At 33.2% G+C, this 72089-nt stretch overlaps 1 protein-coding gene across 1 annotated transcript; it reads left to right on the top strand.

The window, feature by feature from the left end:
* Positions 1 to 53585: 53585 nt before the first annotated feature.
* LOC132252790 (uncharacterized) lies at positions 53586 to 54437 on the top strand. Its single transcript, XM_059733996.1, has one exon. It carries the CDS (start codon positions 53586 to 53588, stop codon positions 54435 to 54437), a length of 852 nt encoding a protein of 283 aa, XP_059589979.1.
* The last annotated feature ends 17652 nt before the right edge of the window (positions 54438 to 72089 follow it).

Raw genomic sequence — 72089 nt, forward strand, 5'->3', positions numbered from 1 at the left:
ACTATCACTTTACTTTTATGACTATTTGTATCATCTTTATTTTTATTTTATTCTTATCCATATGATAGACATGTCAAATAAATAAATCTTGGCCTTATTGGTGGGTCTAACCCAAGTTAATTTACTTAAAAATTGACATATAAAATATAGTAGTCTAAGCAAGCTATCCAAGCGATTCAGATTCATTGTGCATCATTTTGCTCATTATAGAAATCGCCAAAGGCAATCACTTATGTGATTGTCAACACACCTTTTCACCTATGGTACCTGTGGGGAGTTCCCCTCCACATGTCCCTTTTTCAGTTCGGATACCTCGACTACAACCCGTCCAGACCATTTCAGTTGGACCACGACCAGTTCCACCTAGCGCCGGGCATAGGGAGGCCCTTTACCCGTATAGGGCCAGATGACAAGGAGAGACCGAGCTTCCCAAGTGGACAGGACTGTCCAATCAAGCCTTCAAGACCCACTAGCATGCGTGATCATTCACGCCTGACATGTAAACAGCTGACGAGACCTCTTCTAGTTAGTTAAATGCTGCACATAACCCCAGACCGTCAAATAGGCTGAGGGGATAGGCGGCTGCATAGTTTGGAATCATGGCACATCAATTGATGGCACCTGCCAACCACCCAAAAGTATGATGATTACCCAATCGCCTGCAAAACAATCATCATTATAGAGAAAGTCAAAGGGCTTAGTCAGTACTACAGTGATACTCTCTTCAGCATTATAAAAACCCTCCAAAAAGTACAAATGAGGTACGTAAGCAGTTACATACTAACTTTCTCTCACTGAGCAGTTTGAGCTATCTTTGTTTGACTTAAACTTCGGAAGGGCGTACCCGGACCACCAGTCCGGACATCCTTCTATGCAGGAAAGGAGTTCACCCAAGCTAACTACTACCGGGCATATTCTCTAAGAAAGCACAAAGAAAAGAGAAAGGTTGGTTAGCTTCCATGAAGCTGAGCAAATCCGACTCTAGTTGGCTCAGGACTAATATTGACGTCGTTTGTGGGAACGACACTACAAGAAAAACTGGAAAATATGACGCTTTTTAAGCGTCAAGAAAGGCAAAAGATGACACTTTCTTAAAGCGTCATCTCCTAGCCTGTCATTATAGGTTTCAATCAATAATGACGCTTTTAAAAAGCGCCATCATTGATTTATGCCTTCAATGACGCTTAAAGAAGCGCCATCTTTGACTTACGTTAACAATGACATTTATGGAAATGTCATCTTTGAGCATTTTATATTGAAATAAGCTTTAGAAAATTGTCAACATTGACACTTATACAAGCGTCATCTTTGATAAATTTTATCAATGACAGTTTTAAAAGTGTCATCTTTGAATATTTTTTATTAAAAAAATATTTTGTTATTAAAATAATGGATATCCTATAATTAAATAATAAAAAATAATCATAAACCATAAAATTGAATCAAACTTTATTAATTAAATTTTGCAATAATAAATATACAACAACTTAGTCCTAATAATTAATGAAAGGGCTTATACATAACAATTTCATACAAAATTCATAATTATCTCAAAACAGAATTGACAATTCTTCAATATAAAAACAAACATTAGTGCAAAAATTGGTAAAATGAATATAATCTACAATAAACTTAGTTCAACTTTATAATGAATTTAGTCAAGAAATCATTAGCTCAACTGAACAATTTCTCTTCTTTTGGGAACTTGAAGAGCATTGATTTTTTTTTATTTGTAACCTGCAAACAGAGAGGAAACAAAAAACATTATTTCTAAAAAAACACAACCAAATAAAAATGAAATAATATTGTAGGAACTCATAATAGAGAAAGAAAATTCCTCACTAGCTAATTAAACTTACTAAATCAAAGGGCTTTCTATTAGCTAAATTATTGCCTTCTAGTTACCGGTCTACAACTAACATGTAAAAGAGCAATCTAATTCTTAAAAAATAGAATAATAGTTATAATAAAAAAAAATATAAAAGAAATCATTGTAATGTTCAAATAATATATTACATGCATTTTGTAAGGAAAAAAAAAGTCTAAGCTTGAATAAACTAAAACCTATGCGCATATACAAATCACATGCACCCTTTGAAGTTTAAGCAATATAAAAGACAAATATCATGATAAAAATATTTTAGAAATGATTCCCGTTAAATTAGCACACTATTAGCACTCATATATTTTTAATAATTATATGGTCCATATTATTATTAAATTGCAACAAAATGCAAGGGAACCATTAGAAATTTATTGTCAATAGTTAATCCCAAACCAAGTATTTGATCAAAAGCTTTTAAATAATAAGATCCAAAAAAAAAAAAGAATAAATTAAAATAAAAAGGAAAAAGAGAAAAAGAAACTATTTAATAATATAGAAATGGAGAGAGAGAAAGCCCATTCAAGAATATATTTCTATTTTTTAAAATCATGAAAGTACGTAGAATAATGGAAAAGACATAAAGAATTGATTCTTTAAACTCTTTTTCAATCAATATCCAAGCATCTTGTGGAGCATGACAACAAGAATCCTTATATTTATAGCAATCTATAATGAGCTTATTTTCCCAATATATCATATAAATTTTTAGAATTTTCCGTATTCAATTATCCAATTTATAATGAGATTATATATATATATATATATATATATATTGGGAGGACATGGTTTTCATTCCCTAAATAAATGCGTATGCATATATATCTTTTATTTTTTCCTATATTTGACAATCACAAAAAAAAAAAAAAAAAACAAAAAACAAAAAAGCAAACAGTAAAACAATAAATGGTTTAAGTTTATTACGACTATTTTTTAATCTTTTGCTCTACATTTTTGCTACACTTTTTGTTTTCTAATTTTAAAATAGAAAATAATAATATATTTTATATAAAAATAAAATAAAATTCCTAACAAATTACATTAAAAAAATAAAATGATTTTTAAAAATTATTTAAAATAGTATTAACATTATGTATAGTAAATTTATAAAATACTAATAGAGGAAGAAATTAAAAAGTGTTAATGTATATGATAAAACCCATGCATTCCTTCCAATATATTTTACTAAATTACAAATAAAAACTTGTAGAATATAATTTTTCTACATATGACATAATTCATGGTCTAGAGAGACTATTATTGTTGAACCTCCTAAAACCAATAAGAGAAAATGAGTTAGAACAAAATATCATGGTTATAAATAGTCAAGATTTCTCAAGTGTAACTATTGTGAAATTTTAAATAGAACTACTGTGAGTTTTAAAATTAGTTAATAATATTAATGGATCGCCTCAAATCCATCACTTCTATGTTATTTTTATAGTGAAGAAATTTATCCAATTCTCTAACCTAAATTATTAACAACCTTACCTAAAACATTACAAAGAGAGAATAGATTGAGATCTAAATGTGTTTCAAGGGAGGTAAAAGGTACATCAACATCCAGTTTTGCTAAAAGCTCCTTAAGGCTGACTATTGATAAAAATGTTAAGTACCAACATAAAAAATCTAATGTTGAAAAATACGTAGAGACATCACAATTGAATTACACAACCTGCAACATCAAAATTCTCCATACTCTTATAAATGAAATAAAAAGAGGAATAACAAGGCTACTAGTGTGCGAGAGATTCTGCACCATAACCCACATGTAAAAGAGAATAAAAAATTCATTTAATCCTCAACATCATATCACTCAACTAGAAGATAACACAATCCACTAATTTTCATATTGGCATACAATTTTTTTTAGGCACACAATTTTCAATAAATGAAAACTTATAAAAATAATAAATATATAAATTCAAGTAAAGGAATAGGATTGTACCTTTGCTAAGATGATGTCCAAAAGATCAAGTCTCATTTTGGGCCAAAACGCTCCATTTGATGCTTGTAAACCAACAAAAACCATTAAAAAATAAATCCTTCCCATTTAAATAAAACAAACAAGAAATAATAATAATAATAATAATAATAATAAATAAATAAATAAATAAATTAAGAGAGATGCATGCCATCCAAGTGGCTTGATGGGGACTTAGAAGTTAGGACAAAGCACTGAATCTCTCATCTCTAATGTAGGAATAGAGCACCTCATTTCTCCACTACCTGTCAATGCACATTGTTAGATCACTTTAAATATCTTCTCTTAATAATGCTATCTGTTCAAAAACATGTAATTTCTCATTTAACAGAATTTTTAATGTAATTAAAAATAAGATCAGTATGCAACAAAGATTCCAATCTCTAATGGTTTTGAACCATTCAAGTTCAAGATCAAGTCAAACCAAAAAAACTAATGATAATAATAAATAACTAAAAAATTAAAAATAAAGAAAAAGTTTCTATTTAGTTGAAAATTTCAAATTGACCAAACCTTCAGTATATTTATAAAAATTCAAAACCTTGTGAACAATGATTTCATGAACAAAATCAAATTTTGTTATCTTGAGATAAGGGATAGAGTACTCATAAATGTCTAAAATGAACAAATTGAAGAAAAATGTGAAAAAATGAGTTTTTTAGCTGGTAATAATTGTTTTAACTCGTTAATAAAAACGTGAAATTATTTTGTTTTCTCAAAATCAGAAAGAAAAAAAAAACTATTTCATTTTCTCCATATAAAAAACCTAAAAAAACAAAAACTATGCAAAAACTGTTTCATTTCCTCTAGATTAGGAAAACTAAAAACCTTATTTCATTTTTTTTTTCCGATCAGAAAAACTAAAAAGAAAAAAATAAATTTCATTTTCTCCAGATCAGAGAAATAATATATATATATCATTTTCTCCTGATAAAAAAACCAAACAAAACAAACAATTCCATTACATCCGTATCAGAAAAACTAAATAAAAACAAAAACTATTTCATTTTCTCTTGATTAAAAAAAAAAACTATTTTTTTTTCTCTAGATCTGAAAAACTAAAACAGAAAAACCTCAGAAAGTTGGAGGCCATTTTCGTTGTAGAGGCTCAAGATTTCTCATTGCAATTGCTCATTCATAGTGAGATTGAACTTGTCAAGATCAGAACCTGCCAGATCTCTTGATTTCATCTACAATCTATGGGTAGAAACCACAAACCTTTGACTAGAGGGAGGAGAGGACAACATGAAGGGTGGAGAGGAAGAAGACATCAAGAGTGGCGACACCTCAGGTGGCATTGACAGTTGCTGTGGTTTAGGGATGTGGGTATGGACTCCATGTCTTTGTGCTTGTCGAGGTGTGAGAATGTTTATCAGGGTTTGAGGATTTTATTTGTGAGAATAAAAAAGAGGTTTATATAGGTGGAGATAAAATGACCCTTCTTTAAAGCATCAAGGTATTTCAAAATAACAAAAACCCCTACAATGACACTCATAAAAAGCGCCAAGGAAAAGAAGCGTCATTGTAATATAAAAAAACGTCATCATTGATGTAGATCCCTAGAGCGCCAACATTAACCCATTTTTTTCTTAAATTTTGACACTTTTAAGAAGCGCCAAGGAATGAAGCGTCATTATATTAGTTTTTTGTAGTAGTGCGAGTAAGGATGTGAACACCCTCTAGAAGCTGATTTTCAGCTATGGGTTGCAAGGGCTACTTTGACTGGCGTGAAAGGATGGAAAGATGCTAGCGAGAGAGTGAGTGGTAGATGCAGTCTTTACTCTGCGGAACTAGGAGACTCAAAGAAGAGAATGATGAGTTGCGTGCCCAAATGTCGGTATCGGGCCTCTCTCACAATTGACAACCTAAAAGCCAGCGAACAACCTTGAGATGGAGTGACGAGGCACCTTTTCCCAGGAACGTAGAGTCCTTCTCTGGTAGTCATGAGATACAACCAAAGAAGAAGATTTCACCAACCCACCAGGTGCAGTTGGATGAAAGCTCCGACTTTACTCGGGTGTCAACAAAGGGGAGGCATGACCAGAGGTCACGTTTGTTTAATGCGATGCGAGCCCGGTTGGGACCTCAATCACCTAGCATAGGGGGAAAACCTTACGTAGCAGAAACTCTAGAGGCTCGTTTAGGTCCCTCAGCTGCAACAATCATATTAGAATTGCCCTATCATCCACTAACACAGTAGCATGCTGGAACCCCAATGGATTGGGCTCCACCCGATTTCGTAGTCGGCGATTTAATGACATGCTCTCCACACTATTTGGCCCACACATCATTAACTATGAGCCCTCAAGGGGGTTCATAGTACCAAAATTCACGACATACGATGGAACAAGCGATCCATTCGATCATATCATGCACTACAGGCAACTCATGACCCTAGACATAGGGAATAATGCACTGTATGCAAAGTCTTTCTAGTCAGCCTATATGGCCAGGCCCTCTCGTGGTTCCACCGCCTCTCGAACAACTCCATGAACAATTTTCGAGATCTATCGGAAGCTTTTGTGGGACACTACCTATGTTCATCTCACTACAAGTAGAACATAAGCATTCAAAACGAATCCTTGAGAGACTTCATGAAATGGTTTGGATAGGTCGTACTTTGAGTGGATTCCTGCAGCATGGACGCCATTTTGAAAATCTTCAAGAAAAACATCAGTCCGGGTACGCCGTTCTTTGAGTTCCTTGCAAAGAAGCTGCCAGTAACGATGGACGAGCTGTTCAGACGAGTAAACAAGTACTCTATGCTCGAAGACGACGTTTACACGACTACACAGCAGGTCCTAGTCACTAATCGATCAACCAGGAATGACCATGCAAGAAGCTCTAAGCCCTCAATCCAATTGAGGAAAACTAATAAGGGATGGGATGGCCAGTAGCAACCAAGTCAAGCTAGCTTGACCCTCTTCAATACCTCATATGAAAAACTCCTCTCGATGATCCGCGACCTATCTGATTTCAGGTGGCCAAAGCCGATCAAGACGAATCAGGTTAAACTGGACCGAAACAGAAAATGTGCCTATCACAAAGATCATGACTATACCATTGAACAGTGCAGAAGTCTCCGCTACTTAGTGGAAAGGCTAATCAGGGCAGGGCACCTGAAACAATACATCCACATAGTTGGTGGGTAGAAAGAAATGGCTTGAGATTTGGCCGTCCAAGCCCCCACAACTTCAACAGCTCCTAGAGTTGTTATCAACTATACTCACAGAGGTCTCACTAACGAAAAATACAACTCAAAACGAAAAAGGCAAAGGTTTTGTTCGGCACGGCCTCTGTAAGGGAATGGATCGACTCCATTCAACACAACTTGCCAGATGGAAGTATGCGCCCTGTTGACGGCACAGTTACTTGCCCTCCGATAAATGCTAACCGGGTATTGCGGCCACACGAAGACGCCCTGATCTCAACCTTGGGAATAAGTGGGTTCGATATGAAGAGAGTTTTAATTGATCTGGGTAGCTCAGCTGACCTCTTACAAATGTTAGCCTATAGGCAGATGGGCTTCCCATCATCTACCCTAGAAAACTCAAGGCAGATACTATATGGATTCAATGGAGCCACAACGACTTCTCTAGGAGATGTCGTATTACCCGTCCAAGTTGGCCCGGTCACCTCAAATATGCAATTCTTAGTGGTAAAGGATTTATCCTATTTCAACGCCATCATGGGATGTGTAGGGTTTCATAGCATAAATTCCATTCCCTCTACATATCATCAGATGGTGAGCTACCTCATTGAGGACAGACAAATCAACCTCCTTAGCAATCAATTGGCTACATGCCATTGCTATCAAGTGGTGCTTGAATCTGGACACCCAACCAACAACGAGCCATGCCCAAAACCATCAAATGTAGATGAGCAATAACGATTATTGAACTCGATGGAGAATGATCCACCTGCATTTGATCCACTCTAACCCCTACGTCTCTCATGCGGCACAAACCAAGTTACTTATGCTAGCTCCCTCTTTGTGTTGGATGAATTGGAACTACTTGAAAGCATGCTTCAACATAACAAAGACGTCTTCGCCTAGACTCATTTTGACATGCTAGGAATCCATCCATCTATAGCCTCACACCGACTCAACGTCATACTTTCCTCTCATCCCGTTCGCCAAAAGGTATGATGCTTCCATCTGGATAGGTAGAGAATCATCCAGGTTGAGGTTGACAAGTTGTTGGAATCTAGATTTATTAGGGAAGTCGAGTATCTAGATTGGTGAGCAAATGTGGTTGTCGTTCCAAAGAAGGGTGGGAAATTGCGAGTCTGTGTTGATTACACCAACCTGAACGATGCATGTCCAAATGACAATTTTCTTTTACCCCAAATAGATCAAATAGTTGATGCCACTGCTAGGCACAAGATGCTTTCTTTCATAGACGCTTTCTCTGGGTACCACTAGATCCCCATGTTCCAATTGGATGAAGAAAATGCAACTTTTGTAACACCACGTTGGTTGTATTGCTACAAAATTATACCGTTCGGACTCAAGAAATCTAGTGCTACTTATTAAAGATTAATGACAAAGATCTTCAAGGCCTTGATCGGTCGAATGGTGGAGGTTTACATTGACGACATTGTCGTAAAGAGCAGAACACGAGACGAACACGCCCAACACTTAGAAAAAACGTTCCGCTTGATGTGAAAGTATAACATGAAGCTTAATTCAGCTAAGTACAATTTCGATGTTAGTGTGGGAAAGTTTCTAGGATTCATGGTAACCTAAAGAGGAATTGAAGTTAAGCCAGATCAAATAAGAGTCGTCCTTGAAACACTTGCCCCAATAGCAAAAAGGAGTTGCAGTGCCTCATGGGTTGTCTAGCTGCATTGGGGCGTTTCATAGCCCGTGTCACAGACAAACTAAGGCCTTTCTTCCTCATGCTTAAGGGGGCAAGCATGACCTGCTGGATGGATGAATACGAGCAGACATTTGAGGAAGTCAAGTGTTACCTCACTAAGCCATCCATTCTTAGCAGCCCTCAGACTGGTGAACAATTCTACATGTATTTGGCCGTATTTGATTATGCGGTCAGTGTCGTTCTGTTTTGGCACATAGGAGACAAAGAGCAAAGGCCCATCTACTACGTAAGCAAAGTAATGGTGGATACGGAAACCCGATGCTCTAAAATGGAGTAGACAACCTTAGCCCTGAAAAGCACCACCCAAAAACTTCGCCTATATTTTCAAGCTCACCAAGTGACCGTACTCACAAATCAACCGCTCAGAAGCACTCGACATAAGTCGGATATGTCTGGGCGAATGTTGAAATGGACCATTGAGTTAAGTGAATATGGAATCAAATACCTTCTAAGGTTAACATCGAAGAGACAAGTTATGATCGACTTTATAGTTGAACTCCCCACAAAACCATCACACCTAGATGAGTTCCCCGGGGAGGGATGGTGGATACTTCATGTGGATGGAGCTTCCAGAGTTTTCAGCTCGGGAGTGGGCCTGATCCTACAGTCACCAATCGAAAAACTACTAGAGTAAACTATTCGACTTAGCTTTTTTACCTCCAACAATGAAGCAGAGTATGAGACTGTCTTGGTTGAGCTTAACCTTACCCTTACTTTGGTTGCAACCAAGTTGGAAATATGTAGCGGTTCCCAACTAATCGTCAAGAAGATTTAGAAAAAATATGAAGTGAAGAACGAACGCATGGTTCACTATCTCACCCTGACAGAAGACCGTTTGAAAAGGCTAAACGAATGGACTGTTAGGCATATACCCCAAATAGAGAATTTGAAAGTCGACACTCTGACCAGAATAACTGCTACTCTCTTTATAAGGGAGACAATAATGTTACCCATCTACTTCCAATCCACGCCCTCGATCATGCCCAAACCAGTGTGTAGTGCTACTGAGGTGGATCCTGGCTGGATGCACGACATTGTGAAGTACCTCCAGTTGGGGGAACTACTAGAGGACAAGAAACATGGCACAAAGTCCGCATACAAGCCACCTGTTTCACCTTAATCAATGACAACTTTTATAGGCGATCTTTTGGAGGATCGTACCTAAGATGCTTGAGTGATCCGAAAGCGCAGTATGTCCTAGTTAAACTCCACGAAGGGGTATGAGGCAATCATCCAGGCAGACGAACCTTGGCACATCGCGCTCACACGTAAGAGTACTATTGGCCCACATTGAAGCAAGATGTTGAAAATTATGTTAAGAGATGTGACCAGTGTTAGAGGTACACTCTTATCTCCTGTATGCCTTCTGAAGTTCTTAACCCAATCATAAGCCCTTTGCCGTTCGCACAATGGAGGATGGACATAGTCGGCCCCTTACTGGTGGCAACAACCCAAAAGAAGCTTCTACCCGTGGTAATTGATTATTTTAGAAAGTGGGCAGAGGCAGAAGCTTATGCTAGTATCAAAGACAAAGACGTCACCAAGTTCGTTTGGAAAAACATAGTATGTTGGTTAAGGGTCCCACGAGCAATTGTAGCGGATAATGGGCCATAGTTTGACAGTATCGCCTTTAGAACATTATGCTTGAAGTTAAAAATCAAGAAACCTATATTCCACGCCCCGTTATCCTTAGAGCAATGGGTAAGTAGAGGCAACAAACAAGACCCTATTGACTGCATTAAAGAAAATACTGGAAAGAGCCAAGGAAAAATGGGTAGACAAGGTGCTCGGAGGTTTGTGGGCATACCAGACAACATCATGACGACCAACAGAAGCCACCCCTTTTGCCCTTGCCTATGGAATGGAAGTTGTCATCCCAACTGGGATAGACATGCTGATTCGACTCATGGTAGCTTAGCTTTAAAGGCGTATCAACAAAATTTATACCTTAAATACTATTACTAAAGTAGCCAAGCTACTATAGCATAGTGGTTCTAGGATCGTTCACTGGGATGGGTTTTCACTTCACAAATGATATTCAAATTAGGAAAATAGGTGATTTTCTTATGGATGTTAGCTTTAAAAGAAAATGTAAATGTTTTAGAAAGATTTAAACTAATCTAAGCTAACATTAAAGACTAAAATGAAAGGGTGTAAAAACAAGTTTCTCAAAGATAGGATAGCTATGCTCTGGCTCTTATGCAAATTGTAAATCTCAGGATAGGCTCCTCGCGTTGGGGTTGCAACTATGGTGATGCTTGCTTCCCGAATCGGTATGGATTTAGCAAATCAAGTTTTAATCCTTTAAAATGGCAAAACAGATGGTAGTGAATTTCATCAATGGTTATTCACCATAGACTTCCTTTGAATGGCTCGTAAGAGATAACTAATGGTCTAAAGCCAAAAGCTTACCAAATATTGGCAACTCAAAGTCATTCCAGGTGATAAACTCACCTTTCAATGGCCATTGAAATTGGTTCTAACGAATTAATGCAAAACTTGGAATTAAAAACCTCACCTTCCAATAGCTCGTAGGAGATAACTAATGGATAGAAATCCAAAAGCTTATCAAGTATTGGCCGTTGGAAGTTGTCCAAAGGAAATAAAAACCAAACTTTGCATTAATGAACCATTAATGAAAAAACGACTACCTTACCTTCCAGGTGCGGGAAATTTCCATGGGATTGCATCCAAACCATCACATAACATCCATACTTTGAGAAACTAAAAGTTTTAGCCAATCATCCTCTGAGGAAAAGCCCTCAGAGGCTGTTTGGCTACTAAGAAAATAGAAATGGGGAAGAACAGGAGAAGAGAAAAACAGAGCAAGGCTCTGTATATTCTATATATTTATCTATCTATATATCCCGTCGGATTACATGATTACCTGATTACATAATTACCTCCTCTCGAGAACAAGCTCCCGAGAGCTATATATATAGAAAATTACAAAACAAAAATATCTGAGGTTATTCACCCCTTTTCCAAACTTAATAACTAAGGAATCTTATGGTTGGTGGATTACAAGGAGAAAATGGGGATTTAGACATCAAAAAATCTAAAGAAAAATATCTCACAATGTCGGTCGCAACTATGGGGGAAGCTTCAGGAGAATTTCGCAGGCGCACAAAATGGCTGCGAAATTTCGCAGCCCTGCGAAATTGGCCTTCAGCTTGGAGTGATCTACTTCCAATGGTTGTAACTTCTTCATTTCAACTCCGATTTGCAAACCGTTTGAAGCATTGGATTGCTGACTTCCTGATCTTCGAAACAACATATAGAATGTATAAATTGGACTCCAGGAAGTGCTCCAAAAGTGGCTAACATGACTGTCATCAAGAATGCTTCATGGCAGATATTCTCTTTACTTCCCCTCCTTGCATTCCGGATTTGCTTATGGCAAAGGACTTCAAAGCTTTGGTTCTTCATGTTTCTGAGCTTTCCATTGCTTTGCCATGGATTCCAAAGAACTCTCCTCAATCTCATTGTTTTGGTGATCAAAAAGCTATCAAAACACCAAAACTTAACACAATTTGATTAGAATTGATTGCAAGGGTCCTTAGCATGCCAATTGAGTTAAAAGGTAATAACTACTACTCAAAAGTGTTTTAAAAGAGTTAATTACAAGCTATAAAATAGCACTTTTTGAGTAGTAATCACATGGCCATTGCCAAAATGGCTATACAAAGTAAAAAAGATGACAACTAAGAGCTTGAAAGGCAGTTGAATTAGGTAGATGAGGTAAGAGGGGACGCGACCATCAGCATGGCCTCTTATTGCCAGAGAGCTATTGTGCATTACAACAAAAAGGCCCGACCACATATTTTCTGGATCGGAACCTTGGTCCTCAGAAGAGTCTTTGAGAACACGACTAAAGTGGGAGCCAAAAACTTTCAGGCTAATTGGGAAGGGCCTTATGTTGTGACTAAGGCTGGGGACTTAGGAGCGTACCATCTCCAAACATTGAACGATGTACCCCTGATTTTCCCATGGAATGTATCCAACTTGAAGCAGTACTATCAATAAAACTTACCCATGAAAGTAAAGTTTAAGACAAGTGAAAAGAAAAGACAAAGTTGTGTGTATATATACAAATAATTCATTGTCTTTACAGTTTTCGTTTAAGCCATCTCCAGCTAGAAGAAAGAAAAATACATTAAAAAAAAAAAAATCAGGGTCACGCCTGCCCACCAGAGGGGCCGACTTTGGCAGCTTCTCCATCTCCTTGGGTAGGACCGCCTACGACTTCATCTTCATCATCTGAAGGATAGTTGTGGATATCCTACATGATGCCATGTTTCTTCATGTAGCATCGGTAGCCGAAGAAGAACATGTCATCTACCTGCTTTTGGTACTCACCCTCCAACTCCTCTTTTTGAACGTTGAACCCTATCCAAAGCTCTTGCATCTCCTGTCTCAGCCGCTTGTTTTTCTTTTTGACTTTCGTGTGCTTGGCCTCCATTGCCTTTTTTCCTCCGCCAGTCGGCAGGCCTTAGCTTCGACCGTCTCTCTCCCATTTTTCGTATTCCTTAGCAACCTGGCTCTTTTATCGACAATTTTTCAAGCAGTAGCAAGCTCGCCTTCTACCGATTTCAGCTTGGCACGGAGCTCTTCACTACCGTCCATGTTGTGGGCGATATATGCTCTCATAGTTTTGACAGCCTCCAACCATTTGAAGAGCAGAGCCCGTTGCCACATCAGATTCCAGACGCCGACTACTACTTGAGAAGGCAATAGGAAAGTTGTTAAGGAGTCAAAAGACTGAGGCAGCATGAATGCAAGAGGAAAGAGGCTTACCACTTTCATTGTCTCGGTAGTCGTGTAATCCTGCATGGGCAGGATGCGGGAGATAATAGAGTCCGGAGTACATAATGGAAGTCGGGTCGTGAAGGAAATGTTGTGGTTGCTCTCTAAGTCCACCTAGACCCTCCCGGTAGCCAAAAAGAGTACACCCATATTGTGCACAGGAGTCTCCCTCTCTGTAAAATAGGGAATTTGCTTCATTAGTTCAACTATCTCCTCACGGCTGGGGGCGCGAGACGCCAGGGGATGAGAAGGAATGGAACCCATGAACTCAACGGAATCATCATTGAGGTGTGCCAAATAGAAAGAGGGCCTCTCTGGCGCTGGACGAGCAGCTTCCTCAACTGAGTGGTTGCTTCCTGTTGCTGCAGTTGAAGGCACTAGTGCCAGTGCAATGGCCAGTACAAGCTATGGGCAGAGAATCTCCGGGCAGGGTCTCTTAAAAGGAAAGAAGATGACCGTAATGGATTTGGATAGGCGCTTGTGCTACCTTTCCTTGAATTCGGCTCTCAGGTTCGCAACCATGTCCTCTTCTTCCTCTTTTTTGCAATTTATGGGGGGCACCACTGGTTCAACCTTTGCCTCCAGTTCGGTGCTGGTAGTTGACAGATCAACCTTTGTGTCTGGATCGGTTTGGCTGTAGAAGAGGATGAAGATGGGAAAGAAGCTGAAGTTAAAGTAGAAGGAGAGACGGTGGAGTCGACGTCTTTTAAATGGACTGAGCGACTGGTCCCTTCTTCTTAGATGAGGGATGAACGATAGAGTTAGAAGCCGGTCGAATTGTGGCTGGAGCTTTCCTTAGTGTCCCATCCTGACGCTTTTTCTCCTTCTGCTATAAACGGTCTTGGTAGGCTTTCGAGTTCACCGTTCGAGAGACCTCATAAAAAGGGAGGTCATTCAGCACGTGATGTTCACCGGGCACCAGGGATCGGGGAGCCAAATGGGAGAGTATAGGGAGGATGAATGACTTGGACTCCCTGACCACTACCTGCATGTTATTGTCTATCAAAAGAACCTGGTGGTTTTGCTCAGATGAAAATATCTCAAAGAGCTTGTTGAGATGATAAAAAAAGGCCTTCTCTACCCACTCCACAAGCTGACCCTTCCTATCCTTGCCTGCACCACGCAAACAAAAACATCAATAATAGGTTCACAACTAATAAATACAAAGAACGGATGAATAATGCAGGAACATATCTTACTTGGGATCTGCAACGAGCATCGTGGGTGAAATTATCTGTCCGACCCCTCATACAGACCACCCAAGGGCCAGAAATAAGGACGTGCCCCTTCGCTCCGCCCTTGTTTGAATTTGGAAGCTTGGTCACTAGCTAGGGGGAGGGAATATGAGCGGATAGACTGAAACTCTCTTTTCGGCTCATCTTGATCGTATAGACAAAAAAGACCTCTAACAAAGAGAGGTTTAGGTGGTAAAGCGTGTCTAGGACGCTGCACCCCATCAGCACTTGGACAACATTTGGGTGAAGAAAGGCCGGGGGATCTTGGTAAAATGGAAGAACTGTTTGAGAAGAGAAGGTAGGGGAAAGCGGAGTCTTGCATTGAACCGTTCCTTGCTAAAATAGGTAGCATTGTGAGACAATTTCTCAAAGGTCATAGACTTGCCATCTACCAGGAGGATGGATATCCCATTCGGGATATGAAAGTGATCTCAAAACTCCTATTCTGACAAAAGGTCGACTGAGCGTTCTGGCTTAGGCTATCCGACTCTTGTACCATTCCGACTACCTTTTTGGCCCCTATCGCCTATGTTGGTGGAAGAAATACCCCTCTCTAGTTGACATATTGAGGAGCTTTAGGCAACATGCTAACCTGTGCGACACAATGCAGATTGTTAAAAAACAGTCACCTGGCCCATCCACCGTTAGGCAGTGCCTCAACTGTACAACAAGGAACCTAAGCGGATCTAAAGCCCAAGCTTGAGCAGGCTGCCTAACCAAACTTGTAGAGCAAGCTCTAGCCCCAAGAAAGGTCCTTCCCATCATGCCATCACAACGACTACAGGCCAAAATGCTTGAATTGACCACTTAGGGTATCAATAGGAGAGAAATAGAAAGGGAAATATGAAAACGATAAGATGCTACCAATCATCTCCTTAAAAAAACAATCACCTTCTCCAACATACCAAAACCCTAGAGTATGGACTCTGTGGTGTCCATTTTGCACCCAAAACTCAACAAACTCCATTACAATCCTAAAAACAAACAACAAGCAGAAGATGAGAACGATGAAAGGAAGGAAACTTACCAAGGTCAAAGAAAAATGTCCAGTAGCAAAGAAGACTCCGCCCGAGGTAAGCCTGAGCACGGTAGAAAAAACAACGGAAGACGAGCAACGACTAAGGTTGCAATGGCAAGAATGCAGAAGACAGAAAAAAGGAAGTTCCAAAGCGAGAATACTCAAAAAGTAACCCAAGGGATATGAGGACCCCCTATTTATAGGGGACCAAAACCCTAGGGATCCCAAAAGACAGGCCGTCTGGAAATGCACCTCAAAGCGACATGCGCTTGACATGTGGCCTCGATAAATGTGACCCGTCTTTAAATCCCTAAGTGACACATGTCCTAAAAAGCGCCTGGGTGATTTGAAGAGACACACAACCTGTCCACCTTTGCCCAATCATAGGTAAACAGGTTAAGGAAGCATTGTGGGGGGCTCCCTTCCATGTGTCCCTTTTCCAATCTGGATCCAAACCATTTCAGTTGGACCACGACTAGTTCTACTTAACACTAGGCATAAAGAGGCCATTTTCCCATATAGGGTCAGACGACAAGGAAAGACTAAACTTCCCAAGCGGACAGGACTGTCCAGTCAAGCCTTCAAGACCTACTAGCATGCGTGATCATTCAGGCCTAACATGTAAATGACTGACGGGACCTTTTCTAGCCCTCAAGTCAAGTCAGTTAAATGTTACACATAACCCTTGATCGTTAAATAGGTTGAGAGGATAGGTGGCTGCATAGTCTGGAATCATGGCACATCAGCTGGTGGCACCTGGCAGCCACCCAAAACTATGATGATTACCTAGCCACCTGCAAACCAGTCATCATTATAGAGAAAGTCAAAGTGCTTAGTCAGCACTATAGTGACACTCTCTTCAGCACTATAAAAACCCTCCGAAAAGCATAACGAGGTACGCAAGCAGTTACATACTTACTTTCTCTCACTGAGCAATTTGAGTCATCTTTGTCTGACTTAAGTTTCGGAGGGGTGTGGCCCAACCACCCGTCCGGGCATCCTTATGCAGGAAAGGAATTCAACCCAAGCTAGCTACTGTCTAGTAGATTCTTTGAGAAAGCACAAAGAAAAGAGGAAGGTTGGTTAGCTTCCATAAAGCTGAGCAAATCTGACTCCAGTTGGCTCAGGACTAATAATACCAACCACGTGGTGAATACAAGATGAACTAGTATTTTAAAAATAAAAGGCCAAAAAAGAAATTTAAAGTACCGATCTTTAATATTTAATATTTAATGATCCAAATTCATGTACATATATATAATGTAACTTCATGAAGTGTAAATAAAATTAACAAAAAACTAAAATATTTTATAATGATATTTAATATTCATACTTGTCATTAATTTTTTTCTTCATTTTATCCTAATCTATTTTTTTTTGTTTTCTATAAAATTTTCTAATAAATTAAAAATTAAAATTTTTTTTACTTAATATTTTATTAAATAATTTTTTGATGGTGGGTTCGCATCAAAGTTGAGATATTTTAAATTTTCAATTTTGATATTTAATTAAATAATGATAAACTTACAATGATAATTAATTATTATATTATAGATAAGTTTTGAAGAGAAAATTTCATTGCAATCAACTAAATTATATTAGTCACTTGAAAAAAAAAATCCTAAAACTTATTACTAAAACTATTAAATTATTTAAAAGAATTCAATATCTTTTCTACAAAATTTTTAATATTATTGAAAATTTTCTAGTGTGATCTCTTACTGATTTCTTATTTATTTATTTATTTATTATTCTTTTCAAAAATAAATTTAAATATTTTATAAAATTGGAAACTTTTTTTTTTACTAATGTTTTTGTTATTTTAGTAGAAAATGTGGATATATTGTATATTTTTATTTCTAGCCTAAAATTATTACTTAATTTTTTGAATGAGGATACGATGAATTATTTTTGAAAACTTTACACTATTACCATACTTTTATATTTGCCCTCTACTCCGTTTCCTTCCTCCATACACCCCCATATGGAGTTTTGACTTCACCACTAGTAGTGAATAGTGTATGTGCCAATTGGAAAATAATATCATGTTGTAATTACATAAGATTAAACAATTAATAATAAACAAGATTGAACTATTGTAAATGCTTAATAAATATGGTGAGGTGAATGACCATCATGTGTATTATTAAAGGAATAAACACTATCATTTACTCATCTTAAAGATGAGTATTAAATGAAAGTATTTTGTAAGCCTATAAAAGGTCATTTGGAATGAAAAAGAAATCATCTTGAGCAAGAAAGAAATTCACTCATTCTCTCATTCTCTCTATCTTATTCTTTTTTTTTTCTCTCTCTTTCTCTCCCTGTCTTTCATTCTCTCAACTCTTTCAATTTTCTTCTCTGATTCCTTCTTCCTCATTATATAAGTAATATATATTTATCTCTACTTTTATTTGCGTTGCATTTATTTCTCATTTTACAACACATTATCAACACAAGTTGCTGTGAAGGTAATTCCTGTATGTTAAACTTGAAGTTTACTTGAAGTTGTTTGTATAGAATAAATTGTACATATCTAGATTACTATTGATTTTATTCATTTAAATTATGTTATATATTGTTAGAGGCTATAAGCAAATTATTTGGTTTTGATTATAATCAAAAGCTATACTATTATTACCAATTTATTGTAATTGATTCTAACAATATTATTTTGTCATATATCTAAAGTCTTCGATAAAACTCGAATTTTTGGTACTCGACATTTCAAGAAATAACTATCTATCTTGAATCCTTGATGTTGAAATACATCTTGGTGCAATGAATCTTGGAGTTATGATCAAAGAAAGAAATCGGGCATCCTTGTAGGATCATGCAACCTTCATCATCATCTCCATGAAGGTTTAAAAAATGAGTATCTTATGGTAAAGGATTCTTTTACTCTATGAAGTGATTTGGAGGAAGAATATGACCATAAAAAAACTATGATTATCCCAAAAGTTTGATATGAATGGATGCACTTGAGGTTGCGAGATTTTAAAATTGTTAGTGAATATAACTCCGCATTGTTCAAAATCAACTCTCAATTAAAGCTATGTGGAGAAAAAAATCACAAAAGAAGACATGTTAGAAAAAACTTTCACTACATTTCATGCTTTCTCATTGCTAAACAAAATAATGAGATTTTGATGAGAAATCACCAGTCTTGTCCAACTAGATCTGAACCGTTCCTTAAAGTGAATGCAATATTGTCCCAAACTCGTGGACATGGAAAATGATGAGGACATGGTCATGGTCGTGGAAGGAATCCTCGATACCATGGTTCTTATGGTAGTAATTCCTTAAATTCTTAGAAAATGAAAGTCTCATTGCACCACTAAATTGGAGTAATATTTAGGTAAAACAAGAAAATGGGAAGTGTATACAAAATGAACCTCCCAAGAACCATGAGAATAATTGTTATAAATGTGGTATAAAAGGGCATTGGACATGTACTTGTTGTATACCCAAACCTTTGGTTGACCTTTACCAAGCATCGATGAAAGCAAAAAGAAAAGAGATAGAAATGAACTTTATTGATGGTGATGGATTGGACCTAACCTACTATGACATTGATTTCTTTGGAGGTCCTAGTGAAAAAATTGACTATTTAATAAATGATGAGCATATTAACATTAATTGATATTACTTCATATATCAAATAATATATTATTATGTCTTATATTTATATTTCATTATTACATTTATTACATTGTCATTTAAATTATGTTTTTTTTTAATATTAGTTATATCTAAAATCCATCTATTATTTGGTCTCAAGATGAATGAGGATGATGTATGTCTCGTAGATTGTGCAACCACCACTACTATAAAAAGGACATATAATGACACTTTATTCCTTAACCCTGTTAAAAAATGTCAATAATTAGCATGACTGATAACATGTATTGGCACTTGCTAAATAAAAGGTTAGTAATGGCACTTTGTAGGGGAGAAATGACACTTCTACTCTATGGCGCTTGTTACAAGTGTCATTGCTTGATAAATTCTTAAAGACCGTGGCGCTTTATTTAAGTGTCATGAAATAAGACATTAAATAATTTCCTTGTCACTTTTTTAAAGCGCCATACTCTAAAATAATATATAAACCCATATTTATGCCAAATAGACGGTTCCCTCTAAAATTTCATTCTAATAACTGCCACACTACCCGAAAACTTGCAAACACTAAACACCACCCTAAGCATCTTCTTTGTTTATACTCTTCAGAAACATTTTCTAACCCTAAAATAGAGAAGTTGAAATCTACTACCAATCAATGTGTTAGTAATAGCATCAAACATTTTCTAAGCTTGAAATAACAAAGCCAAAGATAATTTTCTCCTTGGCTTGGTTTTAAAGGTTTATTTTAGGTTAGGGTTTATATCATGATTGCTTTGCATGTTTGTACTTTTTGTTTGTGTTTTACTCTTTTGATTTGTTGTTTATGAAATCAACCTCTTCTTTGTCTATACTCTTTAACAACATTTTCTAACCCTGAATAGAAGCTAAAATCCACTACTAGCCAGTGTGTTAGCAACAACATCAAACATTTTCTAAGCTCGAAATAGCAAAGCTACAGGTGACTCTCTCCTTAGCTTTGTTTTAAAGGTTCCTTTTAAGTTAGGGTATGTATCATGATTGCTTTTCATGTCTGTATTTTGTTTGGGTTTGATTTAGGTTAGGATTTGTATTTAGGTTTTTTTTTTTAGATCTTCAAAATTTATCTAATCTGTTTTAACTCACATATCTGTACAAGTATGGAGGTGTGTATTTGGACACCAAATTCATAGTACTTAACAACTTTTTGAGTTTGAGAAATACATTGGAGAACAGAGCATCTAGGAGTTGGGCAAGATTTAATGATAATGTAGTTTTAGGACTTATATAAAAATTCACATGAAAAAATGGAATAGCTTTCCCTGCATCGCATTTATCCTTTTTGCATATTCTTTTATTTTTCTTTTACATATCAATGAAAAATGCTCAGAATTTCTTTTGGAAAATTACCTAAAAAAAAGTGGCAGAATAATTGTGAGAATTGAAAACAACTATTGAGAAAGAAAAATACTATATGATATATGCATTTCATAGAGCAATCGTCAATACACTATACAATTTACAACAATTCCACCCTCATGTATATGTCTTCATACAAAAATTCCATGTAATGAATCTCCCCTCCACTGTCTTTATCACTAAGAGGATGATCAAAACTTCATATATATCTTCTTCCTTAGTTGGATCCCTAGTAGCTCAAGTACATGATAGTCCTCAGAGACTCCTCTAATTGCTTGGCCTTTTCCTCTCTTACTCTACTAGAAGCCATGGCGAAAGATGAAGAAGAGAGCTTCTTGGTTTGAGAAAAGGACCTGAGGTTGTTATTGGCATGTTGGTGAATAAACCTCATTGTGTAGTTCCATCTATTGAAGCCTTAGTCCTTGAGTGCCTCCACTACTCCCACACTTGTTATCACTATACAAGCTTTACCCATGTGACTCATCTTCTTAATTTTCTTTTTCCAAAACTCAAACAACAATCAATAATAAAAAGACTTGATTCTAAGTAGTGAATGAGATATTGAAGATCTCTTTATAAATCAAGTGTTTTGTGTTGTGATGAAGAAGATAAAGTGAAGGTGGGTTGGTTATATAGCAAGAGATGGATTTGGGTTTGGTGCCCAAAGTTTTGGGAAAACTAGAGATTGTGGCCAACAGTATTCATAACTTTGTTTGGTTTGAAATGGAATGACTACTTTGTATTTAGATTTGTAAGATTGACCGCTGATTCATGTGGGTATAATTAGGTATTCACCTACATAGTTGGTCATTTGTGTGAGTGTAACCCATTGTTTGGTTTGTGAATCCACTTAACGCCCAGAGTAAGGAGAATGAAATCGTTGTTTTTTTTTAATGGGGCAATGTGTAGGGCTGAATTTCAAGCACATGTCTATTTCTTTGTTTTGTCTAAACCCTGCCACACAATCTAGACGAACATATTTCATTGGGAATTTTCTTTTTCAAACAATAGAAATTAAAAAATAAAAATCATAAATTTAAAAAATTTTCTTTTATGATTATTTGTTCAATTAAATTAATTGAGAGTTATTTAGATACATAGTATTATTGAAAATATTTTGTATCATTATAGCATAAAATAATTTTCTAACTTTCTAAATTTAAAAACATGTTTAACAAAATTTTAAATAGATTTGAAATGTCTTTAAGTATTTTTATAAATTGTTTTAAAAAATAAAATCTATAAAAACTACCTAAAAATTATTATTATTATACTTTTGTTTTATGAAGGGGCGGGATAGGCTTTACCAAAATTTATTATAGTTAGTATGAACTTTTTTTTCAAGAAGATGTTGCTCTAAGTTGTGAAAAAGGTTCTTATGCCTTCATCTTTAATGTTAGATATTGCAAATAGACATGATAGAATGAGAGTTATGTTGTTAGATTGTAATAATTCAATAAGTAATTATGTTCTAATTTTAATCAAATATGCATGCATGAAACTTTAGACTTCCCGTTCAAGTATCATTGTAAAACAAAATTTTCTCTTATTACATAACAAAGACATTTAAGTTGTCAAAAGGTGAAAATAGTTTTATTTAGACCAGTTTCAAGTTGACAACTTTTAAATTGTCTAACATGGGATAAAGATATTTTCTTTGCAAATGATGCTTGAATTGTTCGATTGGATAGTGCAGGAAACCATAATATCTATGAAGTTAACTACTTGTTCTTAATTCAATTTTTAGAAATTTTGGTAGTCTTCCTTCTTGTTCTCTGGGTGCATATTTGGACATGTCACATATTATGCCTTGTCCATTTTAGTGTATAGAGAAGTTCTACTGAAATTTCTCTAAAATGGAATTAAGCACATTGGTAGTTGGCATAAAGGGATTATGTATTCCTATATGGGATAGGAACCACTACCTAATTTTAGATGTTAGACATGTTAGAATGCATAAAACATGCATACAAAGTCTCTATTTCATATTGTTCATCAAATTTTATTGAGGATGAGGTTAGAAATATTGCATTTGAATCTTAATTGTCTTTCAATAGGAAAATAAATAAATTTTTTGCATGTTAGAAATGCGAAGCTGAATGTTTGAATGCTTTGTAAAGGTATTGTTTCCAAGGCATACTTGTCCTTCGTTGCTTATGTTTGCTATATAGGAGTTAAGTTCACATATTGTACACAAAGGAATCATTCTTGGATGTCAAAAGATAGATGATCAAAGGATTATGAGGATGAGGTTGAAAATTTTATTGCATTTGCAATGCAAAATTCTGCAAATCAAAACTTCATCAAATGTCCATGTCTATAATGTGGAAATTTGATATTCAATACACCTCAAAAGATTAAAGAACATTTGTTCTTTTATGGAATTGATCAAATTTACCATACTTGGTATTGGCATGGGGAGTCAGCTCCTAGTTGTGAACCACTAACTATAAAGGCAACATGTTTTGATAGAATTGAGATTGATAATGTCAATTAGACAGTAGAAATGGTTGAAGCTGCATAAGATGATTGTAAGGCGAATCTAGAATTATTTGAAAGGTTGCTTGAAGATGCTAAAAAGCCTTTGTATCCTGGAAGCAAAAACTTCACAAAGTTATCTGGATTAGTGAAATTATACAATCTAAAAGCAAGATATGGGTGGTATAATAAAAACTTCTTTGAGCTATTAAGATTTCTTGGTGATATGTTACCTCTCAACAATGAGTTGCCATTGTCTATGTATGAAGCAAAAAAAAAAAAAAAAAACATTGAATGCATTGGGATTGGAATATGAAAAAAATACATGCATGTCCCAATGATTGCATACTTTATAGGAATGAGTTAAAATATGCATCTTCATGTCCTATATATGGAGCTTCAAGGTGGAAGGTGAATAAAAGAGAAACTAAGAAGAGTAAAGGAGTTCTTGCTAAAGCAATGTGGTATTTTCCACCAATCCCACGATTTAAAAGAATGTTTTAATCCTCAAAAATCGTAAAAAATCTCATATGGCATGCATAAGGTGAAGAATTTGATGGGAAAATGTGTCATTCATCAAACCCTCTCATGGAAGGTAATTAACCATAGCTGACTTGATTTTGCTACAGATTCTAGCAACCTTAGACTTTCCATTTCAACAAATGGTATAAATCCCCATAGTTCCTTGAGCAGCAGGCATAGTTATTGGGTAACTATCATGATCACTTATAACCTTCCATCGTTGTTATCCATGAAGAGGAAATTTATGGTGCTATATTTGTTAATATTGGGTCCATGACAAGCTGACAATGACATAGATATCTATTTAGCACCATTGATTGAAGACCTCAAAACTTTGTGGGAGGTAGGGGTGGAAGCTTATGATGCATATAAAAAAGAGGTCTTTACATGAAGGGTTGTTCTCTTATGGACAATCAATGATTTTCCTGCATATGGAAACTTGTTTGGTTGCACAATCAAGGGATATTTTTCTTGTCCAATTTGTGGGGAGGAGACTTATTCACATAGGTTGAAGCATGGGAGAAAGAACTCATTTATAGGCCACATACATTTTCTTCCATGCAATCATCCTTTTAGGAAACAAAAAAAGGCATTCAATGGTGAGAAGGAGTTTTGGTTGCCTCCATAACCATTGAGTGGAGAGCAAATACTACTGAAAATGAATGATATTTGTAATTCATGGGGGGAAAAAGGTTCGACATAACAAATCCAATGTGACTTCTACTAATTGTTGGAAGAAAAAATCCATATTCTTTGAACTTGAGTATTGGAGATATCTGCTTGTTCGTCATAATTTGGATGTAATGCACATTGAGAAAAATGTTTGTGAAAGCATCATTGGTACATTACTCAACATCCCAAGGAAAACTAAAAATGGACTTAATTCTTGTCTATACCATATGGACATGGGCTTAAGGTATGAATTGGTACTAAGGTTTGAATTGAATCAAACTTACCTCCTGCCTGCATGTTATACATTATCTAGAATGGAGAAGAAGGTATTTTGCCAAAGTTTAGCTGACTTAAAGGTTCCTAAAAGGTATTACGTAAAATTTAGAAATCTTTTGTCAATGGAAGAGTTGAAGCTCTATGGCTTGAAATCCCATGATTATCATACATTAACGCAACAATTGCTACCAGTGTCATTACGATCACATTTTCCAAAGCATGTACGACATGCCATTGTTAGATTGAGTTCTTTTTTCAATTCTTTATGTTAGAAGGTGGTTGATGTGTCTACATTGGATAAGTTACAAAGTGAACTAGTTGTGACATTATGCTTGCTTGAAAAGTACTTTCCACTTTTTTTTCTTTGACATCATGCTTCATTTGATGGTCCATCTTGTTAGAGAGGTGAGACTTTGTGGACTAGTTTATTTTAGATGGATGCACCCATTTGAAAGGTTCATGAAAGTATTAAAGGGGTATGTACGAAACCGTAACCACCTTGAAGGTTGCATTGTTAAATGCTATATTGCATAGGAAGCTATTAAATTTTGTACAGAGTACTTATCAAATGTAGATGCAATTGGGATTCCTGGTGCTTTGAATATTGACCATAAAGTTGGGACGTCTTTACCTTGAGGTCATATCGCCAAAGTTGATTCTAATTTGTTGATGCAAGTGCATCACTATGTCTTAGAAAATACTACTATCTTCCAACCTTATATCGAGTAAGAATAAACTATTTTGATTTTGTGTATAGTTTACTTAAACTAAATTTGGATACTTATTGTTACTTTCTTATACATATCTTAATAGAGAGCATATGAAATGGTTGCAATTGAAGAATCTTCATCACTCTAAGAATCAAAAGTGGCTACAAGAAAAGCACATGTGAACTTTCACTCATTGGTTGCAAAAAAATGTATTGGATTGATTGTAAACATTGTACCATTCTTAGCACTAGTCATAAAAAATTGTAATAACCATGACTTGTTTAAATAGGTAGAGTTTGCCATTGATGACAAAGAATCTATATCTGAAACCTTGAGGTGGATAGCACATGGTCCTACCCATTATGTGTCTAAGTATCATGGCTATGTTATTAATGGGTGTCACTATAATATGAAAGATTGTGATGAATTACGAGTTACTCCTAATAGTGGAGTTAGCATTGTAGCAACAACAATGCAAATTGCAAGTTCTAAGGATAAGAATCCTATGTTTGGTGAGCTATGTTTCTATGGGATTCTTATTGAGATTTAAGAGCTTGATTATATCATGTTTAGGATTCTAGTTTTCAAGTGCAATTGGGTTGACAATAAGAGTGGCATTAAAGTAGATGAGTTTGGGTTTACATTAGTTGACTCCACTAAGATGGCTCATAAATCAGATCCTTTTATTTTAGCATCCTAAGCCAAACAAGTTTTCTATCTACAAGACCAACTTGATCCAAGATGGACAATTTTTTTGTCAACTCCTAAAAAAGACTTGTTTAATAAAGAGGATCCCGATGGCTTCATGGATAATTCTATTGAACACCATCCTCTCATTACTATTTTTCCACAAGTTGAATCATTTGATGTAATGGATGACTCTAATATCATATGCATTCAAGGAGACTGTGAGGGATTTTGGATTGATAACAAATCTTCAATGTAACTACAAATAGTTGTTTACCTTTTAATATTGAAATTCTGAATTTTACTAATTAGTTGTTTACTTCTTTTCTAAGGTTGTTAAATTCATAATTTCTATTAATTTATTGATGCCCTTTTTTCATGATTATTATTCAAATATTTTTTAGGAAATAAGACTTTGAAAATATCTTCCTGCCAAACCATGAGTGGCATTAAAAAGAAAAAAAGAATTATCAATAGAATAAGTATCATTCCATTTTTTTTTTGTTGTTTTGAGGTTGGTTTTGATATTGTCATAAGAATTATTAGGTCATGCGGTTAAAATTTAGGGCTATATAAACTTGTGAATGAGTGGGTTTTGTGTTTAATTTTTAAAAGTAATTGTTCTAATTAAATCATTGAGTTTGTCTCTTTATATTGAATATCATGATTTTTTTTATACCAATTTATCTCACTATATTGCAAAGGATAAGACAAGTATATCAATTTGTCACAACTCCAAGGTTGTGATTTCTAGTTCTAAAAGAAAAAAGGGTTAGTGAGGATATTTTGGTAAGTTCTTTATTTTTATTTTAAAAAAATTTCTAATGACAATATGTTAATGTTGTTATCTTGCATGTTAATTATTTCTAGTATGCTCATTTTGCTAAGATGTGTATATGGTATTAAATTTTCAATATTGCATTATGCAATTAATGGGTTTACTTACCTTTTTTCATTAATGTATTATAGGCATGGACCCAAAGGAAGAGAAAGCCATGGATTCAAAGGAAGAACAACCTCCCCACCCAAAAAAAGAAAGAAAGAAAAAAAAAACAGAGGAAAAACAATGAAATATACGATTATAAGGAATTGGAGTAGAGGGATAAAATTGCTCATAGACTACAATGCTGATGGTATCTATGTAGGAGAATCTTATGTTCACATAACAAGTTACCTAGGTGTATTGGCTCGTACTCAGGTGCCAATTAGATATAACACATGGCGAGACGTCCCTGTACAATTAAAGGATAAGTTGTGAGACTCTATTGAGGTAGTTGAATTTCTTTTATATATGCATGAATTTTCTACAATTCTTATTTTTTTTTAAAAAAAAATTAGAATGTACTAATAACTTTGTTTGTAATTTGTAGATTGCTTTCACATTAGACAAGAAAAGCAGAAGGAATTGTATGCTTACATTGGGGAAATGTTTTCGATCTTTCAAAAATCTGTTGACTATGAAATATATTATTCCTTTTAAATATGAGCCAGAGCTTCTTAAGAAACCACAAGTTGAATGCAATTTCATTGATGATGAAGATTGGAATACTTTTGTGAAAAATCGATTGTCTGAAAAATTTCAAGTGCATATATAATTGACATCAAACATACTATACCTATTTAGATATACTAATCATCTATTTTAATTGGTAGGAATATAGGGAAATACAAAAACAAAAAGGAAGAAGCATATATATAATCATCATTTAAGCAGAAAAGAATATGTTGGACTTCAAGAGAAATGGTCATTTTTTATGGGTTCTTATTATAGTTTAATTTTATATATTTGAATAGGTGATGAACAAATAGTTTATGGGGATTGCTTAACTGTATATTTTTTTTTAACAAAAATAAATAAATAAAAATGTTGCTACATGTGTCATCTAGTAACTGTCTTAAATTTTCCATTTCTATTAGATGACTGAAACTACTTCCACAAAAAGCATTGATAGGAGTTTACTTTGGAAGAGAGCAATGCAAAGAAAATATGGCAACTATGATGATGTAGTCATACCAATAGTGGAAAAGATAGTAAGTAGTCATTTTATACCCAAAAATTGTATATTTAAACACTTTTTTATTTGACCTATTTAAAAGATAACTTCATAACTTCATTTGGTTTAGGATGAGTTGATGAAAGAGTCTTAGGAGAGTGGCATAAGCTATAGTGGAAACAATGACATACTTGCTCAAGCACTTGGTACTCCAGAGTACATCGTGTTCGGGCTAAAGGGAAGCATTATACACCTTGAGAATATTTGAATAGTGTGTTAGATCATGTTGTAAGGGATATTATAAAAGCCACTTAAGAACAACAAGTTAAGTTTGAGGTTGATGTGTTAGTGAAACTATCTCAAATAAGAGTTGCTACATAATAATCTAATGCGAGTAGTTCCAACATGAAATAAAAAATGTTGCTTTTTCCAGAAGTAGTGGACAAACCAATTCATAAAGTTGATGAGAACTTACTAGTGAAAATAGAACCACATATGAAGGTATGTTATTTTCATTTTCCATTTGCTAGTTTTATGACATAATTTCTACACATGCCTAAAAATTTTTCATAAATAATTTCTTACGAATACTTTTATTTTAGCTAAATGGATACTTACATTTTAGTTAGATTCCATTAGAATACAACTAATACTTTTTATAATATTCTATTTCACTAGAATTGGTACATGTAAAAGATGTAATTTGTTTCTTAAATATAACCCTAACTAGGTAATATATATATCATCTCAAATAACATTGAGTGTAGTACTATTTAAGGAGTACATAGTCTTATGCACCTTGAACTTCAATTATAACTTTTGTTTTTATTGAAATTACTAATTTAAATTAATTTTGAAGGGAACAAAAATGTGAGTTGGTAGTGGAGACCAAGGAAAATGTAGTGGGTGGTAGAACAATTATAATGGATTGTGGTCTCAACTACCTTGTTGTCGTGGATGCTCCCTATGAGTCAAATGCACCGCTTCCTATTCCCATTTTTTATCAGGCTACAATAGTTGGAGCTGTAGTGGGCTACCAAGTTTTAGGGTTGACCCGTTTGGTCATTTTGAGTACTAAATTGATTTAGATGTGTAATTTTCATGTGTCATTTCTCATAAGAGATATATATAATTTGATAACATGGTACTTTCTATTACGGGGATCTTAGAAAGGATAGAGACAAAAAAACAAAAGAAAATGAACTGAAATTCAAGGGTGAAAACCCTCAAGATATCAAGAATTTTAATGCATTAATAGGTCTCATGCTAAAAGAGGGGAAAATACAAGTTGTGGAGATTCTAAATGATGTATTTGAGAAGACATGAATATGATAATTTCATTGAAGGAAGTGTCAGCTAACTGTATCATATATTTTATATGGTAAATAATTTTCTAACTTAGTAATGTGTCCACTTTTTTTTTTTTTTTTTTTGAAGTTAAAAAAAAAAATTTGTTTCTTGTCAAGGTATGTGAAATTTAAATAGTCATCTCCAGAAAAAGCTAAGTGATGCCAGGCTCACCAAATGATTTGTTTTTGTCAATCCAACTTTGTTCTCTAAAGTTGGAATGGGTGAGACAACAAAAGAAAATAGGTCAAGGTTCATTGCAAATAGTTTAATGCATGCAAAATGTGCTAACTACATTTTTATTTTATATAAACCTGAGTAAGTTATGGAAAATATGAAGTTTATTTTGTTTGTTAAATAATTGAATCTGTGCTCATTAGTAAATAATATCTAATGTACTATTATAGTTTCCATTGGGTCTTGGTGGCACTAGATACGAGGACACTGATTGCACACTACCTTGATCCAATGCAAAATCAACCATGTGATGATTTTAATGAAATTGTTAACATGTAAGTGTCTTCATTTCCATACTTGAATGTAGTGCATAGTGTCTAATGTTAAATTTTTTTTTTCATGTAGGGCATTACATATTCACCCACTGGATAAACAAAAATCATCAAAGAGGGAGATGACATGGGTAAAAGAAGTGGTAAGTTACTTATTTAGAGTAAGTTATATCCTTTAACCACTTGGATCAATCCATAAATTTTAATATGGTTTTTTTTATTACTTAGATAATAATGACATGAAACATCATAATATTAATGTGTTTATGGTACCATAATTCATATTTATGTCTATAGTGCCCAAGACAACTAGGTAGTGTGGAGTGCAACTATCATGTGATAAGATACATGAAAGATATCATTGTTGATCCAAGCCTCCTATCCACAAAAGTATGCACCCATTAATAAATTTTATTAGTTTCCATACTTTAGTATTTCTTTAAAATTAACTAATCATCATGTATTTATAATTAATTATTAGTTTAAAGAGAAAAAAATCATATAATGAAGTTGAGCTTAATGAAATGTGATATGAGTGGGTTATGTTGGCAACCCAATTAATTCTTACCCATGCTTGAAGGTATAAATTAACATCTTCAATACTTGATTTAATGTTAATTATTAATGAAGTCTTGAATGGACTAATTTTTAGGATTTACCATATTATGTATGCACATGCCCTCATTTCAATTCGTCAAGGAGTTGTAGACCACATTTTCATGATTCACATGTTTTCCTCTCATGGTAAGTAATTTTTTACTCCATAGTAATAGAAGATAATACTTTAACACACAAACTATTTGAATACAACAAATCAAATTGTTACATCATAATTAATGTTATTCTTGTTCTTGTTACATGAAGAAGTTATTGTTACATGGAGAAGAAGCACATAATATTTGGACACAACAAATCAAATTATTATTGATAACAATCAATATTTTTGTTGTTTCTTGGAGAAGCTATTATTGTTATATGACGAAGTTGTTGTTATTGTATGGAGAAGTTGTTATTGTTGCATGGAAAAAAAAACACATAATGTTTGGACTAAACAAATCAAATTATTATTGATATAATTATCACCACATCAATGTTGTTGTTATTGTTGCATGGAGAAATTGTTATTGCTATATGGAGTTGTTATTGTTGCTAGGGAGGTTGTTGTTGTATAAAAAGGTTGATGTTGTTTGATGGAGAGATGGTAAAGAGCTTCTTTTGTCTAGGGTCAATTATTATATTTTGGTTACAATTTGGAATCGAAAATAATGACAACTTTTAGAATGGTTGTTATTATGATGACATTTAGCCAATGATTATTTCCTTAGTTATGTTCTATTTTTATTTTCATATATTTTTTTTCTTAAGGAATGTTAGTAGTCAACCAACCTTGGTAACAAAGAAAAGTTAGAAGAAATTTAGGCATCTGCAAATGATTAATATTAAATGTCTTATATGATTTTATATGATTATTTATGATTGAAACTAATTATGAATAATATCTATTGGTATATATCTTCATACATTTATTTATAAGAAAATTAGTGTCATATGTTAGACATATGTAAGAAAATATTATACTACATCCCATATTGTAGAATTTATATAATTGAAAGTCTTATTTCCTTTAATTTATTAATGAACAAAAATGCCCATTAGCATTTTCAAAACTTGTTATCAAATTAAACAATTTTTCATTTTCATTGAAACATAGGATCTCAATAAACACCAAATTATTCTCACTTGCACTTCTTTCATGGACTGTTTATAGATTTAAATTTAACTTTCATTGCATGTGAATTAACTAAACATAATTTTTTCTCTTCTATCATTTTTTTTAATGTATACATGTACAAGATTTCAAGTTCATGAGTGGATATGAAATCACCAAGAATACTTTTGGCTTGTTCTTCTTCTTACTTGTAATATTACTTTTGATAAGGAATTTAGATACTTTGATTTTTGTTATATATGTACTTCTTTTTATGTTGAATTTGAAAAATATGTTTGTTGTAAATATTTTAATACATTAACAAATCTATCATGGTATTATTAGGAAGTTTATTCAATTTCTTTTGGAAGATATAGTTATTAATATTGAATTAAATTTTAAATATGTGAGTAACTATTTTGTATTTTATAAAAAAAAACACTTGAAAAGTTATATATAATAGGACATATCATTTCAACAAGGAGGGGAATTTCAATATTATTAACACAAGATGACACTGCAAAAAAGTGTCAAAATAAATAGATGATATTTTGGGCATTCCTTGGCACTTGTGTAAGTGCCAATATAGATAGATTAACAATGGTGCTTTTTAAAGTGTCAACATAATGACACTTTCCAAAGCGTCATTAATAATGAATATTAATGAGGATGCTTTAATAGATGACGCTTTCTAAAAGTGCGATGGTTGCCCTTACCCATTTCTTGACAAGGAAGAACATGGCACTTTCAGGAAACGTCATCTTATACATTTCTTGATGCCTAGATAACGTCATTATTGCCCTTTTTTCTTATAGTGCATGCACACAATTCTTTGAAATAAAAAATACTTCCTTGAATTGACATTAATAAAAAATAATGTAAGTACCATATATGGTATTACAAACTTAGTTGAAGGCTCCAAAAGAGAAAACATAATATACCAAATGGAACTAGATTTCATAAAAATGATGCTTTATATCTTAGCAAATCTAGAAGAAATTTGCTCAGTTTTAAAGATATTCGTAGAAATGAATATCATATTGAAACTATGAATGAAGGTAATGTAGAATATCTTTACATTAGTTATTTATATCTAGCTAAAAGCTTATATTGGAAAAACTCTCGACTTTCTCCTCTAGGTTATATCATATAACAATAAAGCCTATTGAATCATATATTGTCGTGAACCAAAAGTTCAATGACCCAAAAGTTTTTATCCTTTACCATGATAGACTATGTTATCCAGGGTCTTCAATGATGTGTCGAATAATAGAACACTCACATGGGCATCCACTAAAGAACCAAAAGATTCTTTTACCCAATGCATACTCATGTGATGCTTGGTCACAATGTAAATTGATAGTCATACCATCTTTTACTAAAGTCATATTCGAGTTACTAGTCTCTTTAGAAAGAATACATGGGGGCATATGTGGGCTTATCCATCCACCATGTGAACCATTTTGTTATTTTATGATCTTAATAGATGCCTCTACTAGGTGGTCACATGTTTTTCTCCTTTTTACATGTAATGTTGCCTTTGCTAGGCTTCTTGTATAAATGATTAGGTTACGAGCACAATTTCTAGATTATCTAATCAAGACAACACGTCTTGATAATGCTAATGAATTTACTTGTCAAACTTTCACAGACTATTACTAATGTAGGGATAAATATCAAGCATCCTATTGCCCATACTTATACTTAAAATGGTTTAGCAAAATCCTTCATCAAACGTCTCTAATTATAGCTTGACCATTACTAATGAAAACCAAATTACCTACTTATCCTTGGGGACATGCTATTATGCATTCTCCAATTTTAGTCTATATTCGACCTACAAATTACCATGAATACTCCCCTTCATAGCTTGTGCTTGGAAAATAACCAAATATCTCTCACTTTCAAATATTTGGTTATGCAGTATATGTACCAATTGCACCTACACAATTCACTAAAATGAGTCCCCAATGACAACTTGGGATTTATGAAAGTTTTGGTTCTCCATCCATCATAAGATATCTTGAACTTTTGATAGGCGATGTTTTTAAAACCCACTTTGTGGATTTTCATTTTAATGAGAGTGTTTTCCAGCCATTAGGGGAAGAAAAGTCGATTCCTGAAAAACATCGAGAAATTACTTATAACACATCTACTATGTCCCATTTTGATTCTTGTATAAATCAATGCAAACTAGAAGTTCAAAGGATCATTCATTTGGAAAATCTTGTAAACTAATTACTAGATACATTCATTGATACAAACAAAAATATAACAAAGTCACATATCCCAACTGCAAATACTCCAACACGAATTGATGTCCTTGTAGAATATTTAACAAATGAATCTAAGATACGCCTGAAGCGTGGTAAACCTATTGGCTCACATGATGTAACTCCCTTAAAGAGGAGAACACAATGAAAACTTGGCACTCTAGAAGAAGCCATCAAAATGGATTGATCAGTTTAAAATTGATAAATCTATAACCCTAAAAAAGGCATAAATAATGCAAAAAGCCCCTAAAGAGGTACATATTGAACAAGTAAAGAGGCACATATTGAACAAGTAGCAACTAAAGAGGCATAGATACCTAAAATTGTGAGATCTTAGTAAGTTATGTATACACAGTAGAAAAATGGGATCAAAATAATATTGCTATTAACAATATTTTCGCTTTTCCAAGTGGCCTTTGATATCATAAGAAATAATGAAGATTTCAAACCATGAAATATTAAAAAATATCGACATGGAAATGATTGGCCAAAATGGAAAGAAGTTATGTAGGTAGAGTTAAACTCATCAACAAAACAAGAAGTTTTTGGACCTATAGTCCAAAATCCTGGAGATGTAAAGCTTGTTAGGTACAAATGGGTATTTGTACGAAAGCGTAATGAGAATAATGAGATCATAAGATATAAAGCATGATTAGTAGCACAAGGTTTCTTGTAGAGAACTAACATTGGCTATGAGGAAAGATACTCTCCCGTCATGGATGCAATAATATTTCATTTCTTAATTAGTTTGATAGTCTCAGAAAGACCGAATATGCGTCTCATGGATGTTAGTACAACATATTTATATGGATTCTTGGATAATGGTATATACATGAAAGTCCCTAAAGGATTTAAATTGCTTGAAGCAAATACTACAAAGCCTTACAGTATGTACTCAATCAAGTTACAATGATCATTGTATGGATTAAAACAATCTGGACACATGTGGTACAATCACCTAAGTGAATACTTGTTAAAAGAAAGGTATGTGAATAACCCTATATGTGCATGCATTTTTATTAAGAAATCATAAATCAAATTTGCAATTATTGTAGTGCATGTTGATGACTTAAATCTTGTTAGGACTCCTAAAGAGCTCACAAGAAAGAAAAATGACATAAAAAAGGAATTTGAGATGAAAGATCTTGGAAAAATAAAATTTTATCTCGGCCTACAGATCGAACATTTTCCAAATAGAGTTTAAGTACATCAATCAATATACATTAAGAAAATTTTGAAGTGTTTTTATATGGATAAAACACATCCTTTAAGTTCTCTAATAGTTGTCTAATCACTTGACATGAAAAATGACCCATTTTGTCCTTGTGAAAAAGATGAAGAATTATTTGGTCTTGAAGTACCATATCTTATTGCTATTAGTGCACTTATGTATCTTTCCAATTGTACATGTCCAAACATTACCTTTTTTGTCTATTTATTGGCAAGATACAATTTTACTCCAACTTGAAGACATTGAAATGGTATCAAACGTATATTATGCTATCTCTGCAAAACTATTGATATAGGTTTATTCTACTTAAGGGAATCAACACTACAATAACTTAGATATGCAGATGCAGGATTGTAGACATACAAATTTTAGTGGATTAAATTACCACTAATTTGGTCTTCAAAATAAATAAATATCCTTTTATGGATAAGGTTCCTAAGAAAAAGGAAACTAATCTCCAACTATAATAATAATAATAATAATAAGAAAAATATTATAATTATTATTATTATCTTGTTAATAAAACCTCTAGGAGAAGAAAAGTTGCTAAAATCAAGGAACTAAATCCCTTGAATTAAGCAACTAAAATCAGGGAATTTGAAATTCAAATTCCTTGCCTTCACCTATAAATAGAGGTGACCTCTTTTAAGAGATGGGATAAAAAATTGAGAGATAGAAAAAACCCAAAGAGGAGAAATTCAAAAATAAAAAATAAAAAAAAAATCCAAAAAGGAAAATCCAAAAGAGAAATTCTGGAGACAACTTTGTATGGGAAAAGATGCTTTACAACAAAAAAATAATCTTCACCAAATATTCCTATAAGTTTGGTAAACGGAAAAAGGTTCAACAAGTTTATTCAGGGAAAATCCATTTAGGCTCTTGATTGATCTTCAAGTCTAAGGAAACAAGTTTGTCATCGTTCTTCAAGTTGTAGTCAAAACAAAGGAATCAGAGGGAAAATATTCTTTTGTAAAGAATATTATATTTAAGATTGTATTCCCCACAATATTTTTAATTTTAATAAATATTTTGTTCTCATTATTTTTTTGCTTACATTATAGGACTTTTACGAAATTTATGCTTACAACGATATCTTTCAGATCCACATAAAGTTAGTCACAAATAGAGTATGTGTTTAATAACAATGGTTTTTTTATTTCATGAATATCTATTAAAAAAAATGGTGGCCACATCATCAAATCATTCAAAAATACTTGCAATTCATGAAGCAAGTTGTGAATGTATATGGTTAAGATCTATGATCCAACATATTCGGGAATCATGTGGACTCTCTTGTATCAAAGGTGACTTGACAATATTTTTTGAAGATAATGTTGCATGAATTGCATGGATTAAATGGTGTTATATTAAAGGAGATATAACTAAACACATTTCACCAAAATTCCTCTATACACATGAACTTTAGAAGAGTAGTGAAATTGATGTTCAACAAATATGCTCAAGTGATAATCTAGTAGATTTATTCATAAAGTCATTGCTAACCTCAACATTCAAGAAGTTAATACACAATATTAGAATGCACCAACCCAAGGATATCAACATGAGGGGGGGTATGCTTGTAGAGGATGTTAGTGTACTGTACTATTTTTTTTCCTTCATCTAGGTTTTATCCCATTGGGTTTTACTGGCAAGGTTTTTAACAAAGCAGTCTTAATAGCTTAAGAGCAACTTAAAGAAGTATAAGAATATTGTACTTTTTCTTTCGCTAGGTTTTTCCCATAGAGTTTTTTCACTAGCAAGGTTTTAATGAGACATATTCTTTTAATGTGATGGTCATTTAAAGGGGAGTGTTGTAAATACTTAATAAATATGGTGAGGTGGATGACCACCATATGTATTATTAAAGGAATAAACACTTTCATTTACTCATCTTAAAGATGAGTATTAAATGAAAGCATTTGTAAGCCTATAAAAGGCCCTTTGGAATGAAAAGGAAATCATCCCGAGCAAGAAAGAAATTCACTCTTTCTCTTATTCTCTTTATCTTGTTCTCTGTCTCTATCTCTCATTCTCCTTGTCTTTCATTCTCCCAACTCTCAATTCTCCTCCTTGATTCCTTCCTCCTTATTATATAAGTAATATCTGTTTTTCTCTACTTTTATTTATTTCTCATTTTACAACATGAATAATGAATAATAAAAAATTCATATTAATAAATAGAGGGGTGCTAAAATGGAATGACATGTGCCACTCAAGGGGCATGTGGTGAATTGAGCCACGACATATTTCATCGTTGAACCTAAGTTATTAATGATGATTTGTGCAACCTTTAGAAAATAATGATAACATTTAATGTGATAAAACAACATTAAATGTGATTAGATGTCATTTTTACCATTATAACGTGTTTAGGACATTACCTTTAAATCGTTCCTAAGGATGCATTAATGAGGTACAAACAAGATTGAATTGTTCAACAACTAGACTTTTATTAAATATTGGAAGAGGTTTAAGGGATTTGGTGAACATGAGATTTAAGGGATAATTGGAAGAGGCTAGACAAAAACTTACTTCACAACCACCAAAAAGAAAACTTGTGTAAAAAAAATTAGCAATAAGAGATGGATAAAGATTTGAAGAGGAAATCATAGAGTCTAAGTGCACTAGGAAAGCAAAGAGATGAATGACATTCCTCCCATTGTGTAGAGAAGCCTTTATAAGTGATAGGGCCTAATTGTTTATAGAAGACATTCTTTAGGAGAAGGCTCCAAAAGGGTTTGTGGTCCCTAAATTTAGCATATTCAAAAGGATTGGCAATCATCTCGGGCACCTAAAGCATGAATGGAAGATGATGGTCCTAACATAAGATCATAACTATTTTTTGTGCAAATTCTTTTCTTTCTCTTAGTTCTACAAGCATAAACATTGTTATGATTTTTCCAACTTTGACCCTAGTTTATCTCCAACTTCAAGGCCTTGGCTCATAGCATAATACGTGCACCCGATCCAATAGCAAAAAGGCTTATAAACACTCTTTTGGGTGTGAAAGGTAATAAGAGAATCAAAATTCGGGTGTACTAATAATGATTCAAGATTAAATTATCCTAAGTGAAAGGATGTACCATTGAGGTGACCATGATAGGTCTCAAGGTGGCTTTATATGTTGTTAAAGCTCATCAGATTATTAAGTTACCAAGTAACCTTATCCTTATCAAAGCCTTCAATCATTCTCTTCTTTAAACTCTGCAATCCCGTTCCTCTTCAAATTCCTCAATTACTTTTTGTCTTCAAACTCTTTAATCTGAAATAAATATAAAAATAACAAAAACAATATAACTAGGAGATAGATGGGTTTTTTTTTCTTTCTCAAGGCTTTTTACAATTATGGATTCTATTTGATACTAGGTAAATATATACATGTAGAGTCAACCAAGTTACCTATATAAACTCAACCATGTTCCTTAAAAATTGGCACCATATCTTCATCTCATTTGTCTCACAGTTAACCATCTCAAGTAATTACTAAGTTTTGAGATGTAGAGACAGTTTTTAGTGGATCATTTTGAGATAGTGGTGGATCTTATTGGAGTACTTTCGAGATGGATCATTTTTTCACTAGCCTAGTAGATTGTTATTGAGATAGAGATAGTCCTCAGTGGAGTATTGTTGAGCTTATTGTAAGCCCTCCATTTTGTTCCCTTAGCACATACCCTGATTAACTATTCTTTCAGTACTCCATGATAGCTCTTGGTAGCCCATTTCTACTCATATAGCTTACCTCTTTGAGCTATCCTAGATATTAAGTACACTTTTATGATAGTTTTCTTAGGCATATTTAGGCCCATTAGGCATACTTGGCTCATCTAGGTGCACCTAGTTTGTTTAGGCTTACCCCAACACCCCTAAGTCATTTGCATTGCTGACATGGCTCGCATGGTTTATGTAGCTTGCATGTTTTCTTTATAAATATATGTTGTGTACTTATAAAAATTTATTTATTTATTTATTCATTCACTTTCTTATCTATTTTTTATATATAGTCATTGTATATTCTTGTTATTATTATTTTTATTATTATCATCATTAGAATTATTTTTGTTATCATCATTTCTATAACCATCATCATCATCATTATCATTATTAGTATTATTATTATTTTATTGTTATTTTTTTATTGCTATTATTATCTTCTTTTTAATTTTATTTTCATTTTTTTCCAAAATTATATATATATATATATATATATATATTAGTATTTAATTATTTATTTAGGTATAAAATAAAATAAAATAAAAACCAAGAAAATTGAAAGTGCAACATTGATCATCTGTTGGAACTACACCTCAACTAGGCCTTACCAATTGACTAAATTCTTTTAGGGTCCCATCTTTGCATGACCATGCATGGTCATTTGGTTGCATACCATCCTCTCCATGTGCATGCCATCAACTAGGCAGGACCCATGAGAACTTGGAAGATAAGAAAAGAGAAAAGAATGGAGAAAATTGGAAAAGAGAGAAAGTTGAATTTTCAAAGAGGTTGCATGGAAAAGTTGAGTTTTGGAAAAACTAGTGGTGAAAAATGATGCATGAAAAAAAGAGAGTAGGTTGTGGTTTACGAAGGGATAAAATGAAACCTTAAAAGCAAAACCTTCAATTTTTAAGAGAAAAGAGAAAAATGAAGGAGGTGAGGACTAAGAGAGAGAGAGATTTTGTTATTTTTTGGTTTTCTGGGTAGGTTTTGAGGTTTTGATAGAGTGGGTTTTTAGGAGTTTTTTTTAAGGTGGAAAGAAAAGAAAAGAAAAAACATAGCAGTAAGAGAGAAGAATGAAACAAAAAGGATTAAAAAGGGATATTGAAAAGAGACAAAAAATATAGAGTTGTGAGAGAGATAGAACCAAAAACAAAAAAGGGAGAAGAAAAGATTTTTTGAAGGAGAATGAAGGAACAAGGAAAACTAACCAATTAGGAGAAAGATCAAAAGAACACCTTCAGTGCTTAAGAAACAGTCCAAGTATAAATCCTAACTTCTCTTTATGATTGCGATTTGACTTCTTGTTTGGCATGTTAGTAGAATTTTAAAATCACCTTAGCCTTTTCTAGTATCCAAAATCAATCAATTAATTGTCATGTTTTTCTTAACTTAGTAGAGACCTCTTTAGGGCTTAAAGGGGTGCTACCTCTTCAGAGGTACCTTCCCAATAGGTAACCTGATCCTCAAACCTAATTTCGAGTTTTTCGCAAATAGCTTTTCCAAAATAGGAGTTATTTTTTTTAGGGTTTTATTTTTTTTCTTTTAAAAAATAAATAAAATAAGTGTCAACTCCATTTTGTTTTGTTTTTGTTTTTGTATTTATTTATAAAATACATTTTTTCATTAAATAAGCGAGTCTCGCCACTTTGAGTGGGGATGCACGCGAAAAATGCGGGTCCACACTTATTGACAATTTTTATGATTCTTGGTTCCATTTGTGAAGAACTTTTGATATAGATTGGTAGATTATCATTGAGTTAGAGATAGTTCTTGGTGCAGTGTGTAAACCTTGTATACTAGGGCATATTTCCCTACTTCAAGGTTACCAGATTCACATCATATCCAGTTAAAGATTCATCATAGACATGCTACTCCTCTTGAGATTATCAAATCGTCTGCCATTTTTGTTATCCTTTGAGATTAGAGTTGGAGTAACTTCCTTGAGACATTAACTGAGTTCTTCATTTTGATTTCTTAGTGGATTTTTGTTGAGTTGGATCTTAGCATAGTGTCCAGGTCCTTTATATTAGGACATATTTCACCTGTTTTGAGGTTATCAAATTCACATCAGATTCGGTTGGGGTTTCAATAAGGGCAGGTTTCCACACATGACATTATTAGATCCCTTGTCATTTTGGTCATTATTTTGAGATATGATTTAGAATGTATTCCTTGAGACTTTGATAGGTTCATATTCTGATTTCTTAGTAGATTATCATTAAGTCAGAGACATTTTGATTACCATTGTTTCTTGAGTATTTTGAGCTAGTCGGATGAGTGATGATGCTTATGCCTTTAGTAGGGTAGATCAATTTAGTTTCTCCATTTCAACAAACCTTTTTGAGTAGTATGTTGATTTTTTCTCATCAAGGTGTCCAATAGGACGTTGTTTTATTCAGAGCATTGAACTAGCATCTCATTCCCCTTCATGGAGCATTTTAGGCAGTATGTTAATAGTTGTGGTTTGAGTATTGAACAAAGTTGAGACATGATTCGTGTTTATGATAGAAGTTTTGAGTGACAATGATTTTTTTCTTAGTGTGAAAGACACATTTTAGATTCATTGTGAGGACATTTTTGAGACATGCAAATGTTTACCTTATTGATGATTGATCATTGTTTGATACTGGGGCATACCTCCTTATAGTTGTATTTTGGTGGATGATTTGTTGACTTCAGTTGTTTAGATCGGTGGATTCCCATTTAGAAGACCTTATTGATCATGCTTGCACACTGGAACATGCCTCATTCATTGAGAATATTTTATATTTTTTTTATTTCATGACTGTTTGATTCATTTTTTTGATCCCTATGAGTTATCACCTTGGGCGTGCACCTTTTTTCATTGAGTTCGTTATCTCAGTCTTCTTCTTCTCCTAAGCCTTTTAGTTTATTTTTGGATATGGATCATTCATTTGTCTTTAATTTAGTTTTAGGTGTTCTCAGTTGCAGATCCTGTACCCACCTCTCTCTTAGTTTGTTTGGGTTATTTCTTATCATTCTAGTATCGTTTATGGCATCTTTTCATTTTAGTTTCCTTAGTGACATCCTTTTCTTAGAGCATCATTTGGGGCATACCCACTTCACAACCTATATTTGTTCACTACCTATTATTCCATAGTTTATCATCATCCTAGTGTTATTTGTGGCATCCCTTCATTTTGATTTCATTTATGGCATCCCTTATCTTTGCATATCGTTTGGGGCATACTCCCTTCACAGCCCAAAGTTGTTCATTATATGTCAGTTTAGAGTTTATTATCATTTTCGATTTCACTTGTGGCATCACTTCATTTTGATTTTGTTTGTGGCATCATTTCATACCCCCTTATTTTTAGTGAGTTGATCATCTCTATCATTAGTCACCCTTAATGGTTTGAATTGGAGTCGTGGACTGCGATCTCTCTTAGGCGTTTAGAGCCCACAACCCGGAGTTGTTCATTATATTTCAGTTTAGAGTCTATTATCATTTTCGATTCCTTTGTGGTATCATTTTCTTTAAGCATCATTTGGGGCATACTCCCTTCACAGGCCGGAGTTATTTATTATATCTTAGTTTAGAGTCTATTATCATATATGATTTCATTTGTGGCATCCTTATCTTTAGGTATGATCTGAGGTATGCTATCTTCTTTTTAGTGAGTTGATCCTTTTTATCTTTAATTACCCTTAGTGGTTTGACAAAGAGTCACAAATTGCGATCTCCCTTAAGCGTTCAAAGCCTATAGCTTGAAGTTATTCATTCTTATGATTTTAGTCTTCTCTATATATTCTTATTTGCATTAATAAGCTATCTACTCATTCATGCCCTAATTAATTGCATTGTACATGACTTTGGTGCATTAGGAGTTACATAGAAGATCCAAGTTATGGGTTCCTTGCAAAATGATAATTAGTTCATTGTTGATTCATCGATTTAGGCAATCCATTAGAAACTATAGTGCACTACCTCTTGATTGGAGGGATGATTTATCTAGGTCATTACTTGTTGCCACTAGCCTCCATTAGCAGTGACCTAATCCTTAGGGAATCTATGAGTACCTTAGGGTCTCACATATAGGTTAAAGCCACTAATGACTTCAGAACAAGCTTAGTATCCTGTCAAAGTTGAGAGTCCATATGGTATAGGATCTTGTTGAATTGTGACTACTTGATAACTAATGTCAAGATTTATCATAGATCCTGTCTAATGTGTGACCACAAATACTAATGCATTCACCACGAGAAACCATCTACATAACCAAGACAAGTCATCCCTCCAATTTGGAGGTAGTACACTACAATATTTGATGGATTGCCTAAATTCATGAACTTACTATGAACTATTTATTATCTTACAAGGAACCCATGGCTTGAATCTTCTACACAACTCTTAAAACACTTAACGCAAGTGACAAGAGTGTGAGTGCTCTGATAACAATTAATGCAAATAATGATGGAAAGAAGAATTGGAATCCTAATAAATAAATTTATTAATGAATCATAGTATGTTATATCATGTCATACTTTCAAGGGTTCTATCCTAACACTAATAAGGAGACAAAATAAAAGTGTTCTTAGTGAGATTGTAATTCACTTCAAGTGTGGGGGTCAAGGTGTTAAACTTCTACTATGACTCTTAATTAGTCATTAGACAAGTAACTAAAGCCTTCAAAACATGAATAGAAACCATGGAAAAATACCTTAGAAAGGTAAGGGTACTCTTATAGCACTATGAAGACAATACTAGGAATATGATGGCCTAGTCAATAAGGTGTCCATTGGAATAATGAAAGAAGAGATTGTGCCATTAGAGTTCATTGAGAGGCCTACTATAGAAGAGGTCTAGGGCATGATCCTCATACAAATAAGGATTCTAGGATAGATGGAGTCATATATGTGATATCTTCAAGTTGAAACGAAACTATCAAGCCTAAAAAGTCACTTATTATACGTCATTAAGATAAGAACTATACAAACAATCATTCTTGTGGTTATATCTCTAGTGCCTTATGCTTGAGAAAGTAGAGTATGTGTTAGTTAAAATCCACAAGGGATCTATAGTAGAAATGTTGATGACCAAACAATGGCCCAATAAGCCTTATCCCAAGGATACTACTAGCCTACCATGTAGGGAGATCCTTAGAAACACATCTAAAAAATGTGAAAAATGTCAAATGTTCACACCAATTTCGCAAATGGCACCATTAAAGCTCACAATGTTAGTCATAACCTGGTCATTTTCTCAAAAAGAACTTGATATAATTTGATTTCTTCCTATTATCAACAAGAAGGGAAATGAGGAGGGGATATGATAGGTCATGTGGAAAAATACAGTGTATTGATTTGGTACTGCGAACCCTTATAATAGAAAATAAGACTTTGATTACAAGGAGGTTAAAATTTTTTGTAAAGAACTGGAGATTGTCAACTTCTATGGAACCTCATGGTACCCATATGGAATCAACTAAGAAAAGGCCACCAACAAGACCCTTCTTAGCCATCTTAACAAAGAGTAAGACTAGGCAAAAAGAGCTAAGGCAAAATATCTATCAACTATCCTATGGGCCTACAAAATGATGAAATAGGAAGCAATGAGAGTAACACCTTTCATATTGGGATTTTAATGCTACAACTCAACCTTTACTCTTTGTAGCATTATAAATCAATGTTTTTTTTCACATACTAGCCACAGTTGGCCAAAAACACTAACAATCAATAGTAAGTTAGGTTATCGTCTTAAAAAAGACATATCATACTAGATTTTTCTTGAAAAAATGAAATAAAATAAAATCCAAATAAATTAGAAAATATCAAAGATTAGTACCCTAAAAGTAAAACACTATCATTAAATATTTTTGTTCGAAAAATAAGGTTAGTGAACATCATATGCACTTCCACTTGCTTTTGCTTTGAAAAGAGTACTATTTAATTTTAAAAATACTAAGGGGTAGAAAAATCGAGAAAAAAAAACTCAAGAATCAATAGTCCAAAAAGGATATCAGAAACCACCTCATGTGCCTCCACACACAGGTGTTGCACATAGGCTCTGTTGACACATGGGTTGTAGTAGACCACATTGTTTCTCTCTCCACACGCCTTTTAGATGATCACCAATATCTTCATTATAAGATTTCATTACTCTATTAGAATTATATTTTAGTTTTGGTGCCTTGAAGTTCATGTTTGAAAAGCACTCATTCTCTACTAAGAGTGGATCCTTATTCCTAGAAGAGAAAAAAAATCATTTTTTATTAATTTTATCTAAATCTTTGAAAAGTTTCGTTTTATTTTCAATTTTTATAATTTTGGTTTTAATTAAATGTTAAAACTTGAATTTCACTATGCATTCAATTCAAGCTAATTCCAATGAGTGAGGACCTTAGCACTTAAGCCACATTAAGTGTCTAAAGTACAACACTACTCAACGTCAAGACCATAACTTGTTTGCATGGGTGTTTAATATAATTTTGGTTTTAATTAAATGTTAAAACTTGAATACCACTATCCATTCAAGTGAAGCTAATTCACATGAGTGAGGATCTTAGTATTTGAGTTGCATTAAGTGTTGAAAGTACAATATCGTGCAATGTCAAAACCATGACTTGTTTGCATAAGTGTTAAATATAATTCCGGCTTAATTAAATGTTAATGCTTGGACACCACTATGCATTTAAGTCAAGCCAATTTGCATGGGTGAAGACTTTAGCACATAAGTGTCAAAAATACAACATCGTTTTGTGTCAAGGCTACAATTTGATTACATGAAGGTCAAATTTTAAATATTTATAATTTTTTTTATTGATATTTAAGAGTACCAAAGAATTTCCCCATTAAGTAGTAAGGTAATTTAAAAAAAAAAATACCTGAAATGAAATTCATCTTCAAGTCTTTTTCTTACTTTAAAAAAAAATCAAATCAAATCAAATCAAGTGTCATATATGTGTATATATATCTCCAACCACTTTCTAGGATATATATATATAAATATATATGGCATTCCATTTTGGCTCTACAACATGGTCACTTTGCAAAATGATTTTGGCACCTTACTCACAACATGATTTTGACATACCACCCATAGCATGATCTCAAGTGTAGATCTCTCATGGGAAATTCAAGTCGGGTTTCTCAAAATTGAGTTGAAGATCGTCCAAAAATTGAAAGAATTCTCTAAAAGAATTCAAATCAAGTTTCTCAAATTGGGTTGAAGAACACCCAAAGATTGAAAGAGTTCTCCAAAAAATTTCAAGTTAAGTTTCTCAACTATTGTCCTCTTTATATAATATATATATATATATATATATATATATATATATATATATACACATACATACTTACATACATACACACACACACACACACACACACACACACACACACACACACATATATACATATCCATACATACATACATACATACATACATACATACATACATATATATATATAGGGAACACAAATTGGAAAAAAACTCAAAGTGTAAAGCAAGAAGGAAAACAAAGTAGTGTTTGGAAAAAAAAAAGTGAGAAAGAAATATTTTAAAAATAGGAAACTCTCTATTAATATATATAATTTTTTTTTAGCACAAAAAAAAAAAAAAAAAGAACAAGGTTACCTTCAAGACCCACTCCATACACATGACAATGCATATACATGATGCGTCTAAAAATGGGGGCATTTATAGACATAAAAAAATTAGTGGATTAAATTACCACTAAATTTGGTCTTAAAAAAAAAATTAATTTCATGGTTTAACAAAATTTGGGCTCATTGGACATGTACAATTTTGGAAGACTATGAAATTAGGTCTTCAAATCAAAAGAGGATTAAAAAAAAGAAAAAAAAAAGATATTCTCTTATGGATTTCTTTAAAAAAGAAAACTAATCTCCAACTAAAAAGGAAAATAATAATAATAAAATATATATTATTATCTTGTTAGTAAAACCTTCGAAAGAAAAGTTACTAAAATCAAATAACTAAATCCCTTAAATTAAGCATCTAAATATCAGGAAATGACTTAATAGAATTAGATCCAAACATTAATCCCTCATCTCTAGTGAATTAGAGCATCAAGTAGAAAAAAAAATATAAATGAAAGAGAAAAATAGGAGTTATTAGGTACTAAAAATATCTTCCATCTTGAAAGTATTCATTTAACCCATTTAGATAATTTCCTTAATCTCAGGATAATCATGCAACCATACACCACCAATAAAAAAAACATAGTTTTAGAACTTTACTTTTACTTCTTCAATTTTAATATAAAAATAGTAAAAAAAAAATATTACCAATTCATGCAATCCAATAGTGCTTATGAATTTGTTCCAAAATTACCCTCAAAAGTTGAGGGCAAGTACATCGACCACATTAAATGTTGTTGTCAAGTATACCAATCATTTTTTTTTAATTTCTCTCACATAAACTCCCTAATGAATCTCACCTCTTGCCACATTTCTACATTTTACTTTTTTATTTTATCATTTTTTTTCTTTTTTCTTACCACATATCCTATATTTCTATCTCTCATTTGACATTTCTTTTAAATATGTTAATATATTATCTCATAAAACTTCTTTAATTTTAATTTTTTTTCACTCTCTAATCTCCCCATATTTATTGATTTTAATTATTTTTTGGACATATTAACTTTAAAATGATAATATATAATAAATAGTTAATATAAAAAATAAAATAAAAACATAAATATATAATGGGAAAAAAATGAAAATATTATCCCACAAATAATATACTTAATGATTTTAAATATTAATTATACTAATACATTTGATAAATCAAGGTTTAAATTTACAAATTATATTTTATTATTTAGATGTTTATGATATAACATTTTTTATATTAATTCTAAATAAAAGATTTATTTATTTTGTCAATCCTATCACACGTAAAAGTAAAAACATATTTGTAATACTATTTTATTATTTTTTATTATTTTTATTTTTATTTTAAATTTATCATATCAAAATCATAGTAAGTGATGATGCTTTTATATTTTTTCTTATGGTTTTAACTTGATTGTGGATCTAATTTCTTGTTTTGTTAAAATCTTTAATTTTTAATTAAAATGAAAATATATTTTTTCATAAAAAAAAATTAATGTAGTTAACCTTTTATATTAATTTCATAATAAATAGGTACATCCATTCCTAGGTGAATAGAGACCCATATCTCCCTTATCAAGGTCTATATATACATTTGGGGACCCTTGATAAGTGATGGAAGGTCCTCTCCCATCCCAAAACGAATGTTGAAACCCTAGGTACATCTTTAACAAAAATAGGTACATCTAATCATAGGGGAATTAGAACCCCTATCTCCTTTCTCATGGTCCATATATTCATTTGGAGACCCTTGACAAGGGATTGGAGGTCATTTTCCATTTCGAAACAGAGCTTGGAATCCTAAGTATAACCTGAAGAAAATTTGGTACATTCGATTCTTGGGCTATCGGGACCCCTATATCCCTTCTCATGGTCCATTTGATCTTTTGGGGACCTTTAGGAAGTGATTACAAGTCTTTCCCTACCTCAAAATGGCATGGAACCCTAGATATATCCTTAAATAAATTTGGCACATCCTTAAGAAAATTTGGTACATAATATCGTTAGGCTACTAAGACCCCCTATCTTCTTTCCCAAGGTCCATTTGTTTCTTTAAGGATCCTCAGGAAGTGATTGGATGTTATTCCTTACCCCTAAATAGATTTTTGAAACCTAGGTACATCTTTAAGAAAATTTGGTATATATGATCATAGGGCTACCAAGACCCCTATATCCCTTCTCATGGTCCATTTGATCCTTTGAGGACCCAAGAGAAGTCATTGAAAGTCGTTCCCCATCTTGGAATGGACTTTGGAATCCCTTAGGTACATCCTTAAGTAAATTTGGTACATCCTTAAGAAAATTTGGTTCATCCAATCCTTGAGCTACTGAGACCCCTATCTTCTTTCCAAAGGTCCCTTTGTTTCTTCAGGGATCCTCGGGAAGTGATTGGAGGTTATTCCTCAACCCAAAATGGATTTTTGAAACTTAGGCACATTTTTAAGAAAATTTTGTATATCTGATCATTGGGCTACCAGGACTCCTATATCCTTTCTCATGGTCCATTTGATACTTTAAGAACCCTAGGGAAGTCATTGAAAGTCATTTCCCATCTTGGAATGGACTTTGGAACCCTATGTACATCCTTAAGTAAATTTGGTATATCCTTAAGAAAATTTGGTACATCCAATCCTTGGGCTATCAAGACCCCTATCTCCCTTCCAAAGGTCCATTTGTTTCTTTAGGGATCCTCAGGAAGTGGTTGGAGGTTATTCCTCAAATCAAAATGGATTTTTGAAACCTAGGCACATCTTTAAGAAAATTTGATATATTTGATCATCGGGCTACTGGGACCTTTATATCCTTTCTCATGGTCCATTTGATACTTTAAGGACCTTAGGGGAGTTATTGAAAGTCATTTCCCATATTGGAATGGACTTTGGAACCCTAAGTACATCCTTAAGTAAATTGGTACATTCGTAAGAAAGTTTGGTACATCCTTAAGAAAATTTGGTATATCCAATCCTTGGGCTTTCGAGACCCCTATCTCATTTCTCAAGGTCCATTTGTTCCTTTAGGGATACTCGGGAAGTGATTAGAGGTTATTCCTCATCCCAAAACGGATTTTTAAAACCTAGGCACATTCTTAAGAAAATTTGGTATATCTGATCACCAGGCTACTAGAACCCCTATATCCCTTTTCATGGTCCATTTGATAGTTTAAGAACCCTAAGGCAGTCATTGAAAGTCATTCCTCATCTTGGAATCAACTTTAGAACCCTAGGTATATCCTTAAGTAAATTTGGTACATTCTAAAGAAAATTTGGTACATCTAATCCTTGGGCTATCGAGACCCCTATTTTCCTTCCTAAGGTCCATTTGTTCCTTTAGGGATCCTCGGGAAGTGATTGGAGGTTGTTCCTCACCCCAAAACGGATTTTTTGAAACCTAGGCACATCCTTAGGAAAATTTGGTATATCCGATCATTGGGCTACCGGGACCCCTATATCCCTTCTCATGGTCCAGTTGATACTTTAAGGAACCTAAGTCAGTCATTAAAAGTCATTCCTTATCTTGGAATGAACTTTGGAACCCTAGGTACATCCTTAAGAAAATTTGGTACATCCAATCCTTAGGCTACCAAGAAGGGAGATAGGGGTTCTGATTCCCCTAGGATTGGATGTACCTATTTTTGTTAAGGATGTACCTAGGGTTTCAACATTTGTTTCGAGATGGGGGAGCACCTCCAATAACTTATCAAGGGTTCCCAAAGGAATATATAAACCATGATAAGGGATATATTCGGTCCCTATTCCCTTAGGAATATTGGATGTACCTATTTTTCTTAGGGATGTATCTATTTTTTTTTATGAAATTAATATAAAAGGTTAACTACAATTTTTCTTTTTTTAATGAAAAAATATATTTTCTTTTATATTTCATTTTAATTGAAAATTAAAGATTTTAATGAAACAAAAAATTAGATCCATGATCAAGTTAAAACCATAAGAAAAAAATATAAAAGTATCATCACTTATTGTGATTTTGATATGATAAATTTAACATAAAAATAAAAATAATAAAATAATAAAATAATATTGCAAATATATTTTTATTTTTACATGTGATAGGATTTACAAAATAAATAAATATTTTATTTAGCATTAATATAAAAAATGTTATATCATAAACATCAAAATAATAAAATATTATTTTTAAATTTAAACCTTGATTTATCAAATGTATTACTGTAATTAATATTTAATATCATTAAATATATTATTTGAGAGATAATATTTTCATTTTTATCCATTATATATTTATATTTTATTTAATTTGTTATATTGGCTATTTATTATATATTATCATTTTAAAGTTCATATGTCCAAAAAATAATTAAAATCAATAAATATGGTGAGATTATAGAGTGAAAAAAAATAAATTAAAGAAGTTTTATGAGATAATACATTAATATATTTAAAAGAAATATCAAATGAGAGATAAATATATAGGATATGGTGGTAAGATAAAAGAAAAAATGATAAAAGAAAAAGTAAAATGTAGAAACGTGGCAAGAGGTGAGACGTGGTAGGGAGTTTATATGAGAGAAATTAAAAAAAAGAAAAAAAAGTGATTGGTGTACTTGACAACAACATTTAATGTTGTACGCTTAACTTTTGAAGGTAATTTTGAAATAAACTTATAAGTATAATTGGAGTGCATGAAATTTTTTTTTTTTTTTTACATTCAAATTGAAGAAGTAAAAGCAAAGTTCTAGAAATTATATATTTTTTTATTGTCGATTGCACGATTATCCCTAGATCTCTAACCTTCTTATCACTTAAATTATCCAATCAATCATTGTCTCACAGTGAAAGTCATGAATAGGGTACTCAAAATTTAATGTTATCTCATTTATCTATAATATTAAATTGACTTATTAGATGGTGGGTAGCCGGCTTTGAAAATGTACAACAATATTCGATCTGAGAAAAATTATTAAAAAATTTCAGAAGTTGTTGGGCCGTATTCAAACAATTATACTTAGAAGGAAACATACGTAAGTGTAGATATTTGGCTTATCAATATTAAAATAATATTTAAATACAAACTTTAGAAAATGTTAAGTAAAAGTCTTAAACATAGACTTGACACTTCTCAATGCCTACAAACAGATGCTATACCCACACCCATGATGTGCTGACTCATGCTGGTGAAGCTAGAGAGTCCCAACGTTATGTCTTAACATGAGCAACAATCATTATCATTGGTTTTTTCACATTTTTAAATGAAAAATTATTGAGAAAGATGGACTGACAAAAGTGGCTTTAATCATACATAAGACTTATTCCATGCAAAAGTACAAATCCACAGCTTTCATGCACAAGCACTGGCCTTAAACATTGACTTTGCTCTTGACTTCAAGTTTAATTTGCCACGCGTCCCTCTTTAGAAAATGATAACAATAACAATCAGAGTAGAAAATATGACCAAATTTCAATTGTATATCATATCCATTTCTTGTAGTAATGGATCTCCTCCTCCTAATAAAGTTGAAAGATACATAAGGTAGTTTAGTTCTTCCTTTGAGACTTGTGGGTGAACCACTCACGTTAGAAAATTTGCAAGGATGATTAAAAAGAAGTCTTGAATGAAGTGGGCATTACGAAATTGAGTTGGTTGGTTTTCATTAAATTAGAGTCTATCATATTTATTTATTAATAAAAAGTAATTAAACTTAGATTTAATTAACTACAGTTAGGTTATAATTAAAGGGGTGTTTGATAAAACTTAATACTCTTAATAACTTAAGTTGATTTAAGTTAAATTATACTTAAGTTATTAACTTAAAACTTATTACTTCAAGTATTAAGGTTGTTTGATAAAATTAATTTAAAATTTATTTCAAATCATCAAATTAACATATTTATCTTCATAAAATATAATTATGACAAATTAGATTGAGTAACAATGAAGGTGGTAGAATAACAAAAGCAATATTTGAAGTAATTAGGACAAATAAAAATAAAAAGGTAAAATGAAGATATGAACTTAAGAATAAGTTAATTATTTTTATTTATTACTTAAAGTTATATTTTATTTTAAGTTATATGATTAAGTTATTTTATCAAGCATATTTAATTTATTTAATGATTTAAATTAAGTTATTAAACCACTTTAAGTTATTAAATTGATTTACCAAACACCCATTAAGTCTATACATTTTTTTTTCATTTATTTTAAAACCCAAATAATTAATCAACATTATTACACTCAAGAAAAAAAGTAAAAAGATTAAAAAATACCATTGTAACAGACATATGGGTTATAATATACTTAGTGAACCTATAAAATCTTGATTATAACCTCGATAACAAATCAAATCAAAATTTCTTGTATTTTTCTCAAATTAATTCAATAAAATATAACTTTTACAGACAAAAATAAATTTGATTAAGCTATATTTTGTTTTCTTGGGTTGATCGGTTTGCACACTTATTTTTTATTTTTTTTAAATCGTCTCTTTAAGGAATGATTTTGGTTTTTTTTTTTTTTCAAAAAAAATGTTTATTGAAACGATTTTTGTATTACTTAAAGAAAAATTCTCAGACTTTTTATAAAATGTGTTTTCAAGAGATGATTTTTTTTTTTATAATTTTATTTTATTTTAGAAACGGTATCAAAATTTATTTTTATTGGTGATTAAAACTACCGTAGTTTTAGAAATATTGTCTTTGCAAATTTTTTTTTTTTACCAAACTGTACATTATCAAAAACCCTTTTTCCCACCCCGTAGAGTTTTCGCGTAAGTTTATATAAATGAAGCTTGGTTTTCTCACTTTTCCACGAGTCCATTTTGCCCAAGTGGTCTGTGTATCCGTACTCTTCTCCTCCTTCACCCAGTTTTGTTCTTTGCGACTCTTCTCCTCCATTTCTCAAGTGTTTCTTTTCTAGTGTCTCTTTCTTCCATTTTTGCTTGAGAATAATAGACTATAACCCACCCCCAGCAGGGTTTTTCAAGATTGTTCTTTTTTCTTCTTGCTACCATCTCTTTGTTAATTAGGGCCGTAAATTAATTAAGATTTAACTACAATTATGGATTCAGATATGTTTTGGAAGTCCCCTTCTTCATGCAGAGTCAGTAAGGTCATCTGGGTTGTCAAGCAGCTCCTATTATTTGTTGGTATCATCACCACTGCCCTCCTTATGTTGAAGCCATCATCAAAAATCTCATACACCTTCAACCTCTTATGCTTTAGCATTCCAAGCTTTTGGTTGTCGTTGAAAAGCTGGTTTTCTCCTCCTTATGTTTACGTTATTATATACTCCGTCCTCATTCTCATAATTATCCTTGCCTCTTCATCTTCTTCTTCATCTACCTTTTCCTTCGTCCACCACAACCGGTATCATCATGACTTCAAGGATATTAATATATCTATGGACACCACTGTGTTCAAAGACAAAGGCCTGCAGAGTCATTTCGTAGACAAATTTATAGTGGGCTCATCACCAGAGGTTTGGTCGGTGGCTGATTCCGGTGATGAATTTCCACAGGAAACTTCCATGATGATGCCAGAGAGTGGCCGGAAATGTACTGCTGGAGAGACAAAGGACAGATTGGAGGAGTCTGTGTTAAAAGCAATTGTTTGTAGGTGGGAGGATGATGATCAATACAAGACCCTTGATGCCAAATGGAAGGATATAAAGGAGGATCGGAAACAACTAACAAAGCACAGGAAGAGCCAAACATGGGATGTGCCACATGAGAATATTTTCAACTTGGCTCCGAGGGAAATGAGGAAGTTGGATACGTTCGTGGGTGAAAGGTCATCAGTTAGGGCAATTGGGGGTTTGAGGAGGGAAGAATTGCTAGGTCATGATGAGCTGAATCGCCAAGTAGAAGCCTTTATAAAGAAGTGTAAGAAAGACATGCCATTCAAGATCTGAAAGACTGGAATCTGATCAGCATTTAGGGAGTGTAATTTACTTTTAATGTTAAATTATTTGAAGGGAAATATATTAATGGCATAAGTTTTTGTTTTTATCAATTTTGCTTCTTTTGGAAGAAATATGACAAAATTTTAGTTTTTTTGTAAAAAGAGAGTAAATGCAAATAAAGTAGAAACCAATATATATAAAATCACATAAGAGAATTGAGACAGTTGAGAGAATGAAAGACTAGGAGAATGAAAGAAAGAGAGAATAAGGCAAAGAGAGTAAGAGAGAGAGAATTTCTTTCTTTCTAGGATGCATTTTCCTACAAGGGATGGAAAGCCTTTTAGGCTTTCCAAATGGTTCCCATTTACTCATCTTAAAGATGAGTAAATGAAGTTCATAAATGAACTTTAATTAATTATTACATTAATGTGGTCATTCATTACCTATTTATAACACTTCCCCTTGGATGACCATCATATTAAAAGAATATGCCTCATTAAAACCTTGCTAGTAAAAACCCCTATAGGAAAAACCTAGCAAAAGAAAAAGAGTACAATATTCTTATAGTTCTTTAAGTTGTTCTTGGTATGTTAGGACTGTCTCGTTAAAAACTTTGCTATTAAAGTCCAGTGGGACAATACTTGGACAAAGGGAAAAATACTAGAGTACATTAACATCCTTTTACAAGCATACCGCCCCTCATGTCAATATCCTTGTGTTGATGCATTCCAATCTTGTGTATTAACTTCTTGAATGTTGAGGTTGGCAATGACCTTATAAATAAATCTGCTAGATTATTACTTGAGCATATTTGTTGCACATCAATTTCACCACTCTTTTCGAGTTCATGTGTATAAAATAATTTTAGTTAAATGTGTTTAGTTTTATCTCCTTTAATATAACCCCCTATCATTTGTGTAATGCATACAACATTATCTTCAAATAATACTATCAGGTCACTTTTGATAAAGGAGAGTCCATATGATTTCCAAATATGCTGGATCATAGATCTTAGCCATATACATTTAGGACTTGCTTTATGAATTGCATGTATTTCTAAATGATTTGATGATGTGAATTTCATTATTTGTCTAACAGATCTCCATAAAATAGTAGTACCATTGCAATTAAACACATACCCTATTTGTGACCCACCTTTATGTGGATCTAAAAGGTATTCTACATCTACATACCCAAGCAACTGTTTGATATCATTCCAATGTCTTCAAGTTGGAGCGAAACTATATCTTGCTAATAAATTGATAGAAAAAGTAATGTTTAGACGTGAACAATTGACAAGATACATAAGTACAACAGTAACACTAAGATATGTGACTTTGTCACTTTCTTTGTATCAATGAATGCATTTGGTAATTGATTTGCAAGATTTTGCAAATGAATGATCCTTTGAAATTTTTAGTTCACATTGATTTATATGAGGATCAAGATGAGACATAGTAGATGAGTTCCAAATAATTTCTTATCATTATTCAAGAATTGGTTTTTCTCTCCCTAATGATGGGAAAACACTCTCATTAAAATGACAATCTATAAAGCGGGTTGTAAAAACGTCACTTGTCAAAGGTTCAAGATATCTTATGATAGATTGAGAATCAAAACCTACATAAATCCCAAGTCTTCATTGGTGACACATTTTAGCGCATTATGTAGGTGCAATTAGTACATGTATTGCACAACCAAATATTCATAAGTGAGAGATATTTGGTTGTTTTCCAAGTACGAGTTGTGAAGAGGAGTATTCATGGTAAGTTGTAGGTCGAATACAGACTAAATTTGCAACATGCATAATAGCATGTCCCCAAGCAGAAGTAGGTAATTTGGTTTTCATTAGTAATAGTTGAGCTATTAATTAGAGACGTTTGATAAAGAATTCGACTAAACCATTTTGGGCATGAGCATGAGCAACAAGATGCTCAATACTTATCTCTACTGACATGTAGTACTTAATGAATGTTTGAGAAGTAAATTCACTAGCATTATCAAGACGTATTGTCTTAATTAGATCATTTGGAAATTGTGCTTGTAATTTGATCATTTGTGCAAGAAGCCTAGCAAAGGCAACATTAAGTGTAGAAATGAGACAAACATGTGACCACCTAGTAGAAACATCTATTAAGATCATAAAATAACGGAATGGTCTATATGGTGGATGGATAGGCCTATATATGTTCCCCTTTATTCTTTCTAAAAAGACTATTGACTCATATATGAATTTAGTAAAAAATGGTCTAACTTTCAATTTACCTTGTGAGCAGGCAACACATGAGTATTCATTGGGTAAAAGAATCTTTTGGTTATTTAGTGGATGCCCATGTGAATGTTCGATTATTCGACACATCATTGAAGACCCTGGGTGACTTAGCTTGTCATGCCAAAAGACAAAAACTTTTGAGTCATTGAACTTCTGGTTCACGGCAACATATGATTCAATAACCTTTATAGTTGTATGATACAACCTAAAGGAGAAAGCTGAGAGTTTTTCCATTATAAGCTTCTATTGGGATTGAGACCCTAAAAGCAAGGCATGATGTAACATAGTTAGACTTAACTATCCCTTTTCTATCCTTTTGGTGTATTGACATTGATCTGAGCATTCTGCCCATGTCTCTTATATTGTACATGGCTTGGGTACATTAGGAGTTGCACAAAAGATACAAGTCATGGGTTCCTTGTAAGTAGATAAGTTGTCCATGGTTGGTTCATGCATTTGGGCAATCTAGTAGAGACTGTAGTATGCCACCTCCTATTTTAAGGGATGACCTTGTCTTAGTTGTCGTGATGGGTTTCCCTTAGTGAGTGCACTAGTGTATGTGATGCACATTGGATAGGACCTATGGTGAATTATGATGTAAGACTATTAATTGTAATGATTCACCAAGCTACTATACTACATGGACTCTCAACCTTGAGAGGATATTGAGCCTATGTCAAAATCAATAGGAGGCTTTGACCTATGGGTGAGACCTTAAACTGGTCATATATCCCTATGGATTGGGTCACCGTTGATGGAGGCTAGTAGCAACAGGTATTCTCAATAGAGACATCATAATATCTCGTGGGATTGAGACAACGTGACCCCTGGGTGATCCAAGGGACATGTGATAATGATTATAAACACTAGTTCATGGGGAGTCTGCATGAAGTGGATAGTAGGTCAAAGACTTGAGCACTTGGTGTCTCGTTGTAATATACATAGGGTACTGAAGTGTAGTTGACTCTCTATAGCGAGATGTTGAGGCAATTTCAAAATTAGATTATGAGGGAGCCAATACTCTTATGGGTCTTAGTGGTCCCCTTTCTAAGCTCATATTCCTTGTTGGCACTACTTATGAGGGTTGGATGGGTTTTTAGTTCACTTTTGTGCATGAGAGTGTTTTGATAATTATGCAAGGTTGCCCATGCATAAGTGAGTGGTATCTCTAAACTAGGCTAATTGATTAATTAGGCCTTGTATGGTTAATTAATCAATTAACAACCTTTTTGGGCTAGATTCAGTGACCTAAGCCCATGATGGGCTTAAGTCACTTAAGCCTAGTAGGAAGCCTATAAATATCATTTTAGGGGTTAAAGTTTCTAAGTCTTGCCATTATCCCCTTCAATCTAGAGAGAGAATCTTATCCTCCACCCTTGAGATCTCCACCATCTTAGTACCTAGATACAAGAAAAAGTCATCGGGTGGAAGATCATGGTGTTTACGAGATCCATTATGACTTTGGAGTTACCTACATGATTGGAATTAATCCGAAAACATCCAGATCAAAGATATGTGGCTTTATTCTCTAGATCTATGTTTTCCATGGTATCAATATTGGTTTTTGAATACCGGTTTATCCGCTACGATAGAATTAAAGAGCCTAGGATAGATTTGCATGCACCCTACATGATCCAGGGCATGGGAATGGAGTAATCCTAGGTTCCCAACAACTAGTATCAGAGCCCTAAAGTAGGTTATAGCATGTTAGACCTATTCTAGGGTGTGCTAACTCTGTTTTGCAAGGTTGTTTTACTCATCCCATGACCTAAAAGGATGAATGAATGTCATTATAGTCGTTATAATTTTCTTTCTAATTATTATAATCAATTTTGAGTTATTATTATGTTTGGATCTGTTGATGATCTTTGAGTTATTAAAGAAAAAATGATCATTCTTAGGAGTTCTTAGTTTGAGATCCCTATCAACACAGTGATGTTGACTTGAACTCAAAATCAAGACTGCCTCCCAGTAGTTTCTTAGGAAAATCCACATGTGAATTTGAAGCTTAGGAAGTCACGAATCTAATGGTTCAAGCGGATTGCAATTCGGAGTTGAAATGAGGGAGATATGGCCGAATGAAGCAAGGTTGTGCAAAGTGCATGGCAGCATAGTGACGTCAATTTTGAGCCAAAATCGGGGCTACTTCCAATTATTTTCTCAGAGTAAATCACATATGGTTTTGAATCTTAGGAGTTCAAAAATCTAATGCTTAAAATGGATCGCAATTCGGAGTTGAAATGAGGGAGATATGACCAATTGAAGCAATGCTGTGCAAAAAGCATGCTATTACTGGATTGCATACAGGTCCAATCCATTTTTGTTATTCAAGCTGAATTTTAGGCCTCTTCTTGAGCTTAATTTTTGTGGAAATTGGGCCTTTTGGGTTTTCTATTTTAACCAACCCAATTTTTGGTTGTAGAGTTATTTTTGGTAATTTGGATTTTATCCAAATTTTAATTACCAACTATGTAACAAGATTCCTAAAGGTCATGGGAAAAGTTTCTATTTATTATTCCCTTGTTTTTATTATATGATCTTGATTAATTGCATATGTGGCGTCAAGATATTTTGGTATTCTTAATTAGAAATAAATTTTCATATTTTTTTCAAAATTGGAAAACTTTTTTAAATTAAAATGTGCATGGTTAGGAAATTTTATTTTAAAGAAAAAAAAAGTTGAAAAAAAGGATTAAGAACTTTCTTACCTTTTCTAAAATTAATTCTTAGAGATTTTAATTTTATTTAAAATCTTCTCAAATCTTTGAGATCTCTAAGAATAAAATCTTTCTTTTAAGGAAAAACTCATATTTTTTCAAATCATTATAAAATAGTATTTTTCCTATTTTGCATAGAATTTTGATTTAAAAAGAATAAGTTAATTTTGGAAATTCATGATAGATAATTTATAATTGAGAATGGTTGCCAAAATAAGTATTAGAATCAAAAGAAAAGTTTTTTGGTATTCTTAGTAAATTTGCATAAGAAGATATTTTCTAAGATTATCTTTTAAAACTGGTTATTGCTAAGAAGATTGATATTTTTTTAGAACTATTTGTTTATTAAACTGTAGGAGGTTTTCCTATTCTTTCTCGATGAGAAAAGGAAAACCATACCTATAGTTGGTCCTCTAGGCTCTCCCCCCCAAAGAGAAGGAGGAAACCATTCTGTTTGGATAGTTCAATGATAAAGAATAAGAGAACAATTCTTTTAGCACAAGAGTCCCAATTTAAAAGTAATTAATATATTTAGAGAATCTCATGATAGGGAATTTATGATAAGAAGGATTGCCAAAATAACTTTGGTAATTTAATGAAGATATAAAAATAAACATTTTTGGAGGTTTTTCATGGAAAATATTTTATCTATTAAAGAATTACTAATTCTATTTTTGGTAGTATTTAATGGAATAAATTATTATGGAATTTCCATGGAAATATTTATTAACTTGGAAAAGTGTAAGGAATAAGAAAAGTAAATCTTATGAGGATTTTTGAATATGAGAAGCAAAAGTTCCTTTCTTGGATAAGTTGTCCTTAAGATTATTCAAAATCTCATAAATTGGTAATTTCCTTATTATGCAAGAGTTTCCAATTTAGAAAATCAATATTTTGAAAATTTTCATTAGAAATATTTTATCATTAAAAGATTATTACCAAAAAGCTTAGTAATTGGATGGAAATGAATTTCTTTAAAACATTTCCTAGACAAAATATTTATTAATTGGAATTGTGTATAGAATGGGAATTTTGTGAAAATAGATTTTAAAATTTTGAGAGTGGATATTTTATCAAAATTCTTTTTTAAAATTTCTCTCATAGAAATTTAAAATTTTTCATGTTGGTATTCTCCTATTACACTAGGTTTCCAATTAGGAAATAAATATTTTTGGAAATTTTCAAAGTAGATAATTTATTTATCAGGGAAATTAGTAATGGTTTTAAAGTACTTTTATTTATCTCAAAAGATTGAGTGGGAGAGGGCCTTAGGCAAGCCTAGGACCTCCATTGTTGAGCCCATCTTGATTTAGGTTCATCACCACCCCCACGATGAGTTAGCCCTAAGAATCAGGAGATATGGACTCTCTATATGGACAAGATTAGACATGTCTATAGTGGGAGTGACCACCCTCATGGCGGGGTTCTTTACTTGGTGACATTGATAGTTCAAGCACACTTGACATTGGATATGAAGTGGTAGAATTACCCTATACGGTCCCACTTGCATAATCCATAGGCCAAATAAAAGGTATGTTGATATTGCCTTTAGATACCTTTATGGTTAAGGCAAGAGATCAATCTGAGAGAGTCTCTAATTAGTAATAAGGTCATGACTTGCCCCACGTAGGCTTGATTCTTATGATACTAGGATACCTTACAAAATGATATGTAGTTTGAGAACACTATATTTTTGCTAAATTAATTACTAGATGCCATGAATGCTCAATTATTTCATATGCTTGGTTATATTCTTTGTTACAAATATCATGTTGGTTCTATTATCACTCTCCTTCTCACAATAGGGCAAGCCCAACTAATCAATTGGACTAATTTTATTCTAGATATATTAACTAATTGCATAGAAACTAGTTTAGGTAGAGCTAGCTATTCCTTATGAACTAACTTAGCAAAATGAAAGAGTAGAACATCAAAGTGGTATTAGATAATACAAAAGAACAAGTGTCTAATACTTGGATCTTTGGATAATGTGTTGAAATAGCAACACATTTCTATTACTAGAGAATTTGATATATTTTTTTCATAGTTTGCAATAGTTATTTGTTGATAAGGGTAAGTCAGCCTTGACAAGCTACTCTTATGACTATTATGAACACCAGGTATACATATGATCTTAGAGACCTTGCCATTTTCCTTTGAGATGGCTAAGGGGATTCTAGAAAATTATAAGGTGTTCATATGGAAGTCAAAAGTTCTTTAGGTTCTTCTTTGAAGAAGAAGATAATAATACTAAATAAGGAAATCTTAAGAGAAGGAATAAGAGAGCAAACTCAAGGGTAAGTGCTTCCTTTGTGACCTTTTAGGACACTAGAAAAGGAATGGCCAGTTTACTTAAGAAAAAAAAAAAGGAAAGTATACATTATTTTCTTGTTGTTGAATATTAGTGATGGATTTCACAATTTATAATGAATAGATTCCAAGCGCACTGCCTGTAAGTTCTTATAAGATGTTCAATAAGTGAGAAGATTAAATGATGGGATTATACTTACCTTAGTTTCAAATGCAAGGTTAGTTATGTAGGTAAGTGGGAGGTAATATCCTCTTCTTTTATAGGTATTCCATTATTACTTTTCCAAGTGATGAGAATAGCCGGATCTCGAGATTAAACCTAACACTAATTAAACATTTGGTTTCTAGACCTAGGTCATATTAATCTAAATAGGATCCAAAGACTAGTAAAGTTTGGAATTTTTTATTCTAGAAGATCTTTCAGTTTACAAATCCTATATAGATGGTAAAATGACCAAGAAGACTAGAGCCAAGGAATGTTTAGAGTTAGTGCATACTAACATGTATGGAAATTTTAGTGTCCATACATAGGGAGGGTATGGGTGTTTCATCACTTTTAGTGATGATTACTCTAGGTTTGAACGTGTACATAGGAGATTTGATGCCTCAGATACATTCATCGAATTTAAGGCGGGATTGGATAACCTATTGGGTACACATACCAAGTCACTTTGACTAGATTAAGGTGATATGTCTAGTAAGTTTGATTCTTTCCATTGGAGCGCAGGATTATTTCCTAGTCATGTGTACTAGGGTCTCTATTGTAAAATGGATAGGTGGAAAGAAGATATCAAACTTGGTTAGACATAGTGAGATCGTGGATAGGTTCTCATGTTTTCCCAAATTCTTTTGCGGATATGTCTTATAGAGAGTGTAATACCTTTTTTTTCTTATGAGGTATATCAATTTATAGGATATTTAAGAGGAATTTTGGGTTATTACCTTTATAGTTAGGATCATCAAAAGATATTTGTTGACACAAATATCAGATATTTTTATGAGACTATATGATGAAGAATAAGGCAAAGAGTGATATGGATTGGAGGATATATTAGAAGATAGTCCCACATTGCATAGGATACTATGAATCCAAAGGGTTAAAGACATACCATTCCTATGATTTCTAGTACACTAGTGCTTCATCATAATGGGAGGTTCATATCCCAGAGATTGTGATGAAGCAATAAGTAGTGTTTATGCTCACTTAAGGCAAGAAACTATAAAGAGGTAGTTAGAATATTTGTATTCTAACACAGTTTAGGTTCCTGTAGAAGCACTTAAAAGGATAAAACCCATAGGTGCAAATTGGTCTACAAGAGAAACACAAGAGTATATGGAAAGTTTGAGTTTTATGTGGTTAAGACTATAGCTAAAGATTATAGTTTGAAACTTTGTTTCAACTAAGGAAAACCTTTTCAACAATGGTCATACTCAAATCCACTAGATTACTCCTATCTATTGTAGTGTGTCTCATTTATGAGATATAAGAACCTAACCTTTTCATAACAAAGGGCCTTGTGTGTTTAAGAAGCCATAGGGAAGCATGGTGATGGTTTTAGATTTTGCAGGTAGATGACAATCTATTCATTGGATATGAAGTAGGAATATTGTCATTAGTTAAGATCTGGTAGTCTACTAAGTTCTAGATGAAAATCTAGAGGAAGACACAATATATTCTTGGGGTTAGGGTCCTTTAGGACTGCAAGAATAGGAAAATTGCGCCATGTTACCTACATAGATAAGCTTTTGGTTAAACACATGCAAAACTCCAAGAAGGGTTTGTTACTCTTTGGATTTGGACTTGTCTTTCTTAGGAACAATGTCCTTTGACATCTAAGGAGAGAGATCACATTAAGGTGGAATCCAATGCCTTTGTAATGGATAGCCTTAAGTATGCGATGTTATGTGCTAAATCAGATATTCGCTTTGTTGTAGTAATAATGAGTGAATATTAGTCCATTTCTTGATTAGAGCTTTGGGCGGATGTCAAACATATACTCTAGTATCTTTGGATAATGAGAGATTATATGTTTGTGAGTCTTTATGATGGGTTGGTACTCCTTTTGTACTGAGAAATTAGACTTTAGTATGATAAGGACTCTTGTAGGTCTACCTCTAGGTATGTGTACTCTCTAAGTGGTTTTTTGTTGTTTCCATAGCAATAAAGGAAGCCTTTTTATATTATGGGTAGTAGTTCCCTTGGCTATATCGTCTAAGATCCTATTATGTGATAATAGTGGGACAATGGCATAGTTTAAAAAACTAAAGTACCACTAGAAGAGGAAACACATAAAAATGAAGTGTTATCTTATTGTGAGATAGTATATGAAGGCAATATGATTGTGGAGTAGAATCTTTTTGCAGTGCCTAGTCTACTTTTGGGAGTTTGTTGGGATTGAGCCCCTAAAAGCAAGACATGATGTTATAACAAAGTTAAACTTAACTATCCCTTTGCTATCCTTTTGGTGTATTGATATTGATTTAAGCATTCAACTCATGTCTCTTACATTGTACATGACTTAAGTGCATTAGGAGTTGCACAAAAAATACAAGTCATGGGTTCCTTGTAAGCATGGTTTGAAAAATCGGATTTTTTTCATTGAAATATTGGCGAAAAATGGGTTATTTGTGATGGCCGAAACAAAATAGACCACCGATAATATGTTGGGTGAAAAATCGCTAGAATGTTGGAAAAATTGTTGATATATCGGCGAAATTTCAGTTTTGGAGTGAAAAATTGGAGAAAAAGCAGGTGTGGGAGTAATACACACGTTGCACAAGGCGGTTTGAAAAAATTGGCAATTTTTTGAAAAATCGATGATAAATAGGTGATTTTTTTCGAAATATTTAGCGATTTTTTGAAAGTTTTTCTTTAAATATATATATATATATATATCATTTTATTTTTAACTACATTTCATATTTATGTCATTAATCCTATTTTAAAAAATTACTACCACTTTACTCTTAATTTTTTTAGTTATCCTTTTAATTTTAAATGTTTTTATTTTAAAATATTAAAAATATAATTTTACTCAAAAATTGCTACAATATAAAAAAAATTAATGAAGTCCTAATATTTTATAAATCAAAATTAATTTGATAACATAAATTATTAATAATTTTAATTATTTAAATAAATTAATGTTATTATAAAAAGTTGTCACCACATATTTGTAATCAAATTTAGAAATTAAATCTCAAATAAAATATTTTATATAAATCAATTTAATTTTTGATTTAAAATGTAATAAAACATGTTTTAATAATTTTTTTAATTTTTAAAATAAATGAATATAAATATATTAAGGAATTTAAGCTAAATTTTAATAAAAATTTGATAAATACTATCTTTAATCATACTTATGTCAAAATAACTTTAATATGTGTATTCTTACTTATTTTATAACTTTTTTTTGAAAGTTTTCTATGTATTTTCATGAATTTTGAACAATTCCTGTTTGATCGATATTTTTGTCAAAATATTTACCGATATTTTTCTAATATATCCGTAAAATCCAAGTACTGATATATCCATGTTTACCAATATTTCAAACTTTGCTTGTAAGTAGATAAGTTATCCATAATTGGTTCATGCATTTGGGCAATCCAATGGAGATTGTAGTACATCACCTTCTATTTGGAGTGATGCCTTGTCTTGGTTGTCGGGATGGGTTTCCCATGGTGAGTGCACTAATGTATGTGATGCACATTGGACAAGATCTACGGTGAATCATGACGCAAGGCTATCAATTGTCATGATTCACCAAGCTACTATATTGCATGGACTCTCAACCTTGAGAAGATATTGAGTCTATGCCAAAATCAAGAGGAGGCTTTGACCTATGGGTGAGACCCTAAAATGGTCATATATCCCTATGGATTAGATCATTATTGATAAAGACTAGTGGCAATAGGTATTCTCAATAGAGACACCATGATATCTTATGGGATTGAGACAACGTGTCCCCTTGGGTGATCTAAAGGACATGTGATCATGAAATTTGTGGCCACAATAATTCTTTTAGCGGAATTTGACATATGCTCTTTGGAGCTAGAGTATGTCAATTGGTCACATAATAAGTGAGATCTGTAACTCAAGGATTTGAGAGGTAATATGGATAGGTGATAACACTACCTTATTAGATTACAGACACCAGTTCATGGGGAGTCTACATGCAATGGATAGTAGGTCATGGACTTTAGCACTTGGTGTCTTGTTGTAATATACATAAGGTATTAGAGTGCAGTTGACACTTTGTAGTAGGATGTTGAGTCAATTTCATAATTTGATTATGTGGGAGCCAATACTCCTATGGGTCCTAGTGGTCCTTGTGGTCCCTACTCTGAGTTTATATACCTTGTTGGCATTACTTATGAGGGTTGGGATGAGTTTTTAGTTCACTTTTGTGCATAAAGGCAGATTGGTAACTATGCAAGGTTATACAGGGATAAGTGAGTGGTATCTCTAGACTAGGCTAATTGATTAATTAGGCCTTGTATGGTTAATTAATCAATTAACAACCTTTTTAGGTTAGATTAAGTGACCAAGCCCATGGTGAGCTTAAGTCACTTAAGCCTAGTAGGAAGCCTATAAACACCCCTTTAGGGGTTAGGGTTTCCAAGTATTGTCATTCTCTCATTCAGTCTAGAGAGAGAACCCTAACCTCCACCTTTTAGATCCCCACCATCTCATTGCCTAGACACAAGGAAGAATCACTGGGTGGAATATCATGGTGTTTACGAGATCCATTATAACTTTAGAGTTATCTACATTGATTGGAATTGATCCGGGAACATCCAGATCAAAGGTATGCGACTTTATTTTCTAGATTTATGTTCTTTGTGGTATCAATGTTGGTTTTAGAATACCTATTTATCTGTTGCAATAGATTTAGAGAGCCTAGGATAGATTTGCATGTACCCTACATGATCTAGGGTATGGGAATGGAGTAATCCAAGGTTCCCAACAACTTCTGCCAGATATTATGGAAGTAATGTAAATATATTCTACATTACCTTCATTTATAGTTTCAATATGATATCCATATTTGCAGATATCTTTAAAACTAAGAAAACTTCTTTCGTATTTATCATAATATGAAGCATCATTTATATGGAATCTAATTCCATTTGGTAGCATTATGTTTGCTCTTCCAGAGCCTTCAACTAAGTTTGTAGTACCAAATGTGGTACTTACATTAACTTTTATCAATGTCAATTTGAGGAAATATCTTTTATCTCGAAGAATTGTGTGTGGTTGCACAGTTTGTGAGACATACACCATCCTCATTCATCTTAAGACTAAATAACACATGGATTTTAGATATAACTGATATTAAGAAAACAAGGCATAATGTAAATAACAATATAAAAAAGAGAGTAATAATCGGATATGTAAAGTAACATTAATGAATGTTAGCATTCTCATCATTTATTAAATGGTCAATTTTTTTAGTAGGACCTCCAAAGAAATCAACGTCATAGTAGGTTAGGTTCAATCCATCACTATCGATAAAATTCATCTCTATCTTTTTTCCTTTTGCTTTTATTGATGCTTAGTATAGGTCGACCAAATGTTTGGGTATATGATAGGCATACAATCAATGCCCTTTCATACCACATCTACAACAACTATTATCATGGTTCTTGGGAGGTTTATCTTGTAGACACTTCCCATTTTCTTGTTTTGCCTCATTATTATTCCACTTTGGGTGGTGTAATGAGGCTTTCCTTTTATGCAAAATTTGAGTAATTATTACCATAAGAACCATGGTATCATGGATTCCTTCCACGACCATGACCACGACCATGACCACGACCACGTCCTTGTCCTTATCCACGTCCAAGAGCTTGGGACGATATTGCATTCACTTCAGGAAATGGTTCAGATCCAATTGGACGAGAGTGGCGATTTCTTATCAAAAGCTCCTTGTTTTGTTCAGCAACAAGAAGACATGATATTAATTTAGAGTATTTTGTAAATCTACGCTCTCGATATTGCTGTTGCATGAGTTCATTCGAGGCGTGAAATGTAGTAAAAGTTTTTTCTAACATGTCTTTTTCTGTGATTTTTTATGCACACAACTTTAATTGAGAGCCAATTTTGAATTATGCAGAGTTATAGTCACTAATAGTTTTAAAATCTTGCAACCTTAAGTGCACCCAGTCATATAGAGCTTTTAGGAGAATCACAGTTTTTTGGTGGTCATATCTTTCCTTCAAATTGCTCCATAGAGTAAAAGAGTCCTTTATTGTAAGATACTCATTTTTTAAACCTTCATGCAGATGATGACGAAGGAAAATTAGGGCTTTTGCGCAATCCTACAAGGATGCTTGATTTCCTTCTTTGTTTGTAGCCCTAAGCATCCGAGATAGATAGTTCTTTCCTGAAATTTCAAGTGCCACAAATTTGAGTTTTGTGAGATTTGACATTGTCAAATAACTTCATATATATGACAAAACAATATTATTAGAATCAATTACAATAAATTGATAGCATTGGTATAACTTTTGATTATAATCAAAATCAAATAATTTGCTTATAGCTTTTAATAATATATAACACAAATTAAATGAATTTAACAATACAAATTAAATGAACAAAATCAATAGTAATATAAATATGTAAAATTTTATTCTATATAAAAAAACTTTAAGTTTAAGATACGAGACTTACCTTCAGAGCAACTCGTGTTGATAACGTTTTGTAAAACGAGAGTAAATGGAAATAAAGTAGAGACTAATATCTATTACTTTAAGAGAAAGAGAAGGAAATAAAGTAAAGACTATATATATAATGGTAAGGAAGGAATCACAAAAGAGAATTGAGAGAATGAAAGACAAGGAGAATAAGAGCAGAGAGAGTGACAAAAAAAAATAATTTCTTTCTTTTTGGGGTGCATCTTCCTACTAAGGATGAAAAGCCTTCGTAGATGAGTAAAGATGATTAAATGAAGTTCATAAAGATAGGTTTTCCAAATGGTTCCCATATACTCATCTTGGAGATGAGTAAATGAAGTTCATAAATGATCTTCAATTAATTATTGCATTAATGTGGTCATTCATTACCTATTTATAACAAGTTTTATAGAAGAAAAAAATAAATCCTAGAAACTTATGGCATATTTGGCCATGTTTTTTAAAACTTGTTTTTAAGATAAAAAGACAAAAAACAAATTTTTATTATTTTTCAAAAACAAGAGTGTTTGGCGAATTATTTTTTTTAAAACAATTTTAAAAACAAAACAAAAAAATTGTTAGGGTAAAATAATTTATTCATTTTAATTTAATTTATATAAAATCATATTCAAGTTAAATCTCGTTAAAAACAAATAAATAAATTTAATGAAACGAAAATTACTATAAAATTGAAAATAATTTTAATCTTCATTTTTTTTAATGAGAGTTAAATAAGTAGTTGGATTGATTTTTTTAATTAGGAAAGATAAAAAAAAAAAAAAAAACATGAAATTAAAAGTGCCTAACAAAACTAATGCAAACCAAGTACACAAAGTACTTCAAATCAATTGATAGTTAAACAATTTTCATACTTCACATATTTACTCCATGCATCTATATCGATCAATCATTCATCATGTCAGTTCAGTTCAACTTGAGCTTCAGGACCACACCTATATCGATTGGTCATCTTCTTATTAGTTCAGTATGAGTTTGAGTTTTCAGGACCACACCTATATCCATCGATCATTCATCTTGTCAATTTAGTTAGAGTTTTGGGGCCGCACCTATATTGATCGACCATCTTCTTATCAACTTGTATTCAGTTTCAGTTTTTGGTACCGCACCTATATCGATCGGTCATTTTCGTGTCAGTTTGAGTTTCTAGACTGCACCTATATCGACTGGTCATTCATCTTGCCAGTTGAGTATGAGTTTTTGAGGCCACACCTATATCGATTAGTCATTCATTTTGTCTATGCTAGTTTGAGTTTGAGTTTCAAGACCACACCTATATCGATTGGTAATCTTCCATGTTAGCTTGTGTTTAGTTTGAGTTTTCGAGACCGCACCTATACCGATCAGTCATTCATCTTATCAGTTTTAGTTTGGATTTTTGAGGTCGTACCTATATCGATCGGCCACCTTCCTGTCAGTTTGTGTTGGGACCACACCTATATTGATTGGTCATTGTCCATGTTAGTTTGAGTTCAGTTTGAGTTTTTGGGACCACATCTATATCGATTGGTCATTCATCCTGTTAGTTCAGTTCAACTTGAGTTTCAGGACCGCACCTATATCGATTGTTCATCTTCTTATCAGTTTAGTATGAGTTTGAATTTTTAGGACCGCACCTATATCAATTGGTCATTCATCTTGTCAGTTCAATTAGAGTTTTGGGGTCGTACCTATATCGATCGGTCATTTTCCTATCAATTTGTGTTCAGTTTTAGTTTTTAGGACCGCACATATATCGATCGATCATTTGTGTGTCACTTTGAGTTTCTAGACCGCACCTATATCGATCGATCATTCATCTTGTCAATTGAGTGTGAGTTTTTGGGGTCACACCTTTATCAATCAATCATTCATTTTATTTATATCAGTTTGAGTTTTGAGTTTTGGGACTGCACCTATATTGATTGGTCATTCATCTTGTCAGTTTTAGTTTAAGTTTTTGGGGTCGCACCCATATTGATCAGCCATTTTTCTATCAGTTTGTGTTCAGTTTGAGTTGGGATCGCACCTATATCGATTGATCATTATCTATGTTAGTTTGAGTTCAGTTTGAGTTTTTAGGACCGCATCTATATCAATCTGTCATTCATCCTGTTAATTTAGTTCAACTTGAGTTTTGGGACTACACCTATACCAATCGATCATCTTCCATGTCAGTATGAGTTTGAGTTTTCGAGACTACACCTATATCAGTCGGTCATCTTTCATGTCAGTTTGAGTTCAGTTTGGGTTTTTGGAATTGCACCTATATCGATTGGTCATTCATCTTGTTAGTTTGAGTTTTTAGGACCACACCTATATCGATCAGTCATTCATTTTGTCAGTTCAATTTGAGTTAGGGTCGCACCTATATCGATCAATCATCTTCCATGTTAGTATGAGTTTGAGTTTTCGAGACCACACCTATATTGATTGGTCATTCATTTTCTCAATTCAATTTGAGTTGGGGTTGCATCTATATCGATCAATCATTCATCTTGTTAGTGCAATATGAGTTTGAGTTTTCGGGACCTCACCTACATCAATCAGTCATCTTCCATGTTAGTTTGAGTTCAATTTGAGTTTTTGAGACCATACCTATATCAATTGGTCATTCATTTTATCCATTTAGTTTGAGTTAGCGTCGTACCTATATCGATCGGTCATCTTCCATTTTAGTATGAGTTTGAGTTTTCGAGACCGCACCTATATTGATCGATCATTCATCTTGTCAGTTCAATTTGAGTTGGGCCACACCTATATCTATCAGTCATTGTCTTGTCAGTTGAGTTGAGTCTTGTGTGGCTTCGAGCCACGCCTACCTAGTTGAGTCTGTTTGGCCTTAAGCCACACCTTATCCTTCATTTGAGTTTTTTTTCGTGTGTTGATCAATCCTTGTCTTATTCATCCTTGTATTGTTCATTATATCACGATCTAGTGTTGTTCATTGCAAATACACTCCTCACATCATCCACATATTTGTCTAGAGTTTCACCTCCCTAGTATGTGCCCTTGGTCTTGAGCTTATCATGTTATGTGTTTAGACCAAAATTTGGGATCTTTTATATTCTTTGATATAGTTCACTTCATTCCATTCATCTCTCATGTATCTATGATCCATTCATTACATTCATGATCTCTACCAAAGAGGGGCATATTTGTAAACTCTCATTTTTTGTCTAGAGGTAGGGGATATTTTTTTGACCACTTTTTTTACCACCTTTTAGGAGGTTTTGCTAGCAGGTGTGTGGGAGATACTGGGCTGGCAATGACCTTTTCTATAGGGAACTAGGAGGTGATAGGTGGCTTTAGGTTTCAAAGGTCGTTGGGAGTAAGCTGGGGCAGTAAGAAATCTAAGAGGGTGTAAACAGAGCAAGAACAAGTAGAGAAAATTGAGAAGAGGTCATTAGGAGTGAGCTGGGGTAGCAAGAAATATAAGAAGGTGGAAATAGAGCAAGGACAAGTAGAGAAAACTAAGAAGAGGCTATTAGGAGTGAGTTGGGGCGGCAAGAAATCTGAGAGGGCAGAAACAGAGTAAGGACAAGTAGAGAAAACTAGAAAAGGATGGGAGGAGAAGCAAGATTTATGGAGAGAGTTGAAACAGAGGAAAGAAGAAATGTAGGGAGCTGTAGAAAAGTGAGCTGGGTGAGGGAACTTTTTAGAGAGAGGAAGAGAAAACTGAGG

The sequence above is a fragment of the Vitis vinifera genome, chromosome 17 (genome assembly GCF_030704535.1).
Source record: "Vitis vinifera cultivar Pinot Noir 40024 chromosome 17, ASM3070453v1".
NCBI classification, from domain to species: Eukaryota; Viridiplantae; Streptophyta; class Magnoliopsida; order Vitales; family Vitaceae; genus Vitis; species Vitis vinifera.

Coding starts and splice junctions, on each gene's coding strand:
- LOC132252790 (XM_059733996.1), top strand. CDS start 53,586: ATGGATTCAGATATGTTTTGGAAGTCCCCTTCTTCATGCAGAGTCAGT.